Source organism: Electrophorus electricus, chromosome 14 (genome assembly GCF_013358815.1).
Source record: "Electrophorus electricus isolate fEleEle1 chromosome 14, fEleEle1.pri, whole genome shotgun sequence".
Taxonomy (NCBI): Eukaryota; Metazoa; Chordata; class Actinopteri; order Gymnotiformes; family Gymnotidae; genus Electrophorus; species Electrophorus electricus.
Window position 1 is genome coordinate 9,561,640 of NC_049548.1, and position 72,089 is coordinate 9,633,728.

The 72,089-nt window shown below is 41.5% G+C and overlaps 3 protein-coding genes across 3 annotated transcripts in view; 2 read left to right on the forward strand and 1 right to left on the reverse strand.

The window, feature by feature from the left end:
• six2b (SIX homeobox 2b) overlaps positions 1–1,583 on the reverse strand; it is a 2,454-nt gene extending 871 nt beyond the window's left edge. Inside the window, exon 1 of the mRNA XM_027002619.2 lies at positions 649–1,583. Coding sequence (XP_026858420.2) covers positions 649–1,208 — 560 coding nt within the window. The 5' untranslated portion in view covers positions 1,209–1,583. The remainder of the gene's footprint in view (positions 1–648) is intronic.
• A 10,953-nt stretch (positions 1,584–12,536) lies between these two features.
• Positions 12,537–57,236, forward strand: prkcea (protein kinase C, epsilon a). The gene is made up of 15 exons (XM_027002636.2): positions 12,537–13,778; positions 23,080–23,143; positions 34,835–35,000; positions 35,549–35,583; positions 35,833–35,921; positions 36,030–36,159; positions 36,367–36,509; positions 36,738–36,837; positions 36,995–37,200; positions 38,131–38,304; positions 45,139–45,293; positions 52,053–52,191; positions 52,614–52,802; positions 53,596–53,742; positions 54,694–57,236. Exons 1-15 carry the CDS (start codon positions 13,431–13,433, stop codon positions 54,838–54,840), a joined length of 2,232 nt encoding a protein of 743 aa, XP_026858437.2. The 5' UTR covers positions 12,537–13,430; the 3' UTR covers positions 54,841–57,236.
• Positions 57,237–57,777: 541 nt separating this feature from the next.
• The window catches only part of epas1a (endothelial PAS domain protein 1a), a 17,378-nt gene continuing 3,066 nt past the window's right edge, over positions 57,778–72,089 (forward strand). The window contains exons 1-9 of the mRNA XM_027002651.2: positions 57,778–58,189; positions 64,580–64,770; positions 66,932–67,077; positions 67,203–67,287; positions 68,043–68,161; positions 68,272–68,474; positions 69,957–70,063; positions 71,797–71,944; positions 72,047–72,089. The exon at positions 72,047–72,089 is cut by the window's right edge and continues 154 nt beyond it. Of these exons, the coding sequence (XP_026858452.2) occupies positions 58,164–58,189; positions 64,580–64,770; positions 66,932–67,077; positions 67,203–67,287; positions 68,043–68,161; positions 68,272–68,474; positions 69,957–70,063; positions 71,797–71,944; positions 72,047–72,089 (1,068 nt within the window). The 5' untranslated portion in view covers positions 57,778–58,163. The remainder of the gene's footprint in view (positions 58,190–64,579; positions 64,771–66,931; positions 67,078–67,202; positions 67,288–68,042; positions 68,162–68,271; positions 68,475–69,956; positions 70,064–71,796; positions 71,945–72,046) is intronic.

Consider the following 72,089-nt stretch of genomic DNA (forward strand, 5'->3'; position numbering starts at 1 on the left):
TTTACCCCTTTTAGAACTTAAAAACGAAAATGATAATCGATAATAACAATAACAATGATAATAATAATTATAACTTTTCGAGGAAAATCCTTTCTATTCATTATCGTGTTCAACTGTTGATAATTTAATTAGTAATATTTAGCCAATTTCATCGATGAAGAATATCCTAAAAGTGGATAAGGAATGTGACTATATAATTTGTGGGGATTTTGCACCTGAGAATCTCTGGCCCAGAATGCGGGTTAAAAGGTGATTTAGCAGATTGCGCACTATAAACAAGGTGGTTCGAGGAGATCACTGAACCTCTTGAAGGCCTACAGCAAATTAAATGACAGGTCTACATTTCTGCAGTAGCCTTTACAGGTGGATATCTCTTAAATGCTAGAGTGCCATTTGTGAAATAACTAGTAATATAATATTTGTTCAAATCTAAGGTTTTCACCTTTGGTGTCTCATTTGTCACTTTATTCCCTGATTCAGAGCCCATAATGTTGCTTTATACACTGTAGCACTGGTCGTGTACCAAGAAAACAATAATCGTATTGTGTAATTTACATACTACTTTAGCGAAGTTTCAGTGAAACAAAAAGAACAACCCGAGCAAGATAAACATTATATATCTCGAATAAAACGTTTGAACAGCTTTACCTTTCCTTTGCCTCTGCAGCGCGGTCTCTCTGTCTTCGGTTCTTGAACCAGTTGCTAACCTGCGTGGTTGTAAGACCTGTAGCCTCGGCCAATTCTCTTTTTTCCCTTGGGGAAGGGTACGGGTTGTGAGAGTACCACTCTTTGAGTACGCAGCGGCTCTTCTCTTTAAAGCAGTAACTTGTCTCCTCTCCATCCCATATGGTACGAGGCAGAGGAAACTTTCTGCGGACGCGATACTTTCCAACCGCGCCGAGAGGGCGACCGCGGAGCTTTTCTGCCTCGATGTAGTGCGCTTTCAGCCAGAGCTGTTGCAGCTTGGGATGGTTGTGCGGAGAAAACTGGTGACTTTCTAGTACTTTATAAAGCTCCCTGAAGTTGCCTCGATGAAAAGCGACCACTGCTTTTGCTTTGAGCACACTCTCGTTCTTGTGAAGGTGTTCGCAAGCAGGCAAGGACCACAGAAAACGTCCCAGGCGTTCAATACTCCCTCCTTGTTGCAGGACTTCACAGACACAGGCAACTTGCTCTTGCGTGAAACCAAAGGTTGGTGGCATAGACATTACTGCAAGAAAAACTATTCCAGCGTTCCCGGTGTTTTCTTAACTCCACTTGCTTCCTATTGCTTTCCCCAAATTCACACAGGTGACTCAAGGGGTTTGAGGTGTTCCCACGGACGAAACTCAATTCTTGCTAAGCATATCAAAAATGCATGATATAAAAACAACCCAACAGCAACAGTGAAACGTTATTCTTTACATATATAGATATGAATCGTAGTTAATTTTCTTCATCTGATAATTAGATTACCTAGCCTATTAAGAAACGGAAATGATCTTATTCTTGACTCTCGCGTTCAAGTTATGCGCAATACATTATTTCCTCGATTGTCTTCAGCTATTAGCCCGCCCTCCGGTAAGCGTATCTCTTTACAGGTTTGCCTCTGTGCCTGGCGCGAGCGCATCCTCTTGGGGAGCCATTCAGGGAAGTGTGCAGAAAAGTTGTGTAGCCGAAACTGACCCCACTACATGGCGATAGAATGGCACTGTCATGCAGCACAGGGGAAGAAGAGCAACCCTCTCCGGTGCGGCGCAAACAGCGGAGACAGACATGAAAACTCACAACATGCAATTCTGTAGCACATACAGTAAATAACGACGAATTCCATGAAATTAGAGATAAATAATACAACTCATACTCGTATTTGGCCTAATCTTTACTGCAGTCAAGACTTGTCTAGTTGACATATCGATGTCTGCGTATTCTAGAACCACTAAATTTTACTTATGCCTGCTTACAATATTAAACGATTTCACTCCATAATCGGTCTAGCTACTTTACTATCCAATATTCGAAATAAAGGAATGTCACATGAATGTTACGAGTGATTAGGTAATCATCGGTACGTTTGGTAATATCGAAAGGAGAAAAATAGTAACATAGGAGCCACTGGGTTCGTCGCTTTGGACAAGACAGCCACCAGAAGTGTGTTAGATTGATAGTTGTGACGAGAAGTCGCTGGTATCATGTATCTGTTGAGTTATTTTGGAATGTAACATGAGGCCATCTTACTTTTTCATATGGACATTGTAACTGCAGCATTTGGTTCCAAGTGGACACTGAGATGTTTACTAATTTGGCCTTATTGATTTTTAAGGCTGTGTTTATTAGATTATTAACTATATGTTGTAGATACATCATAACATATGGATATATTGAAATATTTTGCTTGTTATTAAGGTGGAGCTTTATTTTTGATCCATTGTTTTAAAGAGTACACTCAAATTAAAAGCAACTCAAAAGAAATTGGTAGTTTTATATTTCTCTTGATTAATCTATGTTCTAACCTTATTTGAATGAGAGTGAGTTTGTAGTTGCACCTAACAAATAGAGGATAAATAACACAGGGAAGTTTCTTTCATATCTGTCATATCCGTCATACACAGAGTGGTAGTCATGGATTAGTTAAAAAAAAATTTATAGCAATGCATATGGTGCTAAAAGTTCCCAGAGTTCATCATTCATTCAAATATTCACAAGAGTTCGACATTCCATCCAGTAAAGTATTCAATCCCAATAGCGTCCAATGCACATGCACTATCCAGCACAGGGCTGAGTTTGCAGTAAAAGGGCCTGATTGATTGTACATGGCCAGTATCAGTTTCCCTGCAGAAGGGGAGGAGGTGTGTAGGCAGTGGCTGGCCTGTCTGCAAGCACTTCCAGCCGGCAGCAGTCGTGGTCCAGCTCCAGGGGCATGATGGCAGAGCAGGGGTGGTGCAGGAGCTGCTGGAAGTTTATAGAGTGCACAAGAAGTCGGAGAGAGCTGGTATACTCTAAGCACTGAGGGCTGGGCTGGCACTAAGTATGCTGTGTCATTCTAAAGCCAGCTGGAGAATCAGAGAGCCAGGCCTGGCTACTGTGTGGTGCTCCTGCATCTGAGCTTGCTGATGGAGCAGAGAAGTCTGAGAAATGCTGACATAAATCTTCTTAATCTTCCTAATCAAGTATAAAACCTACGTTGTGTAGTGAGATGCAAAAGCCTAAGCCCTCTACTAAAATCTATTACAAAATTTTACTCAATTGTTACTTTATTGAAACCAAGACCTTGAATAAATATATTGCAATATCCACACCAATTGCTTCATTTTAATTTAAATTATAAATCTTTAAATCAATCGGTAAAACGCACAGTATATACTCCTAACACAGTGTTAAAAATGTTGTCTCTTAAGGTTTAAACCTTGATTTTGATTCCGTTAGTATTGCTCTTATCCTTGCTTTTGATAGTTAACCAAGACATTTGACATGTATTGAATGCTATCTACATTCTTCATCCCTTTTTCCTCTGAAAAGTTCCCTGCCTTTTAGTTCTTAATATGCAAATCTGTGTATTCTACAGCAAACTTCATCTACTGTTTAACTGTCCACACCAGACTTCTTCCTAATCAAGCAGCAAGACACTATTTTTTGTCTCTCTAATGTAGGCTTTGGCAGAGTGAGCTGTGAGGTTGGGAGGTTGGGAGGTTGGGAGGTTGGGAGGTTGGGAGGTTGCGAGGTTGTGTGTATGACTGGGCAGTCCATCCTGGGCTCTGCCACCATCTGCACCTGTCTCCTGTTTCACCGAGTCGGGTGTGAGGGGGAGCGGTGCTCACCCAGACGGCTGGGCTGTGCTCTGCCTCACTACAGGCCCTGGTGCTGACCATGCCATGGCCTAACCCTTCCACTTTTTTTTCTTCTATTCAAATCAAGGCAGTTGTGTGGGGGCCATGGACAGAGACACCCTACACTGAGCAGTCACACTGACCTCCACTCACAGCGCACACTCTAAATGATTCATGAAGCGGGCTCACCTTCCCTCTCGGGAGGGACGCGATACCCGATAGCACTGGGAGAGGCTGCCGCTAAACTGTGTGTGTGTCTGTGTGTGTGTGTGTTGAATGGTGGGGGATGATGGTGGCCCACAGGTTCCTAAGTTCCTCCTACCTAGTTATATCTAAAAGTCAGAAACAATTTGTTCACTAAAAATATAATAATAGCAATCACAGATGCTTAATTGTTATAAGACCATTCAGTTTTCCCAACTACTTTTACTATTTCTGTGTTGCATGCAATGGTGATAACAGCAAAAATATCACTGTGCCATTAGCTAACTTATGAATCTTGTTAGTGCTTGTTGTCTCTCTCTCTATGGCTCTCTCTCTCTCTTTCTCTGGCTCTGTCTTATTCTCCTTCTCTTGTCCTCCTGTCTGCTGGCCCCCTGGGGGATCAGGTTTCCCCTCTCCATCCTCCTGGCAGGCAGAGGGATTAAATGTGCATGCACAGGGAAGTGACACCACCAGCGTCTGGGCAGGAACATGCTTCTCAGACTGTAATCAAAGCAGTATCTTTCATCCCCCCCCCCCCATCTCTCTCTCTCTCTCTCTCTCTCTCTCTCTCTCTCTCTCTCTCTCTCTCACACACACACACACACACACACACACACACACACACACACACACATATATATACGCACACTGGCTTTGCTGCTCAATCTCTGAAAGTCCCATACTCCATCTCTTAATCACTCCAATTTCTATATCATTTTACAATAATTTTTTTTTTTCCTGTGGAAACAAAGTTTTTTCCCCTTCAAAGAAAATTTAACATAATATTGCAGTCCTTTTTTGTCACTTCATATGTTGTGATAAATGGCACCTGTTGTGTATTAATCAAACATTTCCACAGTTGTTAAGAGCAGCTGATCTTCTGCATTCCTCTGAGTTTTTACTGAGAAGGGAAAGCTGTTTTCCAGCAGATGGGCACCCTGGTCTCCCTTGTCTGTACATTATGCATGTAAAGAATGTACTCATCTGTTCTCAGTACTGGGCAGATATTACTACTGATATTGAATCTTACAGGAGACCTAATAAACTTACGTCTCATTTAAAATGTAAAAATTATCAGGTTAAAAGTTTAGAAGCATTAGAATGTTAAATGTTTTTAAAAAAAATAATTTAATGAAGTAAATAACCTTTAATGGCATTAATTAATTTGTTTGTCTATTCATTCTCCATTTGAAGTAAAATGAAACCCCCTGCCCTGTGCCTAATGTGGGTCAACATGTTTAACATTATGTGAGCAGTTTGAGGAACAAGGATAACGTGGTTTTGGGGGGACTCAGAGAAGCCTGCACATGACACACTAAGCTGCCTGACCTTTCCACTGCCACACATTTACTGCCAATTCAGATTCCAGTTGTGTTCACAAACCCAATCAACATCTACTCTAACCAATTTGCCAATTCCACCAGACGTCATCACACAGGTTTAGAAATTAATAGAAGGCAGGCACGTTTGATGACCCTCTGTGAGTTTGGCTTATCTATAAGGAAGAGGAGGCCCGTGTGTATGGAAGTGTCCCCATGCTTAATGGAGGTTGTCAGACTAGTGCTGACAGAAGTAAAAGCATGCTAATGAGGAGCTGTTAATGGAGGCTTGGGTTACCATGACACTCATACCTTGTGCAGGTCATAGAGGACCAAGAACAGACTTTGACACTCTATTTAAGCTCATGTGTGAGCATACACATGCTTGTTTGTGGTTGGGTGTCCCAGGATGTCACCATACCCATTCCATAGTCATGCTTTCATAACTGTGGGAGATAACACTGTTTTCTACTCAGACAAGTGCTCACATAACTTTGATCATTTAAAATATCAACACACACTTCCCTTATGAAAATTGAGTTATGGAATGTAGTATTATAAGTAATAAGAGCATCATTCACCCTGGTACAACTGAGTGCTTTTTCCCCTAGTCAGGGCTGCACATCCTGGGCCTTTCCTGATTTGATCCTTATGTTCCGGTTTCTAATTTGACAAATCATGATAATGATACAGTATATTATCTTTCAAAAGAAATAGAGTACTGTACACAGACTAAAGTACTCAGTTACTAAAGAGGTATTCATGTACTTTAGGAGTAAACATATTTCTAAGAAACTACTAGAAAAAAGATAAATTTACAAACTATGGAGTTAAAATTACTATCATTGTTGTTGTTTTGATGGATGGTTTTTCATCACTACAGGATACTGACAAAATCCAGAGTTAATTTTGAAGCAGGCTTTGGTGTGTTTAATATGAGCTGAGCTGGCTGCACATAATTCACACTATGCTCTGTGAATGTCCAGTAAAACATAACTGTAACAGGACACAATTTAAAGAAATGTGGTACAGTAAAATATATAAAATGCTAATATTTAATTGAAATAATGATTAGATAAAATGCTACCAATAAAATCTAAACTAAAAAGTATAGATTGTCAAGTTTGTTTGTTTGTTTGTTTGTTTTTTGTATTACACTTTTTTACAATGAATACAAAGCAGCTTTACACAAACCTGGGTCCAGGTCCTTGATTAGTTAGGTCAGACAGATTCCTCAAGAGGGCAAATAATTTCTGAGGGGATCCAAGGTTCCAAACGACAGCCCACCCATCTCAGAGTGGCACCAAACAGAGGGACAATAATTGCAGATGATTTTGGATCATACAAAAAGAAAGATTTGTGAAAAACCATCAGAGATCATTATGACAAACTTATCAAAAATTTGGGATCACTACTGACTGTACTGGATATAGGATATTAAAGATAGAGTTGCAGTCAAAATTATTCAAAATCCATTGCAAATTAGCTTTATTAGCAACATTTACAAATTTTTAGCTGTTTGCAATAAACCAGTCAAACGAGAACAATTTGAATAGCACAACACAAAACAAGTGGTTTCTCCAAATTCAACACAAAATACGTTTAATGACTACTGCAGTGTCAGATTTATTCAGCCCCCTGAATAGAATCCCGCATAAGAGCACACACTTGCAGATCAGGTGTTTTGTCAAGCACACCTAATGCAACGAATGAAGCCCTTGATTAACTGCATTAGGTGTGCTTGAGATAAAACACATCAAATATCTTGATTGATTAGGGTTTTGATGAATGTGACATTTGGTTACATGTTAGAAATATCAAGAGAGTCAAGAGAGTTGTCCAAAAATTTAAGAGAAGAGATCATTGCCTTGCACAAATAAGGAATAGTATACAAAAAGATAGCAAAGGCACTGAATGTTCCTAGAGGAATAGTTGGAAGCATAGTTTGCAAGTTCAAAGTTAAAGGAACACTGACTTCAATATCTGGATGTGGCAGGAAGAGGAAGCTATCATGAGCTGCCACTAGATTCCTGAGGAGGCAGGTTGTCAAAAAACCCCGAGTGCAGCAAGCATTGAGGTTACAGTTTGCACAGTAATGTGCATACTAAATGCTGGAGGTCTCCATGCCCAAATTCCAAGATGTACACCACTACTGACCCAAAAGCACAAGAAAAGACAGCTCCAATATGCTCAAAACCATATAAATAAGGTACAGACATTTTGGGATTCTGTTATGTGGAGCAATGAAACAAATTTGGAACTTTATGGGCCTATAGATCAGCAGCATGTCTGGTGAAGCATGTGTGGTTCAGTGATGCTCTGGGGATGCTTTGGTTTTAGAAGACGTCCTGGAAGATCCTGGATTGGCCATCACTGTCACCTGATTTGAACCCCAAAGAAAATCTTTGGTGGGATTTGAAGAAGGTTGATACAGCATGCAAATCCAAAAATATTAGTGAACTGGAGGCCATTGCGCATGAGCAATGCCAGAATGCTTAAAAACTGCCAGACGTTGGTGTCTGGCTATGCATCACCTTTGCAGCAGGTCATAGCAGCAAAAAGGCACTCTACAAAGTACTAAAGACACTTGTTATGGAGGGGTTGAATAATTCTGAGACTGCAGTACTCGTAGTGTTTTTGTGTTGAATTTGTTATATTAGTTGTGTTGAGCTATTTAAATTGTTCTTGTTTGATTGGTTTATTGCAAACAGCTAAAAGTTTGTAAATTTTGCTAATGACCCTGGTTCACAATGGGGGTTGGATAGTTTTGACTGAAGTTCTATGGGAAAATATCTCTAACATCAGCATGAACACACATGGCAGGGTTATAACTTTACAATATAGTGATTAGTCACTTTGTACATTGTTCATAGATCATTTGTACCTGCTGCTGTATGTTCTGTTTATTCCCTGGTCTCTGACACATACTGCCCCGTTGTGGTTATACCGTTTCCACCAGTATTGAAACCCAATGCCCCAGACCCAGGCAAACTTTGTGGAGGCTACATATGAATCATAAAAACACAGGTAGGGTTCTGGAGATGTGTCTGTGTGTCATACAAAAACATAAAGAGTTAAAACACACAGAACCAATAACAGACATACAAAAGGTTGATTCTAAAGTTTGCATATGTGTAATAAAAGTAGGCTTCATGCTGGCAGGAGGGTATTTATCAGTTCTGTCTTCATTTTGCCCTCTTTCAGGGTTAGCAGTATTCACAGTGATGCGTGCACATGCACACACAGACAGAGGGGTATTTTTGGGCCCAGTCAGTTGGGTTGAAATCAGTCTGCTATGATTCATTCTTTGGGAGTTTTAGGTGGATATGTTTACAGTTTATGCCGCAGGCACATCCTCTCGCTAATGTTACAATGCAATGTTATACCTCCATTGTTCGCATCCAGAAGATGACACTTCCCCTAAGGACATGCACATCAACTTACATCCCCACCACTCCCTCCTTGACCAACTTAGAGTAAGCTGAAAAATACATCATTCAGAAACCAATTCACATTCAAAGAAAACCAGAGATGAGTAGCAACATGTTAAATATACAGTCACAAATACACGCTGGTATAATTTCCTAAGAAGACTTTTTTATTGTTACGAATTTCTTAATAAATATATTTACTAAATTATTGTCATATTTTATTACTATTTCTTTTTCATGCTGAATTTCATCTGGTTTTGTTGCTGAGAGTACCACCATGCTTGGTTATGGGTCATAATGTTCATCACTTTCAAGCATAGTAACTTTTTCTGTGAACAAACTGGGGTGCAGAATGAAGTCCTTCTTCTGAACGCTTCTCCTCAAATCACTGTTTTAGTAAAGTAACAACAATCTTGTTTGATATGTTTTACTACACCCGTGTTTAGATAAAATACCTCTTCTACTTCAACATGCCAGAGTAAAACCTCTTGCTAGATCAGTTATTCCAATATAGACTTATACGTTAAACCAATTATCCAAATAGGACCTGTCACCCATCAACTCTTTCCTGTTTTAGTATTCTCACTCCAACTGCCATAGACTTTAAACCCCGATCATTCTCTCTTTTTACAACATATTTAACTAATTTCAGCACTGGTATTCCTGTTTCACTGCAAATGGTCCTTCTTTTATTTTGAATGAGATCATCGTTTCTATCTATTCATTATAGAGTAACTTGCCCTTAGTAACTTGCCTAGTGCACACCTGTGTGAGCTCACCTAGGGAATGGCAGGTGAGTGCACTCTGCCCTGATGGCTGAAAAAAACCCAAAAAAACACACATTTTGCAAAGCTACACCTAAGAGCTCAACCTCATCCTGCTATGACTGGTGTCCACTTGAAGAAATCAAGTCAATAAACCTTTGTGCTTCTCAAGCAGAGAGGAACTAATTCGAGCCAGGACTGAGAACCTAGACTTTATTTGAAAACTTCACAGAGCAGTCTCTCTCACCTTTTAATAAACCACTCTACATTCTGACTACATGAAAACCAGAAGCTTGATTTCTGGTAGTCTTTTAGTTCCAGTGCTGTGCTAATCAGAACACACATTCTGTTACATTACTGAACAACTTTTCATTTGTTTGTTTCTTCTTCTTCTTCTTCTTCTTCTTCTTCTTCTTCTTCTTCTTCTTCTTCTTCTTCTTCTTCTTTTTTCTTCTCTCTCTCTCTCTCTCTCTCTCTCTCTTTCTCTGTCTCTCTCTTGTGTGTGCATGTTTGTTTAAGTGAGCACACCGTAAGGCTGTGCAATATAGGAAAAATACTGAAGTATAGTCGTTTTGCTGCATTATATAGTTGAGATATGCTTTGTAATATATTATATTAAGCACGGGTGATGAATCTTTTATGTGTCATGGTTAAAGACTGGCCTGCATTATTTTGACCAAGATTATTTACATTTGTTATGTCAAGTGATTACTGTGATTTGCATATTGCAGCATTTCACAATATCAAGACTACAAACGCCAATATTACTATAACAGTTACAAACTGTACACTGGGTATCCCATATGTGTGAGTGTGAGATGTGTGATGTTTGTGTGGGTAGGCAAAAATGAAAGACATCTGTTTTGTTGTTTCAATCAGAGCTCAATTCACAAAAAATATTTGTTTTTCATTTGGCCAGATACTGCATAAAGAGTGTATGTGACCCCTTTTAAGGGCAAGAAGAAGAGTAACAGAGAAAGCACATAACACACACACACACACACACACACACACACACACACACACACACATCCCTACTGGTCATCTTCTTGGTAAGCATGATTAGAATTACGATGGATGTATGATTCCATAGGCCTTGGTCCTCTCTGTCCCTCTTTGTATTTCAGGACAGTGTTGCTCCAGCTGCACAATGTTCCTCCCACATCTCAGTCCAGAAGACAAAGTCTTGTTGGGATATTTCCAGAAATGCATCTTCATATATTTTCTTATATATGTATCCATGATCACACAATTGTTTCATATTTAAATAAATGGACAAATAATGAATAAATAAATAATCAATCAATTAGTATAGAATAACTTACTTATAACAGTTCATGCTTTACCTGGCTTTGACCTTTTGGATTTCCTAGTTAAATACAACAGTATGAAGAAGCTTGGGCACGAGCTCTGTTTTAGGCAAAGTGCAGATCAGTTTCCCAGCAAGTCTGGATTTGTGTGGAGGGCAACAGACAAGCAAGCACTGTTGTATACGTGGGATTGATTTCATTGTGGAAGAACTGAAATACATATATGAACACACACACACAGTTGTTTTCTCTTTATAGGCAAATCAAATGGTAAATTCAGTTTCATAACCACTAAAATGCAGCTGTCTTTAATTCCTTTCCACAGTCTATTTATATTTTGCTGAGTGACAGAAGAGAGTACTCATCAAAACTGATTTCACCTCCATGTTGCCCCTCAAATTATACCCAACACTTCCCCCTTCAGGACAAGAATGGTACTGTTGAAACAAAAAGACCTTGTACATTTCTGCACATTCTTCCTCATGTTTCATGGTGGACATCTGTTAAGTCTAACTAGACCAGTCAATCATCTCATTGGGTATGTGGACCTGTTATTAATGCAGTGTCAATAATAAGAAAGAAAGACATTTCGACGCAGAAGTTTACTGTGGTAAGCATAGAAGCTCTCTTCTTTCACCCACTGTTAACCACTGAGCTCCGTGTATTACATCTTTCCATTTAAATAGTACGGTTGTCAGTGCCACCCACTGGAATAATGCAACCACTACATTAATAATATTAACTACTTGCTTTATTGAAATTATTTTTATACTATTATATGATTTTATAATATTTTCGGCTAGTATAACAAAACCTGAATGCTCTCTTATTAATTCCCAATCGCTCCACCCCAACCGCATCCCTTCTTCTGTCCCACACCTCAGCATACCCCACCTTACTCATTCCCCTGTCCCACCAACTCCGTCAATTTTCTTTTTTATCCTAGCGGTATAAAGATCGTTTTAGCCACTAGAGACCAGTAATGTACCAAAGAAAAACATAATAGCTGTCATAATAGCTGTATGTGAGCGTTTCTGGATTCATAACGCTAATGCTACCTGCTATTGCATCACTTCACTCCTACTCATTCTCTACCGCTGAGTGCGGCTGCTGTACAGCCAAACCCGTGAGCCATATCGCACAGCAGCGGGGAAGTGAAGAATTCCCCTCCCAAAGAGAGCAGCCCTTTTGGCGTCCTCTGGGACCTCCTGCCTCCAACGATGCTTGGCTCCGCCGAAAACTGAGCCAGTATCCCAGCTCTTAACTGTTAAGATGAGCTTTTAGCGGGCGCCAAGTTGGGCTCCACTCGTTCCATAGACTCCTGCAGTGCAAATTTCAAGACTATTCTATTTGAATCATTTCAAATCACAATCACATACGTTAACTGATGCTTTAATAAAAAATGGATTCACAGCAATTGTAAATATTACGTACAATATGGAACCAATGAAAATGTGTTCATTGTCACGTCAGAAATCTTTCTAGTGCTCAAACGGGCGTCGAATGAGCATAATGGGGGAATACTTATCTTGGTCTTTCAGTCTGTGCGTTGTTAACATGAATATCATCACTGAAACAGCAGTACTGACACCGAACGTAATGCTTGTCAAAGGGCCTAAAACATGTGACACTTTGGAAATGCCTGTGCGTTCTGACACACGCATGCGCATCTCTGCTCCGTGCCCTCGGGTGCATTTCTGTATCCCCCATCCTCTGAACTGCTCTTCGCCTGTCTGTGTACACACGCTCCCCCATCCGGCACAGAGTGGACGCGGCGCGGCTTAAGTCAACTGACGTGTTTTGCGCATTTCCTGCACTGGCGATCAGGCGCAGAGAGGGAGAGGGAAAAGGGAGGAAGACTGCAGGAAACGAGTTGAGCTCTAGCCACTTAACGGACGAGCAGCTCAAATGCTGCGGAGGATTCCTCAAGTCAGTAAAAGACAATCTAGACAAGTGGATGGCAGTTGTCCTCTAGCAGCGAGGGATAGAGGAAGATTCCCAAATGCCCAGACGCCGTGGCTCGGTTCGCTCTCTCTCTCACCGCCCATTGGAAGACAAATAGTTGGAAGACAACGCTACTCAGGACCTTCACGTTTTGGGGTATTTCCTCAGCACTGAAAGCTTGGCGAACGGGGAGAGATCGCCTTTACGTTGGCATCGTTTCCCTTCTTAACTGCCAAACTGTTTTCCAGTTACTGTCCATTGTCGAATAAATCTCCACCTGAATGTTATTCCAGACAGAGGGGATTTGTTTGTTTACGTGTGTTCACAGTCGTAGAACGGACCATCAACAAAACCAGGAGAATCGAACTCCTTGCTTTTGCTGAGTGTTGTTTTGCACTCTGAGAGCGCATATTCATTTTCATTAAAGTAGATTGAGGTGTTATTTTTCGTTTCATGAAGAGACCTGTAGCCTAGGTTATTGGACGTCGTAAAAGCAAACTGGAATTTTATCAGAGCAGCATCCACCTAAATGCGTTGATGCATATTGATGACGTGATGGTAACTGCATGCAAAACGCATCCCCTGGAATAAATCCCGTAACTGCAACCTATTTGATACTGTAAGGTAAGCAGTTCCATACACTAGCACAATCATGGTCGTCTTCAACGGGCTACTGAAGATAAAGGTTTGCGAGGCTTTGGACCTGAAGCCCACCCCATGGTCGCTACGACACGCCGTCGGACCAAAGACTCAAACCTTTTTGTTGGACACATACATCGCACTCAATGTTGATGACTCGCGCGTGGGGCAGACCTCTACAAAACAGAAGACTAATAGCCCGGCATGGAATGATGAGTTCGTTACAGAGGTTTATGATGGGAAGAAAATTGAACTGTCAGTCTTTCACGACGCACCCATTGGCTATGATGATTTTGTGGCCAACTGCACCATTCAGTTTGAAGACCTGCTGCAGAATGGCAGTAGACACTTCGAAGACTGGGTATGTTTCTAAGCCATAAACCCAACACTGAACGCCATGGAATTGGCGTAGGCCTTTGATGGAGAGATTAGTCCGACTATCCTATCGCAACCAAGCCTGCATTTCTCAGCCCGCGCTTTAGGGGTTTTCCCCACTTGTCAACAGGCGCGTTATAGTCATTGCATCCAACAACATAATTCACAATTTTAGCTGTTTTCAAACTCAAGTAATGAAAGGTGGCATGCTTTTCAGTGTTTATATAAATAATTTACTTTTTTTGCAGGATTTTACATGGTCAAAACTAGTTTTAGTTTTCATTCGTAGAATTGTAATCTTTTAGATTGCGTATCCAGTGAATATTTAGATCCAAGCAGTCGGAGGCTAGAGCAGATTATTATATGAATGATGGGGTGAGAGATTACGCATACATTTGATAGAAAATAAATCGGAACATTTAATCTCTCACATCTTGCATCAGCATTTCACCGAATCATCGACGCATTGTTGATACAACTGCAAAAATCGCATCTCGCCAGTTAGTCACTCAACAGTGAGCGTTCATGCAGAAATACGGGTTAGGACTTGAGCATACAATGAACACGGGAAAAGAGATTCGATCATACAATTTACAAGACGATATAAAGCTTTATATTATGAACCCAATTTGAGGCCTACAACTAGTTTTAAACCAAGTTTCCAAGTTTCAGTTACCTGTCTCTTAGGAATAAAGGTTGATAGTTTAAAGGTAAAACGTCGCATTTACTTGTTATAGCATGGTATGTTTTTACAACACCCTGTGTGGTTATGAAGAAACTTTTTGCACAGTGACAAGACTGCACTAAATTGTGATCTGTTATTGAGTCTCATAGAAAAGTGCAGTTGGCGTGCTTGTTAAAGTGCCTCGGGTTACGAGGCATTTGTAGGCATGTTGACCACATTTGCATTATCCTCATGCTGTGTTGTGAATGATGAGATGTTCTAGAATCCTAGTCCAGCAGAGGGGTGGCAGTGATGAGAGCTGGCCTGTTTTCACATTAGGCATCCACAGAAAAGGTCAACTTGTATCAGTCATGCTCCGGTATTAGTAAGGCTTCCCCCTTCTCATTGGTAGTTTGCTTTGCCTATGTGTCAAGTGAGAGTGCGAGGGGAGGGAATCAGTTTTATCTCTGCACTCTCCAACCGTGTGTCTGCTGATCTGTTGCTCTGCGATGCACCTTTGAGATGCAGCTAACCCAGAGTCTGTCCCGCTCCCTGCTGGTTTTGCTATATGTGCTTGAGGCGGGTTCTCTAAAAGTCCGCTGGAGTTGAGTGGTTTCATATGTCTGCATGCATACACCAGCAGCTGTCTATTCAAAGACACTTGGCACACCTGGAATCATGCGAGTATGAATTCTCCAGTGCAGAGTAGAGAACGATCCCTTGCTTCCAGAAAAATTAATTAGTTGGATAACTTTGCAGTATGCTTGTGTAGACATACTGAAGAGAGTGACAGTGAAGCCCACTAAGGTAAGGAGACAAGCTTTATCAGCATTAGTCAACTAACATAGCTCAGGGCATGTTTCTCTAGAGCCAGAATAAACAGTGTAGGTGCTTTTGGGCCTGGACACCCATACATTTGGCCATCCGAATGCATGCCAAGATGTCTAGAGGTAGAACCCACAGTGTCCAACAAATGGAGAGCCAGCCGGTGAGTTTCTCTTAGGAGTGTGTGTAGATACATACATGCATGCACACATAGGAAAAGCTTAGTTCTTTTTGAACCATAGAAGTGTGATTTGTTTTTCCTATATATGCCCACCTCTGCCTCACGAATGCATCAGCATGCTGACCATGCTGTATGCAGGGGCCTATCAATGAAGATGTTATCTGCGATAAAGTTACATGCTCAAAAACAAACGCAGTAAAGGTAGATGCATGGATAATTTGTATCATGCTGAGGTTTCAGAGGGGAGGCTACTAAGAAATGAGAAGTAGTCTGTTATGTCATATCTGTTGCATTCCTAACTTCTCTGTTGTTTTCTAAATCCATCAGTTAAGCATGGCTGCACTTGACAGCGAACGATGCCAAACCGCAGTGTTTCCATCACACATTTCCTTCCATCACTCGTACACTAGTGCATGATGGATTCCTTTTAGGATGTGCATTCCTCCCTGGACGCATGTGAGAAGGTACTATGCTTTATGTCACTCAGGTCTAATGCCCAGTGTATTATGAGTAGCAAGTGTGTGTCTGTGTGTGTGTCTGTGTGTGTGTGTGTGTGTGTGTGTGTGGGACCAGGAGGCCGGGTGTGCAGGTGGCGTAGAGTGTGGTGTGGTAATTGGAGCCGGGTGCCATGTCTTTGTGGATGTGTCTTGGCTGCCAATGACACTTGGCCTCCTGTCTTTGTCGTGTGAGGCAGGAAGGACTTAAATAATTCACAGGCCTTCTATCAGGCTCTGTGTGGAGCACGGACTCTCAGTCCACAGGGATATCGCTTAGCTTCTGCTGGGCTCCCATCCTCTTGTTTTATCAGCCCAGAGATGTCTCATCCTATTCACTCTCTCTTTACTGGGGGGTTTAAAGAGGGGGGAATGCTCGCACCAGAAGAGGGTGAGTGCTAGCCAGGGATCACCTGTCTTTCAGCACTGCCACCCACTCCCTTCATTTCTTTGAGTGGTTCACTAGGCTCCTGCCTACTATTGTCCTCAATTTGTTGTCAAATCCCTCTCTCCTGAGCTTCCATCCCATGGCTTTCCATTTTTTTCGAATAACTACTATTACCTTTTTTTAATTCTCAAGATTGTCATCCTTATATTGCCCTTTGTAATCAGCCCCAGGAATTTTCAACAGTCATGCACATCTGAGCAGCCAGTATACTGAGCTCTAAGTCTCCACTGGAATCCTTACGGAGCATTTCACACTAGATGTTGCTTTAGTTACAGGTAATAGCCTTCGATATAATGACCTGCTGTTTGTCTAATGTCTTTCCATTACCTAACAAGGCTTACATTACACTGATCGATTGCACTTGGCACTGTAACATGTTTCTGTCAAGTGGTGGTGTCTGTGCCTCCTGGTTACTTCACCATGACCTCATGTGCAATCGGGGCACTCTGAGCCTCAGTCTTCACTGCCCCGCCCCCCTTCCCTTGGCACACGGTTGCCATGGAAACTCATGTCACCCTCTTGCCAAGCCAGATCTTGTCAGAGCTGGGTGTTAATAAGAGTCTTCACCTGCTAGTGAAGGGGAGGAATCTGTCACATCAGTGTACACACACGTCCCACCTCCAGCTTCGCCTTTTTAGCCTGCATAAGTCTGTTTGAAAGTGCATGGTGTTCCCAGCACAGAGTGGGGAACGCTTGTCCAGGCACCACGCCGACGATTGCAGCTTCGGCCCAGCTCACCCGGAGCGGGTGGGGTGGAGAATGCAGTTGTTTCCTGTCACCCTGGGCTCCCAGGCATGCTGTCTGGCAGCAGCAGTCGGCCACATCACCTCAGCTGTTGGGTCGCTTCAGTGCGCTAGTTCCTCTGCTTATTTCCATGCTGTGTTTTTAAAAAAATATCCCTTCTCTGGCAATATCCCCATCTGTATGGCTCTACTGTGGCTGAGAATATTCACAGATACTGAAGGCCATCAGACTCCATTATATTGGCCTCATCAGTGGTGCGCTGCTGGATGGGGCTGCAGCTGTAATGGGGGCCTCACAGGTATGCTTGCAGTGAAAGGGAACAATAGCAAATGAGTGCTTGCACGAGCTGTTAAAAACACTTGAATCATGCAGCTGTTTACATCACCCTGCTACATTCACGTATACAACTGCAAACATACACAGTCAGAGCTGAGACAAATGTAATATTTGCAATTCAAGCCAGCTCTCTAACATGGACCTATACATTCAACCTCCTGATTGAACATACACTACAAATAAGATGAACATTTTTCCCTCTATGTGCAATGGGAACACTGGTACACGTTGTAGGGCTGAGGGGGCCCCCGGTACACGAAAGCACTCGTGTGGAGTTGCATTCTGACCAGGCAAATGAGCCAGGCCCTCCCACCATCTTTATCACTGCCATCATCATCTCTGTAGGAGTCTTAAACGTGCCCAATGCCTCTCAGCACCCCATTCTCACACACACTCTCATACACACACACACAGACAGAGCACATTCACACGTCCTCCATGCCACAACCACCAGAGTGTGTGTGTGGTTGTATGAAGAGACTAAATGGCAGTTATTGACACACCTCCATGATATTTTACAGGCCTGTTTCTTCTTGTCTTGGTAGATTTGCACCCCAGCATTGTGTCTATCTCTCAACCACTGTTTTTATGTTATTTTGTTAATTATTTATTTATTAAAAGTATTTATTCAAACACAATTCCAATCAGAACTTCAAAGGATCCCATTATTGCACTGTGTCATGAATTATGTAAAATTATCCCTGTTGTGTTTGAAGATTAAGAATTCATAGAGCTCAGTCTCACTCAGTGTGTTTGAGCCCTGTGTACATGTGAGTGTACAGAAGTGTTCTGAATGCCTATCTCTCTTTCATGTGTGCACACACACAAATATGTGTATTTGTGTGCATGTGTATGAGAGAGAGAGAGAGAGAGAGAGAGCGAGGGAGGGAGAGTGTGTGTGTGTGAATGGGTTCCAGGCATGCTGCCTGTCTTCTTACTGAGAGTGTGCTGTTGACAGATGGACGTGGGAGGGCTGTTACTGAGCTCACACTGTCCTAGAGACGGAGAGAAAGCGAGATGGAGAGAGAGTTGTAATGAGAGGGAGAGAGAAAGAGAGAGATAGATGGGCAGAGAGAGAGAAGGACTGAGAGAGATGGACAAAGGGATGGAGAAAAGAGTTGCAAAGGAGGGGAGCTATGAGGAGGAGGAGAGAGAGGAAGGATCCGTACATTCGGAAGGAGAGTGTTCCTTAGTCTCCTACACTATGGCATAGTGGAGGAGGCATGTTTTATGAGGAACTGAGCAGTACATGTGTTTAAAGCTGCCTGCTTCGCCGGGAGCTATTTTTGATTTCCCACATGCACAGGGGAAGGGAGTGCGTTTGCAATCACATCACTGTAATTCTCCGGAGCCCTCTCCCACTCATCAATGCACAGTTCTAATTCTGCTAACAGTTTAATGAAGTGAATGTGTTTATTAATATCGTCCTCATTGCTCACGTATTCCACTTGTATGCCATGTAAACCACGGTGTTCTCATATCACTTATATATCCTGTTTATACTCGTGCGATTTATAGGTGTGATTTTATGTAGGGTGGGACAGAGGGTGCGATGCATTGGATGAATTGCTGCTGTGTGTTACCTTTGTATAAGAGCTATATTTTGTGTGTTATTAGCCTGACAGTTTTAGATTAGTCTTATGTGGTCTGAGTAGTGTTTTTAAGTTTGGTGCTCAGAAGATTTTAATTTGTGTCTGAAACTTGGGGACCGGCAGGGGTCGTATATGCTTAGTTGGCTGTCTGTCATGAGCTGCCTCTGCAAGGGACCAGTTACTCCAGAATAATTAAGTCATAATATAAGACTATAACAGTAGTGCAATAAATGTCATTAAACATGCCAGCAATGGGATTCATCTCCTGGATTTACCATGATAAGTTAAAGTATTATAATTGAATTTATAATCAGTGCTTTTAAAGATGACTAAGCAGTTGTTCTCTCTCACAAAACACCCACAAAAGACATTATTAGAATGAATTTTTTAATCAGGTTGTAGTGTCACTAAGGAAATTCACTGAATGCAATTTTGTGTGTGTGTGTCTGTGTGTGTCCTTTTTCCCCTTGGTTTTGTAGATGTGTGTTTGCACAGTAGTGATTACAGCTAATAATCAAGGAGGAGCTCTCTAGTTGAACCCCGTACAAACTTTTACACACACACACGCACACACACACAATCACCACTGTAAGCAGGCACGCAGCGGTTAATTTAAAACGACGGCATCAAGACGTTTGAGAGAGGCAGTGGTGTGTAAGTGTACAGGCGTGCGTGAGTGTGTGTGTTTTTCCTCTATGAGAGAGGGACAGGTTTGGGGCTGGAGCCTGTGCTGGTGAGCAGATTGGGGGTGTTGCATAAGGGGATCTGCTGCGGTCCCTGTCAGTCTCCACTTTTTCTTGCACACCCTCCCCCTCTCTCCCTCTGTCTTTCCCTCACGCTCTCTCACCCTCTGTCTCGCTCTGCTCATCCCATTAGTTCTCTCTCCCTCTCTCATCCACTCTTTCTGTTACTCTCTTGCTCACAGGCAGTCTCTAATTCTGCTCTCTCTGTTTTGTGTATGGACATACTTCTTGCTCTCATTCTCTCACACACATACATGCAAAAACATACACTTTTAATCTCTCTCTCACACACACACACACACACACACACACACACACACACATGCACATAAATAAACTCTTAATATGCATATCCACTCACACACGTACACACAGATACACGCTTACACTCAAACATGCACATACATACACTCTCACTCTCTTAGACACACATGCAGATACACTCTCATACATACTCTCTCGCACATGCAGACACTTACACTCTCACACATGCATACATACATACACTTTCTCACTTTCTGACACATGTACATTGTCTCACTTCCTCTAACACACATGCACATACATATAATCTCAGTCTAACAAATACATTACATGCAGGCATGCATACGTACACTTTGTCCTTCTCCCCCCTCCCCTCTCTTATCCCTTATTTGTTCTTTTCTATCGTGTGTGTGTGTCTGTCACTGTGCTCTGTTCCATCACTCCTTTAGCTCACTCCGGCTATGCTTCTTCAGCATCTGTCTGCTCCTAGCCTTGTGCAGGCTGTGTCTCAACCTCAGAGCTGAATGGAGCCACACCACTCTGACTGGCCCTACTACTGAAACAGAGAAACTTTTCTTGGCCTCGGTTCTCAAAAGCTTCTTAGTGCTAAGAGCAAGAGCAAGTACTCACTCTACCATTTTAACGATGGTCTTCGTGTTACAATGCTTTTGGGACACCCAGCCCTGAATGTTAACCTCTCAGAGTATTAAGTCAATCTGATATCAAGGGTATTATTATTTTAATCTCTCTGCTGTCTACTGACTTCATACAAAGTGCTTGTGTAAGGATGCTGATTTGTGTGGATCGGCTTTTAGTTTATGATGTGTAGTTAGTGGCTTTAGCATGCCAGCTGGTGGAACTCATTGTGAGGGGGTGAATGTATTGCATCTGAAGCCATCTGAGAGAGCCTGGTGATCTTCCATAAGCTTTGTTCCTATCAGTAATGGAAGACAGTTTTGCTGGCTCTGCTGATTGTGTGTGTGTGTGTGTGTGTGTGTGCGTGTGTGTGTGCGCTCTTCAGGGTGAGTGGTTGAAGTGTTATTCGGCATGGGTTTGAGCGCACTCTGTATAAATGTCTGTGTGAACTGTAGTGAGGCCATCATTGGGGTATGACACTACTGCCTGTGTGTGTGTGTGTGTTTATAGGTATGTGTTTGAACGACTGAATGTTTATCTTTGTGTCTGTACATTCATGCATATGAGTGAATATATGTGTGAGTGTGTTTGTGTGAGTGCATGAGCTGTACATTTTCTGCAATCTGCCAAAGCTATCTTGAGAGAGTGAGAGAGAAACAATACTTCCCCTAGTGTCTGGATGTTTACTGCAGTGGTCAAAGAGGGCACACTCTTACAATATGCACTGAAAGACAGAAATGCATGCGCGTGCACACCACACACATACAGTCAGAGAATGTCAACTCTCTTTTGCCAACATTGTTTAGCTGCAAAGTGTTTACATCTTTTATACAGACAGTATCATCAGGGAAAATTGCAGCCGGGTTAGCACATATATAATACACACACACACACACACAAACACAAACACTGAGGCTTTTCCTTCCTCAGCTATATTTAGTAGCACCTCCGAGACAACTGTGCTTGAAGAGGCAGCAGTTGAATGGAATCTGATGACATCACAGGAAGGGAATGGGAGGAGGGTCTGTGTGGAAGGATAATAGACATGTCATCATTTGCTCGCATTCTAGATGACATCATCAGCTGCTCATGTGCAGCTTTCATTTCATCTATGATTTTGCTCTAAGGTAAATTTGTCTCAGAAGAGGAGTAAGAAGAGGCTTGTACATTTACACGGTTCTATGACTTCAAAGAGTGGTACAGTTTGCACTTGCCCAATGTCCTCATTTGAAATAATTTCTTGTCTTTTGTCAGCGAACACAAGTGTAAAGTAAGGTGTGTTTGTGTGTGTGTGTGTGTGTGTGTGTGTGTGCGTGTGCGCGCGTGCATGCCTGCTTGAGAGTTTGCCACTAGAGAGGGCAGGCGAGCTTCTTGGTAATGCAGCTGAAATGCTGGGCGCAGGGCTGTGGGTGTGGGTGAGCAGCATGGCCAGAAGCACATCCAGCTAATTTCAGGCCTCGTCTCCTCCTCCCGCACCCTGTGCACAGTGCATGTGCTCCTTTGAATCCAAGCTTTTATATGTCCTAAATCACATGGCTGGCTGATTCCCCCATGCTCTTTCAGCAATGGGACACATTGCCGCATTCACTCTCTCCACCCCCCTCTTTCTCCCTCTCCTTCCCTTTCTCTATCATTCCGTCTATTTCTCTCCCTTGTGCTCTCTCTCTCTTTCTCTCTCTATCTCTCTCTATCTCTTTCTCTTTCTCTCTCTCTCTCTCTCTCTCTCTCTCTCTCTCTCTCTCTCTCTCTCTGACTCCCACTCTCCCTCTTTTCTCTGGATAATGAAATGAAGTGGTGTGTTCCTGACAGTGTGAAGCTTTGCTCCCCCTTGCTGGGTTAGGCTGGTGGGTGTCGAGGTCCAGCCAGGCACAGGCCCCCGTGTGGGTTGCTCACACGCCACTAACTATTTGAGGTGGAAATGGAGACGAGGCGAATTCCAACATCCCAACAGGACAGCTTGTCCACAGAGGCTCAGAAAAAGGGCTGCGTGGAGCATGAAGATCATGATGAGGAAGTGGAGCAGGAGAATGAGGATAGTGGTGGTGGTGGTGATGATGAGGATGATGATTATAATGTGTGCTTATGCGATGGTGTGGGCAGATTGAGGTCTGCAACCTCAAAGCAGCAAGTGAAATTCAAAGTTGGGTTCCAGTTCACACAAAAGTTTGTTATACTTGAAATGATGATGAATTTGTTCAGAATGAATGAGTGAATTTATAGCCTACACAGCCCTGAGGCTGATGAGCTGTAGAGTATTAGAAAGTAGAGAATGATCATGGTGATGGTATAATCTCTGAGGCCATCAGTGGGATTGTGCTGGTCCTCTAATCTCACATCCTGTGCATGTGTTCTCTCCTCAGATTGATCTGGAGCCAGAGGGCAAAGTCTATGTCATCATCGACCTGTCAGGATCCTCCAGTGAAGGTAATACGTTGGGGACACGCATGCCGTGCTTTAATTGTTTCAGTAGGTTCCCACTTCTAGAGGGAGAACAATCATTCTCCTGAATGTGAGTGAGAAGTTCTGATGTTGGTTCTGATTTGTTCTGTGATGGATGTGTCTCATATTTTCCTGCACTTTCTCATGGAAACTGAGTGCATGGGTCTGAAAGCATATGTGTGTGTTTGTGTGTGTGCGCGTGTGCATGCTTGCATGCATGTGAGTTGGTGTGCGTATGTGTGTTTGTTGCGCATGCTTGCACATGTGTTGGAGATGGCGTTAGCTATCCGCAGGGAAATCCCACTCTTTTAAACTGGGAGTGTGTGTGGGAGCCAGCGCAGTGAAGATGACAGCATCGAAGCTCCAGAGTTCCCAGCCGCTGCAGCAATTCTGCCTCTGCTGCTGCTCACCGCAGCCAGGCTGAACACAGTGTACCACGCATCACTTTCAGGATCTCTCTCTCTCTCTCTCAAACACACACACAAACACGCACACATATCTATGCACACATACGTGCTTGGCTTAGCTCAGTACCGTTCACACAAGCACAACATGGCCTTTCCCCAGCTTAGAGAAAGCCATCAGTGGACACAGTTGGATCAAACTTTGAGAAGCAGATTTTGTTTTGTTTAAGCATTTTTCCCCTCGAGAGTCTGTTCTTTAGACAAATAAGTTAAACACACTAGGCCAGTTTTTCCAACCTTACGCGATAATAGTCCCTTGAATTCCAGAGGACACTGACGAATTTAGCAGACACACAGAAAACACAAACACACAGATGGTCAATTAGTGTGTAAATGATAGTGGTGACAGTGTGTGGTTGACACTATAACATGTCCCCCTGCTGGGAGGTGTTGGTAACTAATTTCAGTTTAACCCCAGCATGTCTACGCTTAGTGCAAACAGCCAATCAGGACTAATGTCTGGGCGTGGCCCTGTGTGCTCACTGCTGACTCGCTTTGCATGTAGCCCTAATGAAAGTGCAGCATCTTTCATGCCTCATTTGAATGGGCTTGTTCCCTTAGGGCTGCACTAAGCCCAGGCTGTAAGCCTGCCCCTCTGTTCCAGGAATCCCATTTCAAGGTGGCCATGTCCACTGTGCTCATAAACCCATAGATTCTTGGTTGATTTGCTCCATTGAACCACAGCATTCAGTCTGCTGGACCTGGTGCCGCTGATCTCATGTGACTCCCAGTGTGGCAAGGACCTCTCTGCTGTGGATTCTCTTCCATAAACACACACACACACACACACACACACAAGATTTTCAGAACCTAAGAATACCATAGAAAAACAGCAGTACCCCTCCTTATCAAACCTTTCGCATGATTCTAAAAAAATAGCCTTTAACAAAAGCTATAATTTTTTTTCATTGATAATAAAAATGTCAAAATATTTCTAGCAGCAAGAGTTCTACATGTCTGGCCCAGATACAGCAGCAGTGTCCACAGCTTATATGTCTCGTCTTATATTACCATATGTCCTGTGTACTTCATATAGACCAAGAGAACTGTATTCACTATGGGATCTGCCTTCTCGCAATTGACCTGCTAATTAATCAACGTCTTGGCATACCAGTTAAGACCTGTGATCAGAGGTTTAGGTGAAGTTTGTGAAGTTGAGTATTTTTGGAAGCCACAGTATATAAAAACATACCCAATATATTTTGTTTATTAATGCTAATCACAACTCTGTCATGACAGTTGTCCTCTGCCATAGCAGCAGAAGCAAGCAGAGTTCTCTGTGCTAAGACAGTAGAGGAAAGAGAACCTTTCCTTTTCTTTTTCCACAGACAGACCCAATCAATCAATCACACACACACACACACACACACACACACACACACACACACACACACACACACACACACACAGGAGAAACACTGTGTGGAGGAGTTGAGCTATTGAGCTATTTTCAGTGATGCCTCCAGCTATGCAGTCCTGAATAGCATAGAAACTGCAGCTCCCCACAATGCCTGCACAATTACCCACAATCCCACTGGTCTAGCCCTCTCCTGCTGTACAGAAGTGAGGGTTAAGAGTCGTAAATTGAATCTCGATTCATGTCTGCTGACTCCTCTGTTTCCTGCCACTTCCACAGACAGACTCTGTATCATGCTTTGCTGTGGAGTGACACCCAGAGTGAGCTCCATTTAGCAAAAGCAGATCTTCCACTCTACTGTAAAACAAACAAACAAAACCTTTAACTGAAAAATGATGGGCAACATTCAAGAAGGGCTAAACTCAAGGGTGTTGGCACATGCATGTCAGCATCACCTCCCACGAGTATGAACTTGAGTTAATGACATGCTTCGATTCACCACATTCCCACGCCTTTCTTAATCATTCTACCCCTGAGCGCTGTGTGCTGATGACAGCACAGGGGTATTTATGGTTTCTTTCCTCCTGTAACGTCCAGCACTGAGAAACTGCCAGAACATATTTCTAAACCAATCTAAAGTGTGTGTGTGTGTGTGTGTGTGTGTGTGTGTGTGTGTGTGTGTGTGTGGTAGTCACGACATGAGAAGTGCACACACACATGCTGGAGGACAAGACCCAGTAGTCCTGTGTGAGTGTGACCTTTGTCCTGTTTTTGGCATACACCACTGATCAGAGGAGTCAAACTCATAGCTCCTTCTTTATTCTCCTCTATTTGAAGACCTCCACATTTCACCCAAATGACTCACCTGCTTCTGAAAAGCTCACCGAGCTGGATTACAGTCATTAACTAACACTGACTGAGCTGAGTGTGTGGAATGGTTGAGTACCAAGAGAGGGCTCGGAGTGTGCGTTGGTGTTTCTGTCTGCCTGTGTGTCTGTCTGAGTGTCCGTGTGTGTCTGGAAATGTTTCTACTGGGTCCAACATATTGGCAGGCTGAGGCCTAGTGTCTGAAAATAGCCAGTAAGACTGAGCCATGTGCATGCACACACACACACACACACACACACACACACACACACACACACACACACACACACACCTACCTATATGGAGTTACAGACCACTTTTACTAGAAACAGAGGTGAGACATGTTATGCACAGGTGTGAGTGAGTCTGTCTGCATGTGGTGGGGAGCTTCCACAGAATTATTTTTTCCCATGGATTTTTAAATACACATATTTATTTCAGGTAGTATAAAGTGCATCGGTGTCCAATTGCATTTCAGAATTTCCTGCAGTGTCAGATCTGAAACACACTGGGTTTTCTTCCACACTGGTGTCATCAGCATCTACTCTCGACTAAACAAGTGTATAGCTTAAACATTTCATTGACAGCTGTGCTAAAGAATTTTAAATGTCCCAAACTCCAGACAACACCTCATCAACACCATCAAGCTTTCTGTCGAGGAAAATAAACCAAACACCCCTTTCGTGGTTGATGGCAGTTCAGAAACAATTGAAGTGAGTCATGATATTCTTTTGGCTATTCATGGAATACTAAACTTGAGTTACAAGACACTTTAAAAAGTGATACTGAAGAGCTGAAAATAAGTGTCAAATTTAACCATAAACTGATTTGAGGAGGTTTGGAAAGAGAATGAAAAGATGAAAACAAGGCCCTCAAATAAACAATGTAAGAGCTGCAATGCCATACTTTATGGGATAATATCATTTTCACTGGAGTCATTGAAGAGAATCCCACAAGACAGTCTTGAAATTGCACTGTATACATTTTTTGTCATCTGAAATTACAACCGCAAGAGGCTAAATTGATTAAACTTCATCGAGCACAAAGAATTGGGAAACACTCAGCAAATCCAAATGTCCAAATAGAAAGGGATGAAAGGCACCCTATTTGCTATGAATGACAAATTCGCCCCCAAAACCCAAATTTCCCAGTAATGAAATGAAATGAAAATAAGTATGTTGCCTGGGTGATATTCAGACTGTATATTGGTGGCCATTTTTTATCAGGACACTGTTTGTACTCAGAGGCTGTTTTGAGTAGATTTAGTATGGACTTTGTGCTCTGTGGTTCTCCTTATAGGATTTGCTTAATGAAAATGATGGGCCTAATGTTTTTTCATTTATAAAATTTGTTGATAAAAAGTTTGATATGGAAGCAAAGTCCTAGACCTGAATGCATTAATGTTTTAATGACTTTGGCAACAGAATTATGAATATGGGCAGAAAAGTAGTAAACCAATTTCTGCAAAGTTGAAAAATAATGAGATAAGAGGTGGTATTTCTGACTCCTTAGGCAATGTTATGCGTGTACCACAAAATTCTAAACAATGTTTTTAAGTGTTGTTATAAAGAGTTCTAATCTCCTGGTAAGCAAATCTTTCTCTGTTTCTCTATAAATCTATTTTCTTTACTAAGGGAACACTTCCCAATTTGGATAACTGACAGTCTGCTGCTTTAACTTTAGAGGAGTTTATGATATTGGTAAGATGAAACCTGCATTTGTAGTACATTAGGAATGCATTTATAATGTATTATATGGCATATGCTTTATAATGCTTGCCATAAACTACTATAACTTACAAGTCGTTATGGCTACCTTTTAATAAGCAAGAGTATATGACTTCATAAAGTCAGGTTTAAATAACATTACAACATTTGTTCATAAGAACATTATACATACTAAGTATGTTTCTGGATGGCTTTTAAATGTGAAGGCCACTCCATATCAGTATATAATTGTTATGGAGTTATGCTAAGTGCTCTTTACAAGCTTTAAGTGATGTGATGTAATCACAGCTAACTTAATTCACAGATAGGACTTACAACTTAGTGTTTTATGTATTCAATAATGAAAGCTTAATAGCAAGCTTTATAATGAGGCTGTAGGTATTTATGGTTATCTTTTTTAAGAGCATTTGGCCCTTTTGAGGTTAATGAAACATCACTCATGTATTTCTACCTCATTTTAGTTTTGCTCTTACATCACTCTTTTTGAAGCTGCATAAAGAGTCCTCTGATCTTGCTCTAGTTATAGACGTAATTAATTATGATCTTAAAATAATTAGTAAAACACTGGCTACCATGTTAGAATCAGTAATCAGTTGTTTGATCCATCCACACATTTGGTGTACGCTCTTATTCATAGAAATTGACAATTTCAGACAAGGTTTATTTAAAAAAGGCAGGGTGCTAATAATACTAGGTGACTTGATAAAGTAGGTCCTTTTTCTTTTCAGCCTTAGCTTAGGACATTTTGGACATGGTGATGGTTTTATTTAATGGATACATTTTTTTTCTTGTTTTTTTCCCCCAAAGAACATCAGTAAATACAAATGTTTTATATCTCATTCCTATCCATTGGGCAGAGGCACTAGACAGGGGTATCTCATGTCACTGTTATTGTTTTCTATCTTTATTGAATCCTTGCAGCATGAATTCACCATAAAATTAATTTATATGCAGACATCCTTTTTTTTTTTCTTCTAAAAATCCTAGTAAGTGTTTTGGAAGTATTTATAATTTTGTTATAAATTTAAATTTAAAATTTGTAATTTAAGTAATTTTACAATATATCTTATTATGCAGTAAACTTGGAAAAAACTTCCCCTCAAGAATTTGAATAAAGAGTGCTGATCTGTTACTATATCTACTAAGTAACTACAATTAGATATTTAGGAATATGTATCTGCCAATTTTAAGGATCTTTTTTGGCTAAATTGCATACTTAAAAAAATATTGACATTTCTACCTCTGTCAATAATGATCTGGAATACAACTGTTAAAATGAGCATTATGAAAAAACTTTATTCATAAAGGCCTTAGCATTTCATCATCAGAATGGTTTACTTTATTACAAAGTTATACAGGAAAAGTAATACCCCAAGAATAACATTATCAACCCTTTATTCACCAAATCGGTGGTTTTAATGCCCCAAACTTAATTTTTTGGCAGTGGAGATGCAATATACTGTTCAATGGCTTAATTTATGACCCAATTAATGTTCTTGGATAGATACTGAAAATAATAATTGCAAAGACCTTTCAGCGTGTGACTTCCCATATATGACAGAAGCCTTAATGAAGCATGAACATTATTGGAATTATTTAACCTCACTTAATTTAAGGGTGTGGTGGAGGAAGAACAAGCTTTCTAATTATATACATGTGCTTATAGGTACTCACCTATATGGTCAAATAATAAGACAGTCTCCTTTAGTTCATTAGGGTCCAAGGGTATAACACACAACATAGCTCATCATGCTTATTTTAGAGTTCCATTAAGTAAGGCAGGGCTGAAGAATTCTTTCCCCACTGGGGCCAAATTAATATTAACATATCTGGCTACAGGTCAAAGACTGCAGCAAAGTTACATATAGTCAACTAATATGGGCATAATAAAGACATGGTGATAGTATAGCAATGTGGTCCAACATGTTCTGACAAGAAAAGCTAATGTTCTAGAATTTCAGATTTTCTGGAGCTAGCATGTGCACAACAGCAAGCATACAGTACACTCCTTCACAAACTTGTCTTCAAAATACGTTCTGTGATCAATTCACTCACCACATAACTCGCCTCTGTCACACTGTCTAGCTCCTTATTGGGGTGCTAGAAAGAAGCTTGCTGTGCAATCAGATTATTCTTGAGTGCCACAAATGATTCTCTTCTTATGGAATGATTTGTGTGTTTGGTAGTGTGATGTCTTTGAAAGGATATGGAGCAGATGTTTTTAGTCATTTATTGTACAATACATGTCTACGTTGAACGTACTGATGAGGAAATGGCTTCTCCACAAATTAAAGAATTTTGGCTTTCCTTTCAGTTCAAGAAAAAAAATCTGTTTTCTGTTTTTCTAGAAAGGCACAACACTCTTCATTAACTTTCCTTTGCTTAGCCATTTTTACAAACTGGACCTAGGGGAGCTCTGTTAAGTAAAAGCTACATTACTAACTTTAGGCTGTACTAAGTGTCTAACTTAATAACTAGTACCACACTAATTGAATATAACCACTGATATCAGAAACACAGTTATGGAATGAAATTTCTCTTTGGATAATTGGATAATTTGAATAGAGCTTATTTTATTTGCATAACAACTAATGCCTATTGTATAAAGTGGAGAAATATTGCCATAACATATTCTAAACTGTATTTAAAACTGTAAATTGCAAAATTAAACTTATTCAGCATAAAGTGGTTCACAGAGCTTATATAACTCAGCATAAACGTTATAGATTTGGGTCAATCAGTCATTCTTCAGATGCAGTAACTTGATGCCATTTGAGATTGAAAGTGATTGTAAATAAATTGAGCTCATGCTTACATTGTTCTCGCCCAGTTTGTTCATTATGGTGCATTAAGTGCTACCAAAGGCATTCATTAAAACCTTTTCCACGTCTCTCTTCTTATCTATGTAGCTTCTGTTCTTTTGTGTGGGTCTAAGGTCTTGTGCTAAATAAAAATGTTTCTATATATAACACCTCATATACCTTGAAATACCCTTTAGGTATAGTCCATCAGCCCTTCTGCTGCATTGCATGACCAGGTTCTGACCACAGGGCCACTGCTGGCTAGAGATCTTTGGGTGGTGCATCGCCCTCAGCCCGACAGTAACACTGATGTTAAACCTCCGGCAGCACTCCTGTGTTTGTGCGACATCAACAGCCACAACCATCCTAATATGTGTTTTTATTTGACTAAACCTTGCTTTAGCCAGGGCAGGCACATGGAGATTAAATCACTTTTACAAGTGAGTGCTGGCTTAGTAGGCAGTACACTATAGCACAATAATTAAAATAATATTACAACAAAGGATGTAAAGGATAACCTCTTAATTAATAATAAAAGTAACCATAGTTATACAAAACTAACATTTATATTCAAATCAGCGAAAAACAAATTCTCTAGTTTCAAATTTGAAATTCATTCCAAGTTGATGGAGCTGTGTAAGTAAAAGTGTGTTACCAACATTAGGCTGTACTAAGTGACTAACTTACAAATTAGTACCACACTAATTGAATATAACCATTACACCGAATATTATTAGAACTATTTAAACACAAATTGAGTCTTATTTGCTAATGAAAATGAAATATAAATGGCATATACCATGCCCATGTCACTGCTGTATTGAGAATGATGTGCCCTCTAATAAACAGTAGTCATCATTGGTCCTGTGGTCAGAAGCTGAGCTAGAGGGTAACTGATGAATTGCACACTTACAAAATGCCTCTTCACAAAAACCTTATATATTCTGTGCCCACACACATGCCCTTTCAGCCTCACCTGAACTTTCTGCCAGGGTTCATGTGTTCTCACTGTGCTGAGCCCCTCGCCACTTACTATGCAAATGTATGCGTGGTCAGTGCCTATGTGCTAGGGGGAAAGGGGGTGGCGTTGGAGGGAGAGGACTATTTTTAGTCATTCTCTCTCCTTCTCTGAAGGTTGGAAGCTGTAATCTGCTTCAAACTTGATAGTTTCCTCTTCTATCTTCTCTGTCTCTCCTCTCACTTGTTCGTTTCTCTTTTTTCCATACTCTTTCTCTCTCTCATCTTCCTCCCCTTTCTTCCCCCTTGGTTTTTGCCAAAAACCGATTGATTGGTTCAAGAGTGGGTTGAGACAGATTGATTGGTTCAGGAGAGGGTTGAGATAGATTGGTTTAGGAGTGGGTTGAGGCAGATTGATTGGTTCACTAGTGGGCTGAGCCAGATGTATTGGTTCAGGAGTGGCTTCAGGTAGATCAGTGAGTTTAGGAGTGAGCTCATGCTGATTAATTGGTCCAGGAGTAGGTTCAAGCAAATCAATCGGTCCAGAAGTGGGTTCAGGCAGATTGAGTGGTTCAGGTTTGATTTCAGGCAGATCAGTTGGTTCAAGAGTGGATTCAGGCATATCTATAAATTCAGGAATGAGCTCAAGCAGTTTGATTGGTCCAGGAGTTGGTTTTAGCAGATTGATTGGTCCAGCAGCAGGGATCTTCTAGTCTATACCTGTGTTTGTTCAGTGGGGGCAACCTAAGTGTCCTGATCGTTTAGATTGCGAGAGCGTCGTCATGGAAACGAGCTTGCAAGCTCGCAGGTTTTCGAGGGGCAGAGAAAGAGCAAGGCCTGGAGACGGGAAGGGAGAGCGAGCAAAAAAAAAGAATGATATAGAGAGGAACAGTAGATCAGGGAGGACAAAGCAGAGATCAGAATGAACTGTTTAGTGTCTGTCTGTTTAGCACTGGTGTCTTTTCTGCACCTGTGTTCCCAGTTCAGGTGTACCGCACTTTAGTTTATAGCTGCCTACATCGTATGGCTGCACACTCCCTGACATCACTGCAGTTTGAAAGCAGTATTTTAGTGTATGTGTTTAATGGAGTAGTTTTCTGCTGTAATCTAGAGAAGACATGGAATGTGTGTTAGGTGATAAGGAAAATGTGTGTGAGGGTGTGTGTTTGTATGTGTGTGTGTGTGTGTGTGTGTGTGTGTGTGTGTGAGTGTGAAAGTCATTTGCCAGATGGCTAGTTAGATAACATCTTTGCTCGACACACCATAGCTCCTACATCATAGTGTATTTTTTCTTTCCATCCACAGCCTGTGTAGTGGGTGCATGTATGTATGTGTGTGTGTGTGTGTGAGAGAGAGAGAGAGAGAGAGAGAGAGAGAGAGAGAGAGAGAGAGACAGTTAGAGATAAAAATCAGTGAACAGCTTCCTTGAAAACTCTCGTGACCCAGTTAATAGGTTGAAGACATCCACAAAGGATGCCTTTATTTCTTTATGTCTTTATTTCTGCTTCTCTATCTCAATTTCTCTTAGTTTCTTTTTCATTCTATGTAAGAGTGGTAGAATTAAGTGGTTCCCCTTACCTCTAGCTGAACATTTTTAGATGTAAGATATGACGTCTATCACTGTGTTGATAGATGAGTGAGCAAGTGGGACCAGAGCTTGCAAGTTCAAACCAGTCAAGCCACTGGATTACATACTTGCTACTTATCCGTTATTTTTAATAATGTGAGAGCATCTCTGGTCCTCATAAAAGCATGAAATTGACCACGTGTATGTTCATTGTGTTTCCAGCAGATGTGTAATCCCCGCACCCCTCTTTCCCAGGTTAATGCTGTTTTAATTAGCATGTGTTGTGCTGTGGCACGGTTGGAGAGTGCTTGTGGTACTCGTGCACACCCTGTCTGGGGCTGAAGTGGCGTTGGCGTGGGCGGCCAGAGCCCTGCGCTCCCCTGGCTGGCTGACCGTGGGCGAAAACTGACCTCTGCGCTCCAGCCGGCATGGCCCTTCATCAGCTCAGCCTTCTGCAGGCACACACCACAGCCTCCACTCCGACGCTGACAGAGAGAGGGAGCGAGAGAGAGAGGAGATGATGTTAAGGGGAACTAGAGAGCAAAGAAAGATGGCAACATGCTAGCAAAGGAGAGAAGTCATATGGAAATGATGGACGGGTGAGAGAGGTTGAGATATGAAGAGAGAGAGAGAATACTGGTTTTATTACAGTGTGAGAAGCATATTCCTGAGCAGATGCTGGCATTGTCACATCTCTGGGGGGTGGGGCGCAAAGAAAACCAGTAGAGCAGGGAGGATAGTCAGACTGAAGATAGTCCTCATATGCCATGACTGCCATTGATGCATTCACTGTAGAGCCAGGACGTACGTTCCCACCTGCTGTAATGTTTAATATTTCTGTGTGTGCCTTTGAGTGTGTATGTTTGTGCATTTGTGCTTTGATCACCTGGGGTGACAGAGATGCAGCCTTTAGATTTAAACTACAGACACAGCAGTAGAAAGAAGCGTAGAAGTTCAGAATCTTATGAAAATCATTCATACACATACATGTATTGATGTTTACACTGGGAACAGCTGTGGCATCATGGGCTTGGTGTGTGCGTGCGCGCCACTTAGCTTGGAGGAGCCACTGTGTTATGTGTTGCTTGGGCAGTGTTGTTGGCTTGTAGGCTTATGCTCCTGGACCTAAGCTTGCTTTCTAAGCAGCTGGGGAAAGCATTATGTAAGCACACAGACCCCACTAATGGCCCTCAACAGCTGTCCTTACTGCAAAACATCAGACAACAGACATGCATCCAAGCTTGGTTAAAGTATTGTTGACATGACATAGAGACAGCACACACACACGAAACAGACAGCGCATGGTATGGTTCCTGTGAGCTCTGTGGTAGTTATCATTAGTAAGGACTGTGTATATGTGTGCCACAAGGCATTAACCTTCCACTAGTGCCCCTGCACACACACACACACACACACACACACACACACACACACACACACACACACACACACACACACAGAGTACTGTGCTCAGAAAAGAGAAGTGGCAGGCCATGTAGAGTGGGGTAATCAGGGAGAAGGAGCTGTTTTGTGCTGTCTCTGTAAGCAGTACTGGGTTTCAGGCCAGGCTGCTTATTTGCAGCCACCTGCACAGTGAGCACAGGTCAGTGCTACGCTGCGGGATGTTCCTTACAGGATGTTAATGCACATGGCTGAGCAGGACACATGGTGGGTCAGGCGGTCCCAATCCTTCTCATGACACACACACACACACACACACACACACTCTCGACTCGGCTCAGCTCGGCTTGTCTCAGAGAAGAGAGGAGAGGAGAATGAACGATGTGTTTGTTTGTACTGTGTGCTGGCCGAGGTGACCTGAGGACAGGGGGCTTAAAGAAGCCTCACTTGTTGCAGTGTATGTGGTTGTTTTTGCTTGGTCCATCCCTATTTCATACATCACTTAACTTCCTCTGTCTGTCTCTATGATTGACAGTGGCAGCATCCAAGGAAAATGAAGAGCGAGTGTTCCGTGAGCGCATGCGACCACGAAAGCGTCAGGGGGCAGTTCGGAGGCGTGTCCATCAGGTTAATGGGCACAAGTTCATGGCCACTTACCTGAGACAACCAACCTACTGTTCTCACTGTCGAGACTTCATCTGGTAAGGCTATTCTTTCTTTCTCCTTCGTTCTTTCTTTCTCCTTCTTTCTTTCTTTCTTTCTTTCTTTCTTTCTTTCTTTCTTTCTTTCTCTCTCTCTGCTTGTCTGTTTGTTGCTCTTTCAACATATTTGTTTTCTGATTCTAATTTTTAGTAACACATTGTTTAGCTGGTATTTTCGACTCATCATACATTTAAGCAAGTCCCCACATTAAGACATGCTAATAGACCAGACAGACAGCTACGGATGTTTTTCTTCTCTAACAGCCTGGTGTTCACCTTTTTTTACTTTCAAAGCTGTGCAGTAAGTCAGTTTGCATAACGGATAAACAGTGTGTCTGGTTTGACACCAGACAATGTTCTCATTTTGCCCTCAGATAGGCCATCACAAGAGACTTTTTTTAAATCAAAGGCCCCCTCTACTGGTCATAAATGGCTTTACAGAATCATGGCTGTGGTCCTATGCCATGGAAAATTCAGAAATGTGTATGGCTTGACATGAGTGTGAGATCTTCTTCTTTGTCTAACACATTTTGTCTGCAATTTTGCAGGGGCGTGTTAGGAAAGCAGGGATACCAGTGTCAAGGTAGGCAGCTTTTACTCCTCCATGTGTAAAAATAATTCTTTACCTAAACTATCACATTAATGCATTAGAGGTCAATATTTCCTAGAATGTTTCTTTTAAAATGTCCTAGTGCAATGCAAATAATGGAGATTGTGCCCTACTAAATTTTCAGAAGGGTGTTGACATTTCCTAAATATTAATGTTGGATATTTCTTTGTTGCATTATATTGCTACAGCAATATGTGTATTGATTTGTGAGCTTTTTTTCAGTGTGTACCTGTGTGGTCCATAAACGATGCCACGAGCTCATCATCACAAAGTGTCCCGGGCTAAAGAAACAGGACGACACTCCAGAGGAGGTTGGTTAAAACTTTGCAAGATACCCAGCCTACAGTTTCTGCAGCATAAGAGAAGATTTTGAACAAATTAGCAGTGGACATCATGGGTAATGTAGTTTATGTGCACAGGTTGGCTCTCAACGCTTCAGTGTAAACATGCCTCACAAGTTCAGTATTCACAACTACAAAGTACCAACCTTCTGTGACCACTGTGGCTCTTTGCTGTGGGGGCTGATGCGGCAGGGGCTGCAGTGCAAAGGTAAGGCATAATGGGAACTGTAGATTTATGAAGGTGTTCAAAATGTATTCAAAAAAGCATTCATGAAAAATTAAGCAACATACCTTTTTATACCATCTTAACTATTGAAGATACTGAGGAGCTGGGGATGTAAGAGTTGATATATGAGTTTCTTTATAATGATTCGCCTCACCTGTCTTTTCCTGGGTCTGTCTGCCTGTGTTTCAGTGTGTAAAATGAATGTTCACCGGCGATGTGAGTCTAATGTAGCTCCAAACTGTGGAGTGGATGCTAGAGGGATCGCTAAAGTTTTGTCTGATCTTGGAGTGACACCAGACAAGATCTCCAACAGCACCCAACGCAGGAAAAAGGCAAGTATATATCCAGGATCTGGGATGAGCTGAGTTGTAAAACCTTGAGAATTAACTGACATTGCTCTGTGCATTAATACATATCATTCTCATTTAGAAATGGGTGACTATTAGAGATGAGATGATGATGATGATAATGATGATGATGATGGTGATAGATTAGAGACTGACTAATCGCAGTAAAGTGCAGTGAGTTTATAGAAAGGGTTTTATCTGTGTTGTGTGTAGTTGACTCCAGGCCAGGATGCCCCTCCGGCTGCATCGGAGCCCACCGCAGCTGAGGACTCAGACCGATGCAAGTCAGCTCCAACATCACCTTGTGACCAGGGTAGAAAAAGGCTTATTTTCCTCTGTCTCTTTCTCTCTCTTTCCCTCCTCTCTCTCTACTCCCCCAACCCCACCCACTGGCACAAACAGAAATGTGATTCTGTGCAGTCATTCAGGTTATGGAGCCCTCACCTGTTCTGGTTTCCCTTTGTTCTCAGAGCTGGCAGAGCCCGAGAGCATCCGTAAGGCTTTGTCCTTTGGCCAGGAGCACAAGTCTTCCTCTTGTTCCTCTCAAGGCACTGGGCTTCAGAACCCTGAGAACGAGGGCCATGAGAATGGAGACACAAAGAACATCCAGTCAAAGAGGATGAGCCTTTCTGACTTTTCCTTCATCAAAGTGCTGGGCAAGGGCAGCTTCGGCAAGGTAACCCTCCCCCCTTTATAAATATGAGATTTTAAGGGCTTTGTGTTCATCAGGCAACAAACTGGCAATCACTGATATGTGTCAGTATAGCCAAAAGGTCATCGCCGTTTTGTTTCATTCATAAGTGCACTATGCAGTTAGCCCAAGTGGACCAGGAATAGGAGGGTGTGGTGCATTAATTTATATCTTCTCAGCCAGGCACATTAGTCTTATGCTTAAAACCTCTGCACCGAGCATCATGGCACATTGTAAAAATAGCATGTTATCTCACACAGATCTGAAAATGCTAAGGAGCACGAGGTTTGAAGAATGTAAGGTTTACACTTAACCCCCTTCTTTTATATATTTCGTAAAGGCAGAACTAGTCATGACTAATTGCACCAAGGCCACATTTGAATCTTTTAAAGCAATATAGGGGATGGCAGTTCTATATATGTTTAGTTAGTAGTCACATCCATGCCATACAGTATCATTGTTATCAATGATTTTTTCATCTCCTCCTGTAATTGCTGTCCATTATGAGAACTAATTTTGTGTGTACCAGTTGGTAGAATCACTAAATCATTGATTTTGCTGCGTTTAGACACTGCTAAGTTTAGTCTTGCACCTCGTCTTTCTTACTGCAATGATTTTCACAGCAGTACCAACACATTGCTTTCCACTACCTCATTTACATAGAGCTCCCGTTTCATTGTGCCAGCCCACCCACTCTTGCGCAGGAATTAGCAAAACACACGTTCCAAGGTCATGAGGATACCAACATGTTTTATGATTGCATATGATGCAATCTTTGCACACCCACCCAGAGCCCAGTCAGTCCATTTTTAACTGACTGCATTTTAAAGACAATTCACAATTCTCTACAGAACAAACAAAAGAGTCAAAGAATCACACGTGTAGAATTTAAAGAACATCCCTCTCCTCTCCTAGGTAATGCTGGCTGAACTGAAAGGCACAGATGAGGTGTATGCGGTGAAGGTGCTGAAGAAAGACGTGATCCTGCAGGACGATGATGTGGACTGCACTTTGACTGAAAAGCGCATCCTAGCCCTGGCCAGGAAGCACCCCTATCTTACCCAACTCTTCTGCTGCTTCCAGACCAAGGTGCAGCACCTGCCAAACAACAACCCAACCACATCCAATCTCCAACCCAATAACAGGCAAACTACACCAAACCTTGACCAACCTTCACCCTAATTACAGCCAAACCCCACCAAACCATGACCAACCTTCACCCAAATTACAGCCAAGCCTCATCAAACCATAACCAGCTTTCATCCCAATTACAAACAAACCATGCCAAACCATGACCAACCTTCAACCAAATTACAGCCAGAAAAACCAAACCAAGACCAACCTTCAACCAAATTACAGGCAAACTGCACCAAACCATAACCAACCTTCAACCGCATTACATACAAACCAAGACCAACTTTCAACCGAATTAAAGACAAACCACACCAAACCACAACCAACCTTCAACCAAATTACAACCAAATCACATTAAACCATGACCAGCTTTCATCCCAATTACAAACAAACCATGCCAAACCATGACCAACCTTCAACCAAATTACAGCCAGAAAAACCAAACCAAGACCAACCTTCAACCAAATTACAGGCAAACTGCACCAAACCATAACCAACCTTCAACCGCATTACATACAAACCAAGACCAACCTTCAACCAAATTACAGACAAACCACACCAAACCACAACCAACCTTCAACCAAATTACAACCAAATCACATTAAACCATGACCAACCTTCGACCAGAGACAACCAAGCTGCATTCAAAATACAACTAAACTGCAATCATTCCATGCCATAAATAAATTATGTCTAAGTCACAAAGTCTAACTACTTTGACCCTGTGTTACCATACTACTTTTTCTGTTACTGATCTGTCAGTATTTGTAAAGTCTAAACTGATAAATAACTGAACAACAAGGAGTTTCATTGAGTATAATGAAGGAAGCATATATTACTCCATCTAGCGCTTTTCCAGCAGGTGTCCTGCTGTACACTTATATTCTTACGTTTGACCAGCAGGAGGTGATATAGACTTACTGGCCAAACCCTCAGCATGCAAAAGGCTGATTGTTCCTAACATTCAGCTGTCAGCCATGTTTGCATAAAGTGTTTTGACGTGATGCTTGTTTCCAGTTAAGGCGAAAACATCGAGTTAATTTAGCAGATAAGAATGTTGTTTTTAGAGAATGATTACAAAATGTATGTATAAGAGCAATATGTCGTTTGTGTTGTAGTAGTGTTAGTCCTGCTCCAGACTGGGCAGCGCTGTAGGTCTGGTTTTCTTCTTTTCCTCAGTCACATGGCAGATTTTTCTGGAGCTCTGTGTCTTTCCCTTCACTTTTATTCCCCTGCTATGGAACAGATTCTCAGTTCACCTCCATTTCAGGGAATGGCGAGTCATTCTGGAAAGAAACCAGTGGAATATGCACATAGTAGTAGAAGAGTCACAGTATTTGAAGTAAGCACAGGAGAAAAGAGAGAGATGAACTGATTGGGTGTGGGGTGTGCGGAGGGATGGGTGCACTGTATCTGAACCCTGGGCTCTGTTCTTAATCAGCACTGGGATCGCTGCCATGCTCTTATCGGGCCGCAATTACAGCACAGAAATGTAAATAACATTACACAACGGGCTCTGATGGGGCCTGCCAGGACCACGGTCAGACATGTTGGTAAAGAGAGAGGGAATGAGAGGGGAAGAGAGGAGAGAAGGTGCATAGGGATGGAATGAAGGAGCATGAAGGCCATTATGGAGTATGCTTGAGAAGAAGAGAGAGGAAGAGAGGGGAGAGGAGGGTCAAGGTTAGGAGTTTGGTATGATCATTATTCTAAAGGGGGCTGTTTTTTCAATATTCTAACCTGTTTTATTAAAGCATACTTTGCCTTATATAACATGCTATTTGGTAAGAAAAAAATGAAAATGAAAATCTTTATTTATGCTCCAAAGAGTTGTCTTTATCTGCATTCAGAGGTTTTTATAAGAAGCAGAAAGAGGCTTGTGAAAACTTCTCAGTGGACACTAATTGTGATTCTGAAGGTTTGGGTGGCTATGTGGTAGCTTCAGGTGTGAGAGGATGTTACTATTATTGTGAGGTGGAGTGCTCACATTCCAGGAACTACGTTAGACGCACATCCAAATGACCTGCTAAACAATCTCACAGAACAAAAGAATGAATGTGTGTATGTGTCTGCGTGTCTGCGTGTGTATGTGTTTCCCTGTGTCCCTTTGTTTTACTTGAGGCTGCACTGAGACAGAACATGATATTTTGGTAGCACCACTTTGAATGGGTGTGTATTGTGTTTGTCCCGTGCTTGAGTGTTTGTGTGAGATCAGATACGACAAACCCAAAGCGAAGACAGGGAGCAGGAGAGGAAAAAATGGTCCTGCTCCTCTCGGCGCAACACGTGCTCAGCTGAACGCTGGCCTGGTGTTATCTCAGCACGCCTTGCAGGCAGGTTCCAGCCTGCATCCAGCCTCTGTCCTGCCACTTAATGCCTTCAGTGACCTCCAAGAACATACAGTTTGACCAACTGCAATATACTATAATTTACTGTTATTAATTTGAAGTCTGTGGGGCCCCTTGATATACGGTTTTATAAAGCAATCATGGGCATGTAATAGGTAAAAAGAACACAGGTATATTGACACTGGAGCAAAGGATTATGTTAAAAATACGTGCTCTTTATAGCTTTGTTTTCTGCCAAAATGTAAAATGACATAAATGTATTTAATTGTTAGGTCAGTGGTGAGCACCATTTTGATATCAACGTATTGTGCTTTGTAAAACCATCTCTTTCTCACATACGGAAAGGTTGTTTTCAGTATATTGCCTAGCCCAAGTCTTCAGTATGGCACTGATTGTGAAATTATACATAAGTAGAGCTCTTGTGGTGCAGGTGGCTTCATGATTGCTGTGTGCAGGCCCAAAGCCAGACAGCCTCCCTCGCTGCCATGCTTTCCATTTTTCTTTTTGTTCCTTTGCAACACCTGTTTTGTCTTGTTTCGGTCTTGCTGTGATTGGGACGTTGCCGAGGGCATGCTTCGTCTGCCTGCTGGGTTTTAGCATTTGGGTCAGCTGGCAGGTCTTTGTACTTGTGGTGGGTCTTCTGTGGGTTTGGTTGTGTTTGTGTACTCTCACTCTGTAAATGATCACACGTTGGTTTGGCATACTCTGCTTCTAACTAGGCTGGCATACCTCCAGCAGATATAAACTGATATAGAAGTCATAGTCTTCCATTTCTTTCTTTCTCTCTTTTTGCTCTCTCTCTGTATCTCTTTCCCCTCGCGCTCGCGCTTGCTCTCTTTGTCTACACCATGGACTCAGAAATGACATGATGATTCTGAACAATCATCTATATTGCAGCGCAAACATAGCTCTCCCATTGTGGCAATGTCTCTGTCTTCTTTCTGTTTTACTGTGCTCTCCACAGGATGCTATCCTTCCAGAATTGCTACGCTAATGTTACCCAGTGCTTCATCCTGGTTACTCACTTTGTTTCTCGCTGTTGAAAACCAGTGGAGTGGAAAAGCAAAACCTTTTGGGACACCACCAGCACCTACAAGAAATAGGTCACAGATTGTTTACAGCAGGAGCAAAACGATCAGCCATTGTGTCATCGTTTTCACCCAGAGGAAGCCAAGTTTACTTTTATATGTGTGTATTCCCTACGATGCCCAATAAAAAATAAGAAAAACCTTGACAATTGTTAGCATTAGCTTAGGCTGGTGACACATAACAGCGAGGAACTAATCAGGCAACGTTCATGTTCTGCTAATGGGTCAGGCAGACCATCAAATCCCCAACTGCAAGTTCTTCGTCAGCAGAGCTCAGGAGGTGAAACTGTGAACAGATAAGACTTTGGTGTGCTACAGTGTCATATCACTGTTTACTTGCGTACCATCTAATGAGACAGTTGAAACTGAGCAATGACTAAAACGAGATAACACTGCAGAACACTGCTCAGACCATAGAGCACATAGGTTCTTTACTTGTCATACGTCTGAACACAACCTACATAAATAAATGTATCATTTCTACATGTAGAACTATGACTCAGGTTCACCATCGAGGCTAATCTATAAATTAAGTGATTGGATAGAAGATCCCTGAACACAACATAATCATTGGTTGAGAGTTATGTTATTGTGCCTGGGTCAAGATCAGTAGTTTAGGAGGTGCAAGATAAGCAACTCAATTCAGTAGTCAACTACATCAGGTTTATAAATGAAGAGGTGCAATACAACCAACTGGGCATATCAAATTCTCTGGTATACATGACTGAGGCTGGTAATTTGAATATTGAAGTCTACAGGAAACCCACACATATACCATTGTTGGTTGCTCAATTCCCCCCCCAAAAAAACCTGGCATACAAGCTACGCAAGATTAGAACTTCAAACCGCCAAGCTGAGAATCTGCCAACCACCCTTATAAGTCCAATAATAACAAGGAGTGCAGAGGTGCCAAACTACCTAGACTGGGCCTTTACCAAAACAGTAGCAGGAGCACGAGACTACAAGGCAGAGGGGAGGAGCAGAGCAGCTACAACAGCAGCGTCATCCTCTGTGTGGGTGGTGAGGCAAAGAAATTCCAGGATTTTCCACAAATATCAACAAATAAGACATACAGTGATAATGGCATACAGTGACTGTGCAGTTCAAGTCAAGCAGCACACTGATACACCCCAAATAATTCTAAACGCCAGGGACGATACACCCAGAAAGCCATGCACCATGCCACGGTCTAATTTGGATTTAGATAGACCATCTAAATCCAAAAGACAAGGGGAATTCCTTCATGGGGTTGCAGTGTAAATAATGACAGTTGACTTGAAAGAGGCACAATGGAGGAACAGCTATTCCTGAAAGGAGGGTGGTCTGTGAAACCACATGTCGGCTGCTTACAGTGGTGTCATGTTTATCCTGGCAGACTCACCACATCAATGCACACCTCAAAAAATAATGAGCATGTGACCTGAGTTTTATTACATTGTAGAAGTAAATTGCCTTCAGAGGTGTCATGGTGTTTCCTGCCACATACAAGCCCACCAGAAAAGGTAAATATCAACATCATATAACAGACTCAGTGTTCTGGGCTTAATACTAATAGCTTTCTTCTAGCACACTGTTTACCACCATGGGGAAAAAGGTAAAGGACTAAAATCACAGTTTGGCAAAGGAGCCTAAGTGCTTAATGATTTGATGGGCAGGAAAGATTCCAGCTACATGCTTGTGAATTGGCCTCACTCTACAAAGGGGTTCACACATTGAATTTAACTTCCCTTGCAGCCTTATGCTTTATATCATAAATGTGTGTGTGTGTGTGTGTGTGTGTGTGTGTGTGTATCACCAGTCCTTTGCACCTGCCATTGAAAATGCCTTTCATAACATGTTACATAAGCACAGCAGAGACTAAACAGACGTTTCCTTACACCACCCATCTGGTCCAGCCTTGTCAGAAACACAGGACTGTCTAAACGCTATGCACTCTCACACACAGAGGCACAAAGTTTTTGCATATGAAAGACCTTATACCACTGCACATTAGATTTATGCTCCCACTCTTTACTTGGTTTTTGATCGATCTGTCTGTAACATGAAAAATGTAGAATGTTTGTGGTATGTGTTATGAATGTGAGTGGTTCATGTACTGTAGGCTGTTCCATTGTCATTATTGCAATCAGGCTTTCTCCTACAGACTGCATCCATGTTGCCTTCGGTCAGACCATGCATGGGCAGCTATCTGCCTATCAGCACTGCTCTGCTGTGTCTCAGCCCAACCGGAAGGCATTATTTGTTCATGTCTAATTAGGGGCAGGCACTGTTTGCTCATGTTTAATTGGGTGGGCCTCTTTCTGAGTTCTTGGCATGTTTAAAGAATGTTTTGAAGCATCCTGTTTAAATCTTCCTTCTGACTAAAGAGCTAGACTAACTGATTATGGCAATAACGGTAGCCGATACTCATTTAAAACAGCTTAATCTGAAAGAGACTGCTTAATCTAATAGCTAACATCTTAATCTAACAGTACTAAAATGTGTATCAGTTAGTTGTGATCAATTCATTCCCAGGCCTTTATTTTATCTTGCCATTTAGAGTACAGTTGTCATTTTGGGACATAAATATAAGGTAGCCAAGATAAAGTGACATACTGCTACCATTCAAGAGATGAACCTGATGAAAAGATTTACGGGTTATCATTTAGAGTGCCCATGATGATGTGTGCTAGTATAGTCTCCAGCTTTTACAGTAATGTCTCCTAGTCAGACATTCGTAGAACATTATCCTGCAGTCTTGCCTTAACCTTTTATATAGACCATGCCAGTGGAGGCATTAATGCCTTTCCCCGCACATGGAGAAACTTCCACTTCCTGACAGTGATGGTTTTGGTGTTGTCCTTGACCTGTGGCCTTAACTTCCTCCTGATAGTGTGTGTGTGTGTGTGTGTACATATTTGACAATGAGGAAGCTATTTCAGGAGGGCTCTCAGCAGGTCCTCATAGCTGTACTAGAATCGTCTCTCCTCTCACCAGTGGCATGGCATTGTTTTACTGTAAGGGCATCATAAAATATGTGTCTCAGCTTCCTTATCATAAGCGCTGTGAAGTGAGGGAACAATGGTGCATGAGGAGGACCAGTGCAGTGGATGTCTGTACATGCTCCCTCCCATTTCCCACATCATAGAACAGGAACGCCGGAAGGCTGGCCTTTCCTCTCCCTATTCCCCTGGTGGTGGAGGCTTCGTCAGGCTGGGTTAAAGAGAACTGATGTCCCGCTGGGCTGTTCAGTGTGGATTGTTATTGTACTAGTGTATTCGCACTATTAGGAAAACTGAACTTCTGCGTCACCCAGTACTACTACATTAAGAAATCTTTCTCTCTCTCTTTCTCTCATCTCTCTCTTGCTGCAGGATCGGTTATTCTTTGTCATGGAATATGTGAATGGAGGAGATCTGATGTTCCAGATCCAGCGTTCGCGGAAATTTGATGAGGCTCGTTCACGTTTCTATGCTGCTGAAGTCACATCGGCTCTCATGTTCCTGCACCAGCATGGAGTCATCTATAGGTAAACACACACACACACACACACACACACACACACACACACACGTGTCTTGACCTAAAATACTGGGCAGATCAACAGTTATACACATAAGGTATCCATACAGTCATCTTTCAAAACCCTAGAGAGCTTGCAGTGAGCATGACTCTGAACCGTCTCACTGCGCCAGGCCACCAAGTTCCTTGCCAACCTGTTCCTTTGCTCCCCTGCAGCTCTAGGCTGCTGGCTTTGCCTAGGACAGAGAGCACCAGTGGAAGGCACCATTCTGGCTGTGGAATGAGCTGGGAGGCTTGAGAGCAGGGTTAGCCATCCCCAGAGACAGGGGAAAGTGCACTAAGAGGCTTCCAACAGAGGTGGATTCATTTTATAGTTCATCACACGGGGCTAGCATGACCAAACAACGGCCTTTTTCCCAAGGGCCGCATCCGCACCCTCATTCCAAAGGTACTATGGCAGTGGAGTGAGCAGAGCCAGAACGACTGCCTGCACAAAATGTGGACAACCTCATTCTTCACTGTCACTTTCTCCTTCTCTTACCTTTCACGCCCTTCTCTCCCTCTGTCTTTCTCTAACTGCGCACAGGGCAGAGGTTGGACTATTGATGAAATGAGCAAACAGAGAGTTACAGCACTTATCCCATTATTGTGCAGATACTTATTACTGATTTTAAATGTCTGTTACTGTACAGTCCTGGGAGATAATCAGGGACTACAGATATACCTCCTTTTCTGACTTTGAGAAATACTTTAAACAAATACCCATATCTTTGCTCTCTAGGAAGTCTGTCATATCTGTGTTTTAAAATGCTGACAGAAAAGTTTGTCAGAGTAGTATGTTCTGTGCAGGTTTATCTAGCTCTATACTCATTAACCAGTCTAATTTTGATATTGGTTCTAACTTCTGAAGTTATCAATATTACCTTAATATTTATGTTTATTATATGCAAACAGTTTATTGTAGATAATCAACTGACATGATTGTTAAAAGCTTGTGAATTTGGGCTAATTTGCTCCTATTGCTGGCAGCTGCATTAAGGAGAAAGGCTTGATGTGTGGCTAAGTGAATGAGGGAGTTGGTGTGCCTTTTAATTTCTCTTTCCCCCACTCACACCTTCTTACATTTTTGCTCACTTCACTTCTATCACTTCTGTGTGCAAGAGAACACAGAAATTGTCATCTTATAACTGAAGTCATCTGTATGGCATATGGCTTTGACAGTGTCTAAATCTACCCAAAAGCATGTTTTTTGTTTTTTTTTAAAGATGTCAGGGAGCAGAAAGATAAATGTCATCATAACATTTGAAGCTGTTATTTAACAGATGCTGTCATGTCATGTAATAGATGCTGTCATGTCACGTAACAGATTCTGTCATGTTATGTAATAGAAGCTGCTATTTGGATGTTCATGAGCTCTCTTTTCTTCATCTTCAAATTATTTTCAAATGTGAGGAGGTTCATTAAACCTGGTACTTCAACACTTATCAGAAATCAGTTTATACCTTTCTGTTATGATGGATTTTATGTTCAGCAGTTTTTATATTCATTTACAGAGATGTTACATTTTTTGTGATTTTTCCAGTGTTCCTAGGTGATTTTGCTGTTTTTACACTTTGTGTTTTAGAAGGTATTACAGAGAATAAATTAAAAGGGCTGGTTGAAGCTTGTTTAATCTTATAACTAAAATGGAAATTCTGTTACTTATAATCTAGTTAACAAGTCATCTTATTTTATCGATGGTTCACCTGCTAACTAGCTAAAAACTGCACTTATCAGGTGGACTATCGAGAGAAGAAGCAGTCACCTTGTTCAGATGCTGGTTGGTCCCCTGTAGACTGGGCATGCCTGTTTTACAACCCTCTGAAATAGCACAGTGCACTCATAAACTACTGAAAGCTCAGAGCACTTTGAAGACGTTTTGATGAAAAATGGAGTAAAATCACAAAAACACACAAAATTAAGGCTAAAAAGCACAAAAACAAGACAAAACAAGAAACATAATCTAGAACCGATGCAAACGCAAAAGGTCTACTTTATGGCATGGAATTTATGTTGCCTCGTGGCCTGCATTTACTGCCAGTTCCGCTCCGAGCTGGCAGGGATGATGAACAGGAGCCTCTGCTGTGTGGCATGTGCTGAGTCTTGCAGCGCTATTGATTTCCAGCGGGATTAAGGAGTGCAGCCCTACTGCACTAGTGTTCCCCGTCTGTCCCCTGCAGTGCTCCTTGCTGTTTATGAAAAGCCTGTAAGAAGGGTTCTGCAAAGGCCTGAGGAATTGGGGGCTTGTGCAAACGACCAATAGAAAAATCACTCCACACTAACCAGGAACACAGGAAGGGCTTTCAATAGGGTCTGATTGTGTATGTGAGTACATGTGTGTGTATATGTGTTTTTGTGTATGAGATGGAAGGGAATCCTGGGACTGGGTGGGGGAGATGTGGGAATAACATCATCAGGGCTTTGTAAACTACAGCTCTAATGTGAGGGCCCACTGGGGCACAGGGGGTAGCCTGTCACGTCTCCAATCACCAGGTGTTGCATGTTTCTGCATGTGTTTTTTGCATGTTTGAATGTGTGCATGTGTTTGTCTGCCTGTTGGTTTTAAGATAATCTTGCAGTTGCTAAACTGAAGAGTAATTATGGGGAAATGGTAATACACTGAGTTCCTGAGCATTTGGCTGACATTTTCTGCAGTAGCTGTCCTTGGGTCAAGCTTTCTAGCTTTCCTCTCCTTATTTCACTTTCCTCTCAATGGCTTCGCTCTCGTGAAGTACATGGCAGCTTCTAAGTTCTCTAAAGGGCATAGAGTGCTTATAGCAGAGCTCACTAGGAATCGGACTTTGTTGTCATGTCAAGGGTACGTCACACTGAGAAGCTTCCTCTCCCCACTGCCACTCTCTAGCACAGAACAGTGACATAAAAGAGTCTGCTCTCGAAACCTTCCTCTGGTCGGAACAGTGCCTCACAAAAACACCTTTGCTTCACTGACGCTTGTGAAGAACTGTTGACATTTTTTACCAATCAACCATCAAAGCCCATGTTGCTTGGTTTCCTCATGCTATCTTTGCCCTGCCAGACTTTATCTTGGCATCTACACAGAGAGAGACACACACAGACACATACACAGACACATACACCCACTGAATTTTGGTAATAAAGAGTAGAGGGTAAGTGAAAGCAGGAGACAGATGGAGGCGAGTCAGTCAACTGATGCGTCCATCCTTTCCGTCATCCTCGTGCGAGCGGGAATTTCCCCACAATTTCTGTTCCATTTGCTTTGTTAATAAGACACCGGCATCGCTGATAATAAGAACTGATATATATATATATATATGCTATACTGTGACTGTATGAAAAAAATCCATTTGTGTCATTTTTAGGGAGAATCATTTTTCTTTAAATGAATTAAAGCAATTCAATGTGTAAAACTGCCACTTGACAAAAAAGCATGTGCACCTTTCCTGTATGTGAGTTTCATGGTAGCAGTTGATGCAAGGATGAATTTGTATGACTGTTCTGTTGAAAGTTTTTAATGGCGTATCGGAGATATACTTACTTATTTGGTTTATGACACCTTGTGTTTTGATCTACTATCATACATTGGTCAGGCTAAAGCTTAAGCCCTAGTTCTAGTTCTATATCTGCAGGCCACTGTGCTAGCAGATCAAGTCAGAACAAGTACGGCAATTAACCACACACTACACCCTGCAACGCACACACTTACACACACACACACACACACACACACACACACACACACACACACAGTCATATGGAGATCAACTTTAGTAGAGTGATTTGCAGGTTAATGCTTGGCCTAGTGAACTAGGCAATGTGCTAATTGACTCTCAAGCACATACATGCGTGCAGGTGCACACGCACACACAAACAGAGAACACATGGTAAGGTCAGAAAGGCAGTTTAGTGTCACTTTCAGGACACACCCTCCCACAGCTAGCTTTCCCTCCTGTTTTAGTGAAGCTCTCTGTTTAACAGTGTGCAGCAGAGCCTGCTCTGAGGTCGCTTTCATTGGTCACTGCCTGTGAGACACAATCAGGTGTTTAAATAAAACGTAGCTACAACATGGGTTAATGATAACTAAGCTCAAATGAGCACACTTAGAAAGGAGTGATGCATATTTAAACTATGCTGAATGCACTATAACACTATATGCACTAAACACTATATTCTTCACTCATCCAACATTGTACAACGAAGCTATTTATTATTATTAAACTCACCAGTGCATTTGTGTTTCTTAACTAGTTTGCCCCCTGCCCTCTTATGTCTGCACACGATGTGGCATTGATAAAAAGAGTAAATACATAAAACACCAAAACATATAGTAACACTTTGATGTGTGTGTGGAGTGTTCAGGTGTTTGTCCACCTCTGTCGGCCCTGTCTCTCTGTGAGTTGAGATACTCTGAGGCCACGCTCTCTGGGCTGACAAGTAGTCCGCTCGGCATACTCTCCTTTCAGCTTCTTTTCCTCTGTTAAACCAAAAGAACAGACAGAACTTATCAGACAGGACAATCAGATTAGCCATGTTCTTCATTCCTGCCTACATTCAGGTCATAGCCAGTTTGATCAGGTCTATATCTCTAACAGTCACTCCCAACACTGCACATGCATTTGGACTAAAATATATAGGTTCTCTGCATTTACATACAGATTCCCACAATGACTGTATGTATGCACCACAGTGGTTGGTATAGATCAGCTTTAGGACCCTGCCTTTGCCTTAGTGAACCAAATTGCTCTTGCATTCTTTAGAGAGAAGAACCATTTGTAAAGCGAAGATTCTTCACATATGAGAGGACTGTTAATATGGCTGGCATGTCACAGGTGATCCATTATAATGCCCTTTGAGCTGTCCAGGTATAGTTTCTCTTTATACACACTGGGGTTGGTGTCCTTGGTTAGATTCCACTGACTGTTATATGAGGACTTATCCTCTTGTATAATGGGTGGTGTTATAATCCTCCCAGCATCCTCTGTGTTCATTTTCCAGTGCCACCCAGACCCAGATGAGCCACCCAAAGAAGGGTGGAGGGCTTAGTTTAAACAGGACAATCTTTAGCCTTAATTAGATTTTCTCTCTCTTTAAAGAAAAAGTCCTGCAGAATCTCAGAAGGAGACTGCATGAGCAGTGTGTGTGTGTGTGTGTGTGTGTGTGTGTGTGTGTGTGTGTGTGTGTGTGTGTGTGTGCGTGGGTGGTGGGTGTGGTCAGGAGTGGGCATGACCATGCCCCTGGCCTTCCTAAAGGAAAGATCTGGAAGAAGAAAAGCAGCAGTGGGGGTGAAACGGTGGAATGGTGAAAGGCGACTGAGATGGGAGCCTTAGATGATAAGACTGGTGTGTTGGGTGGTCTCTTAGGGAAAGAGGTGCACTGCATTCACACAGACGCAAGCTCCTCTCTGATCCTTGGGAAAATGTCTAAAGGACATTTTGATGATGTTGAAAGTTCTAAAGACACTTTTAGCAAGACTTAAAAAATGGGTAGAATGGTCCTCGATTGATTCAAGGCCCCCAGAGTGACACGTGAGGGCAGGGTCAATCAATTCATTCATTTATAGATTTATTGTGTAACTGCATAGAATGTATTCACATTTAGGTGTGCCAAAATTTTCTTTACTTAAAAAAGTAAAATGGAGATAATTCTATTTAGCATCAAAGAAGAAACAGTTAAGGTTACTGCAGTCATGCACACTAAGTTTCTGAATAACAAAAACCAAGTAAGGAATCTTAGCTTTACTGACTACATTAAACCATATCAAAACAAAAATCATAATTCTACATTCTCAAAAATACATTCAAATCTAGCTAGATGTATTTAACTTCCAGACAAGACTAAGATAAACCTATCCAAGCTTTAATTTTCAGCAGGCTGGACTACCACAATGGTCTCTTTACCAGACTTCATCAAAAGACCATTAAACAGGTATTCCGCATTCAGAATGTGTAGAATGCTCCTAACCAAAAGAAATGAGCACATTTCTTAGTTGTTGGATGCTTACGGTGACTTCCGATTAGTAAAAGGATTGACTTCTGTGTGCTATTACATCTACATCTCTGACATGCTAGCAGGCCCCTTAGGTCAATAGGGACTGGACAGCTTGCAGGACCCAGAACTAGAACACAAACATTGTGAGGCACCTTTTAGCTACTTTACAAGACATAGCTCTTACCAACTCCCAGAAGGTCTCAGAAATTATCAAGCCATGGCTATTTTTATGTCCAGACTGAAAAACATTCTGTCCTCCTCTGCCTTTTAATTTCCTAGCCTGTATGCATTTCTTTGCCTTCTATTTATTTTAACTACTGCCAATTTCTTTTCAAATTATTTACTTATTACTTTGTAATGTATTTATGCTTTTGTTCTCTGTATGCTTTTATTCTTGTTGATGTAAAACACTTTGAATTAGCTTTGTGGACGAATTGTGCTGTAAAAATGAACTTGCCTTACCTTGCCTTCACATCAAAGGTTCCAAATCACACCCTTACAGAACTATTACAGACATAAGTAATCAGTTCAGCTCTTAAGGTGACTCTGCCCCTGGCCTTGGGGGAAAAAGCCAGCCACAACATCACTAACCCTAAAATAATGAAGGTAGCTTGGGAAGAGCTTCACCTTGTTGTTGTCCTGAGGTTATTGGTATAATGCACCAGAATGCTTTACCCACACGTTCTATGTGCAGTGCAGCTTTGCACATTGTAGGTGAGCTTGTTTTTCTGTCTCCTTTTCTCTCTCCCCATTATGTTAGGGACCTAAAGCTTGATAACATTCTGCTGGATGCCGAGGGCCACTGTAAGCTGGCAGACTTTGGCATGTGTAAAGAGGGAATTCTGAATGGCGCCACCACTACCACCTTCTGTGGCACTCCTGACTACATTGCTCCTGAGGTACGGTTCTGCTCATTAGGAACCCATGTCTCTTTTGCAGTCCTAGTCTGTTTGCCGTATCCATGACACGAGAGTACCTGTTCTACAAGTGAAAATACATGTTTCATACCTTTTTTTAATTGTTTCAAAAATGTTTCACATGATTTCCCCACCCTCTCCTTGTTTCTATTTACTAAGGAAACATTAAGCAAGATTTTTAACCAATGATCAGTGATCAGTGATTTTTAACCAATGATCAGGTATGGTTGTCTAATAGTCTTTTGATGAAGTTTGGTAAGGAGACCATTGTGGTATAGGTCAATAAATTTGAATGTCTAATTTCATGATCGCTTTGATGCCAGCACTAATCTGTCAAGTTCACTATATTAATGAGGCCCAAGTGAAATCTAATAGATGTCTGTTTTTCTCTCTCTCTCGCTTAGATCCTGCAGGAACTGGAGTATGGTCCATCAGTGGACTGGTGGGCTCTGGGTGTGCTGATGTATGAGATGATGGCGGGCCAGCCACCATTTGAGGCAGATAATGAGGATGACCTGTTTGAATCTATCCTCCACGATGACGTGCTCTACCCAGTCTGGCTCAGCAAAGAGGCCGTTAGCATCCTCAAAGCGGTACGCTCCCTAACCTCATCTATTTCTCATTCGAAATTGGGCTAGCGTTTGCACAAAGTGGTGAACTTCTTAACCTCCTCTAGTGCTCTGTCATGATTAGGCTTGCATTCGCTCAAAGTGTTGAGCTCCTGACACTCCTGCAGGGCTCATTGGCAACTGGGCTAGCGTTAGGAGCATTTGGAGACGACATCAACGTTTTTTTGCTCTCTCTGACTCGGCTTCTCCATGTCATTGTCTGCTGCACAAATGATGTATTGTGTCTCCCCTCTGACTTCTTCACTCCTCCCTGTTCCTCTCATACCCTTTCACCTATTTCCCTTGTTCCTGCTCTGCCCTTTCCCTTGCCACAGGGCCTTTCCCTCCTTCCCACCTCAGTGGGTTCCTGCATTTGTGTCCATATACATTCACTCCTGGCCTGTGCTGTGTCTAAATCTGTTAATGTCATTAAGTGAAGCATCGGTACGTGTCAGTAGTTCCGAATACATTACTGTTGTACAGATGTTTGGTGTTGAATAAAATTGGTATTGATCCCTGACTGGGTAAGACTTGCGGGCTTGATCAATAAACCCTTTGTGGTTTTCCACCCACTAGCAGGCAGCAAGTCACAACACGTTAAATAAAGCATTAATGCACCATGCATATTGTGCAGAATGCTTTAGGTAATGTGTGTGTGTGTGTGTGTGTGTGTGTGTGTGTGTGTGTGTGTGTGTGTGTGTGTGTGTGCGCAAATGATAGCAGGGTCATTTTGTATGTGAATGAATGTCTCTGCACCTCTTCTCTGCTCTCTCCTCAGTTCATGACCAAGAGTCCGAACAAGCGCCTGGGCTGCGTGGCCTCTCAGGGACTGGAGGATGCCATAAAAGTTCACCCCTTCTTTCGAGAAATAGACTGGCTTCTGCTAGAGCAGCGGAAGATCAAACCGCCGTTCAAACCGCGCATAGTGAGTGCCCTCAAACCCCACATGCTCACAAAAAATAAAGAGACATGGCATTTACATTTCATTGTATAAATTCATTTTATCATTCTCAAATACTGTACAGAACAGTGCAAAACAAACAAACAAACAAACAAACAGAACACACATCCACCCCACATATTTGAAGACTGCCTTCTTTAACTGTTGTGTACCTCTGTGCGTTTGTGGTCTAGACTGAAATTCAGATGCCCCAGCAACGTTGCTCTGCTTCTGCTTTCCCATGGTGGGGGGTGGGTGTGTGTGTGTGTGTGTGTGTGTGTGTGTGTGTGTGTGTGTGTGTGTGTGTAATAAGTATGTGCAGTAAATAGTAAGGTCACCTAAAGGTGAGAAGAAAGTACTGCTACTTTCCTTTATGTCGTTTTGAGTAACCTTCCTCTGACCTTCTCAAACATCATAGTGGCTTACTAAGTTTCTAGACAAATAAAACTCAGAAAGCAATGACACCCAGAGAAACTATAAAGTGAAAGTAGTAAATGTGTTCTTGAAAAATGAAATTAAGCATTACTTTTTGCATTGATCAAAGCAAGAAAAGGAAATAGGCCTTTTTATGTCAGACAAAATCTTAAAAGGGGAAAAGAGGTATTAGTTTTATGATGAGGTCATAATCTCTATAACTGGTTGGAATTATTATGAGACAATCACTGACTGACAGACATCTCTCGTTGTTCTTTTTGTAAAGGTTTTGCCTTTCAAGCAGCTTTTCAAAGGTCCATTTCCTTTGTGTGTCAGTTTCACACAGCATTCTAATCTGATTTTAGTGTCATTTGTAGCCCTTATTTCTGCTCTAATCCTACCAGGTTGCTGACACACATAAAACAATTTAAATTTCTACAATTTTTAGTTAATAATGCAATGTAATAGTCTCTCTGTCTATCTCTTTCTGTCTCTTACTTCTCTTTTCTTTCCTTACTGCAGAAAACCAAGAGGGATGTGAATAACTTTGACCAGGATTTCACACGTGAGGACCCTGTCCTCACTCCTGTGGATGATGCCATTATTAAACAAATCAACCAGGAGGAGTTTAAAGGCTTTTCCTACTTTGGAGAAGAGACACTGCCCTAAACTTTGGCTTTGTCGCAACTATCCACGTGCACTCGTGCGCACACACACACACACACACACACACACACACACACACACACACACACAAACACACACAAACACGAAATCACACACAGTCTGGTGTAAGCGTGGATGCAAGTGCTGTTTACAGGGTAGGCTGAGGGCCATGGTGTGCTTCTCAAACTACTACAGATTTCCTTCTCCTGCTATGTGTGCTCCTCCAAACACTTCCTCCTGCCTCCTTTTCCTTCAGCTCTTTTCTCCCTAGGCCTCTCTAGCCACTCTGATACTCCAGTACTGAAAGCTCCTTTGCAAACTGAGTGTCCTCAGCAACTGGACAGTAGAAGTGGAAATGCACTATCTTGTACCAAATTTGATGATACCAATGATTGTACTGCCATTCAGAATCAGGTCTAGACTTCTTTGGAAGGAAATGAGGAGAAAACGCTGATTATGGTAATAATTATGATGATGATGATGATTGATGATGATGTCCTGGAGGAACAGAATGCCCTGCATAAGTGACAATGAAATGTGCTGTGTTGTGTTGTGCAGTCAAATGCCTTTTTGTGTATTCAGGTGAAATTTTGGGATCAATTTTATTAAATGAAAATATGAAGAAAAAAATGTATAGCATACAGTATATTCCAACACAGTGTTATGAAGGTCTGTTAGGAATGACGACCTGCTGTATATGGGTTGTGTTGATCTGAAGTGTTGACTGGTCAGCCTGTATCCATGTGCATGTGTTTGCATGCATGAGTGCACATGCCATTTTCAAGCTCTTAATTTTGGCTGTAGCTTTCCTGTTGTTCTGCATTGGTCCTGCCTCTCTGCTTGGCTGTGCGAATCCTGCTGTGTGTGCATTGCTCAGCCACTATGCAACTGGAGAGACAGAAACAGAGAGGTCAGTGACCACAGCTGTCTTACCCTTTGTACAGAGCACAAAGTGTACATAATATCTGTTCCAAAGCCTGTGAATGCTTCAAGTAGAGTAGTCAGCTGTTAGATGGTGGGCCAAATTATGTTATTATTTAAGTACTACCAGTCTATGGAGAAGGGAAAAAAAGAATTCTGATATCCATGTGCAATACCATGATTTTGTTTCTCTTTTAGCAACTTTTTTTTTCTATTGCTGTTCTTATTTTTGCTGTTGTTTGTTTGTTTTTGTGTGGTCTTTTACTGTTGACCACTCCTGCTGATCTCAGATGGTGATGACTGTCCTGTGGGTTAGAAACCCAGCGGAACAACCGGATGTTTTTGTTGACCTAATGAGGAGGGTCTCTCTCTCTTTCTCTATCCTACTTGCTCTCTCTGTATATGTCTGTATGCCACCCTCTTGTACATAGAGCATTAATTGTGGAATGTAGTGTAATATTGTGTGTTAATAATTTATTTTACAGTATGCATATACATATAGTTGCCCTTCTCATTGTGTCAATAAGCAGTTTATTTCCTACTGTGCTGTTTGTCTGCATATTTTAAACAAGGAAGCCTTGTTACGAAACTCGCAAAACTTTTTGGAATAGTTTGTTCCCCAGCCATGTAATTGCATCTTGTACATTTACAATAATGGTTTATGTGGGTTAATGAGGTATGTATGAAATGTGATCAAAGATGGAGACGGTTTAGCAGATGTAGTAAAGGGTCAGTTTCAGGCAATCTAATTAAACCTTACTGGAATGTGATGACTTTGCTTGAACAAGTCAGTGGCAATTTGAGGAATCTTCAGTTTTATATTCAAAGCAGTTCTTTTATTGATGCCCCTCCCTTTTCTTCTAATGTTAAGAATGTATTCTTTAGGAAAGTGTTTTGAATTTTTATGTTGTACTGTTTGTTGAATTTTAAAAAATTATCTGTGGGTCATAAGTGTTACTTGTCTTTGTGGAATTTTTTCCACAGTGTAATCTTCTCTCTGCTGCTCTCGATGGACTCGCTCATGCCCAATGCTTTGGCCCAACTCTGGCCTGTTTTCTTACCATTCTTTCTTTTCTTTTCTTTTTTTAAACTGTAAATTATGGAAATAATTATATAAGAATCCACAATGATATGTCTTCAAATTTAAACAAAGTAAATAAAACAAGCAGTTAAAATATTACCTCTTAAATTAAGTGCAAATGTTTGTCTGGCTGAATATTAAATATTTGCGCATACAGTATTATAATACATCAGTTTCATAATGTATGATAGTGCTGTATGTATTATATACATCTTGTATTAGACTTTAGTTCCTGTTTGGTGAAGCTTTATGTGCACAGAGGTATCTTTCTGGATACTCCAGCGTTCTCTCATTGTAAGAATTTTATCATGTGCCAAACGTACTGTAATCTAAAGGATGTGAATGTGTTTGGTTTTTCTTTTTGAACCTATTAAAGATTAAGATGTCAAAAAATAAAGAGATCTGGAGTGATGCGTTGATTAAGGTTTAGGCAGCTTTCCACACACATTAGCTGCTAGTCAGCTGCGAGTCTTTCCATTTCCAGTTGTCATTTAGAGAGACTTTTACAACTTTTAGTTGTATTAAATGTTTGGTAATTGTGTATGTACAAAGTGTTCTTGCCTGCTTTCAAAATCTAGTATATCTAGGGTGCTGTAAGAGCTGTTGGGCTGGTTTGGTAGGATGCTAATTGGCTAGCCCTGTTGCACATTAGTGCTTCACATTCCACTCACGTTCTGGAAAATGCTTAAATTATGTTATTATCACTTTGTTACAAATATTAAAAGCACGTCTTTTAACCGTCGGCTTTCGGCAACATTATCCCAAAAGCCGTAAGGATTAGGCTCTTAAATGCCCCCTTGTCACGAACCTCTTTAAGTTTGCTGTCGGGTGCATGCACAACCTTTTCCAAGGGACAGAAGCGTACAAACCTCGAGCTCGTCCACGTGCACGTGAGGCAGAGAGGAAGGCGCTTTACGAAATGGTCGCCAATCAGTGCGCGCAGACTTAGCAAGCGTCTGACAGCGGGCCGGCGGCGCGCAGGAAGACTGCTTGGGAGACGTGGACCGGCACTCACCTAGACACGCGGTGGAGGACAACTTCGGAAAGCCTATAGCTATTGCCCTTTAAAGTGCCCTACGCCTAACCAGTCTATTTCACATCGGAGAGGGAGCGCGACCCTCGGCAGTGTGCTTAGACTGTACTTACCACTCCAACCATTCATGGAAAATTACACTGAGCTCCAACAATGGACATCAAAGAGAAGAGATAATTGATCACGCGCCACCTGTGGATACTGCCGAGTTTTACCGTTAAAAGTTTTTGTTGCTGTGCCAAACAGTTGAGTGAACTGCGTCCGATTTGGAACCTTTCACATTTGTCAACCATGACTACTGAAAAAGAGAAGAAAAGGTAAGACGCATGAGGATTTTGTCCTTTCAGCTCTTCATCCAGTATAGGTTTATAGTAAGCCTTTGTATTGTGCATGTGTAGTTGTTTGTGCTTCTCTTTATCTCAAATGAGATTTTATTTACCGCAAAATTATTTGAATGTGGTGGAGTGACTTATATTGACAATCGACTGGGCAGACTGATAACCCACGGATTCCATATCCTGTTCGAACTAACTTTAGCAGAACAGATTGACAGGGACGCTTCATGTGTTTAATGCATTAATTTAACGGATTTCATCTAACTGTACTAATAATAGCGGGTGTGTTTTCGATTAAATTAAATGACATGTTTGGGATCTAATTGCGAGGTCGTTTAGTCAAAACGATCATTTGCGTACATAACATGGATGTTGGCGCGGGGCAAAGACGTACAGTTTGCTTCAGTTATGATTATGAAAATGAATTTACGAGCTCTTTAAATTCCGTGGATAAATTGGACAGAGAAAAGGTATCGTCGCGTAGCCAATGTTAGCTGTCAAAATCCCGATTATCACTCCCGTTTACACTGATATATAATTTTGGTGAAGGGACTGTAGGCCAGTGCCTATATAGCCAACTAAGATCATGTTTGTATACTTACTATAAGTACTTTTTCCTATGTAAAGCTGAAAATTAATAAATTGGTTTCCAATTTAAATGGAACATGGAGAAAGTAGACATACATTGTTATTAACAGTCCCCAGGAACTAGCCAACAAAGTCATGTAAATCTGAGCAACGGATTAAGATTGTTTTAAAGTTCAAACTGAGTGTAACTGAGTTTATTTGAACGTTAAATAAAATAGGACATGAGTCAGGTACCTGGTTTTATAGTCTTTTGGTGATTGTAAATCAAGAGTCAGCGCTACCTAAGTAAATCAAATAATTAACACAGACACATTTTCCCGTACAATTGTCTTACACTCTGTGTAGTACTTTGTATTTTTAACGAAACGATCACTTTAAGCCTGTGCCTCCCCAACATATATCCTTTGAAATAGAGCAGGTCTACATAACGGCACCGCTCCTGATTGAATGCAGGTTAAGACATTAAACAAAAAACAAAGCTTACTTATGTGAAAAATACACGTTTGCAATGATTTCTTCACATGCCTTCATCCCTAAATATTGAATTCTTTTTGAAATGTAAAAAGCTTAGCAAATCATGGGATTCTCATGATGAAATCAACTGAAAATGAGGAAAATTAGTAATTGATTCAGACCCTTAAGTAAACATTACTCTTTTATACCCCTCTCTCTCTCTCTCTCTCTCTCTCTCTCTCTCTCTCTCTCTCTCTCTCGCTGTTTGTATGTGTGTGTGTGTGTGTGTGTGTGTGTGTGTGTGAGAGAGAGCGAGAGAGGATGTGTACTGAGTAAAAGTTTTGTTCTGTATTTTTTAAAAAGACAACCCTGAGTACCTTTTAACCACCATCACAGTGAAGGACACATTGAATGAAAACAATGATCACATATTCACAATTCATCACTGTCAGTATCATTCACTACTCATGCTTTGTTTTATGCACATTATATAATCTCTTCCTTGTTAATTACTACAATTGTAGGTTGATTGTATGGTGGTTGTATTTATAATATATAATCTATAATCCATCACCTTTTAGTTTATGATATCAAATGTTAAAGAACAGATAATTAGACACCAAGAGAACATTAATAATGGTGGTAAGCTGCTGTTACCTTTGGATGCCTAAGGGACATTTAAAGAAGGACTGATTTGTTCTCAGTGGTTGTACTTAGGCCATCCGTTGCTTGCTAGAAGGGACATAATGTTCCAGTGCAGATGGAGATTAGCAGGTAATTGTTCACCTCCCTTTCAGAGTGTGGAAAAGCACAGAGAGGCAGGTAGCAAGAACAGTGCAGCCGAAAACACGTGAAGGCAGCCTCTGCCTGGTCTTCTGTGCTCTGCCGCTTTATCAGACTGTTGGCCTTTTTGTGGATTCAGATTCAGTTTGGCTCATGTTGCTGCAATTCCATTGTCAACTCTATAATTTAGTGTGATGTCTTCAGAGTGTGAACTTTGAGCTAAATTGTCCCCTTGGAAGATGAGATGGCACAGGTGTGTGTGTGTGTGTGTCAGTGTGTGTGAGAGAGAGAGAGAGGGAGAGGGAGTCAAAGAAGCAGAAAGAAACAAACAAACAAAGAAAAAAGAAAGAAAGAAAGAAAAATAGAAAGAGAGAAACAGGTCTGAGTTAAAATGAGGCAATCACTTTCTCTCCCTTTATTCAGTTCTGACATTGTCTTCATCTGCATGCAGCGCTCACCTTCCATTTTCATTCTGCAGTGCATATGGTTCAGTGTAGTAGCGCCGTGAGCCCCATTAACCATATAGCTGATAAATGGTTAATTTCTTGATAGATTGCTGTGCTAATCACTGGTCATATATGCAGCTGGGGCAATACAATAATGTCAGAAACCAGCGTGTGTGAGGCTTGGCTTTGAATTCTGGTATAATCGTGTTAATAGAGGAGAAAGTGAGTGTGAAAGGGGCCAAGGGTCAGCTCAGCAGTCATGTGACTGCCTGTTTTTTTTTTTAAAAGCCTTATAGGGTATGGAGGATAGGAACAGTTTGCCATCTGTCAGTGTACGTAACATGAAATAGTGACAATTTCTGCCCCTGCCCTTCTTTCGCTTTCCCTTCTTTCATCCCTGTCCCACAAACAGTGCAAACAGCTACTTGAAAGTTTATGATGACGTTTCACCTTAATTGTCCAGTGAGTGCTTGACTGACACATTTAATCAAAGGCAATCAATAAGGGTAGGTCAAGAGAGGAGTGGCTAGTAAATAGCTGTCACTTAAGTAATTTTGTAATTAATTCTAAGGGTAATAACTGTGTGAATGAGGTAGTATGTGACTAGGGCAAGTAACACAGACATGTCAAATGTGAAGTTCCACATGGCCCACCATTTCTTTTTATCGAATATTACAGCAGCACACAAATTCCTCCAGTGCACATATCCAGAAGCTCTTTGGCCTGTGAAATCTGGAGTTGTTTCGAGTAGGGGCCTAAGGTGGGAATCTGCAGCAAGGGAGTGTGGAAGCTGGCCAGGAGCCTGAGGACGGCGCACTGTGTAGCTCCGTTCTGATGAGCAGAGCCAGGAGGAATGAGGCAGAGGAGAGAGCACAGAGATAAAATGCAGTCCAAACCAAACATGCCACTCAATTAATTATTGTTTCTTCCTACCCAATAAGTATTTGGTTACTTGAACAGGTATGTGAATGTGTAGTTGCATGACCAAGTAATGTACTGTGTTTACACTACAGCTTTTTTATGATACAGAATCTGTACCAATGAAATTGCATAACATGAAATAAGCAGTTGGTGTCCATGATCTTTATAGCTCTATTGTGCATGTGTGTTTGAAACACGCGTACGCGCACACACACACACACACACACACACACACACACACACACACATAGGTGATTGTCTTTGTGGGGGCATTAATACAGTTTTTATGAGGACAAAATGTTCTCATGATTATACAAAAACGTGTTGGCAGATAAAATGCTAAAAGTGCCATTTTTCCATTTGGATAATGGAGTTAAGATTAGGACCAGGCTGTGTGTAGAATGAACCCCATGTTTGGTGTGCTAGCTCAGTATTCTGCTGATCCATTTTAGTTTAACATAGATCATTCTCATATGAATTTGTTCAATTGAATTTTTGTTTGAGGATTATAGCAAAAAAGTATAAAACTTCAGTTATTTCTCAAATTATTTGTCCCACCTGAGCTATAGTTGTCCTCAGTTCTGAGTATAGCTCACATTCTTGAGTGTGAGTTGACCACCGAACCTACATTCCTCATCTAACTAGGTTTGTGTGTTTTTTGGAAGAGTTAATCTATTAAATCAATTTATAGCAAAATCAGCCTGTGACTTTTGAGCTTTCAAAAGCAAATGCATGCAACTGGAGAGGACCTCAGATACGTGGTTTCATCTAACGCAATCAGAGGCTTTAGCCATGTCTGGAGAGGGCAGTGTTTGTTCAACAACTGTACAGAAGACTTCCGCCAAGCACATTCTTATGGATTGCAGGTTGTGAGGTGTTACACTGATTCAGCCCATATTTCAGATGTTAAGAATGAGGGTATGTCCATTTCTTGGTTCTTTCAACCAAGCTCCCAAGGCCCTTGTGTATACAGTATCATTTGTTTCTTTCACTTCCATCTCCATGTGCCTTGTTTCTTGCCTTGGGTGCCTTGGCTACTTGCCTGAGTAAAACGAGATTGTATATTACCCCTCTTTGACATATAACTGACATTTAGTACAGATTTAACGTTTCCACAAAATTATATTTAAAAAAAATACGTAATTATACTGAGCAAATTGGTCTGTTTCTCTGTAGCATGCAGGCACATGCTGTGTGTTTAGGTGTGTGTTAATGGTGTTTGAGGTTCAGAGAGCTCACCTGAGTCATGTGTTGTTGAGCAAACAGTTGGCTGGCATTTTCAAACAGCTGAGTTAAGACCCTTCGCCAGAAAAGGACAACCTGAATAAAAAGGTTTAATCCTATACAATTATTTTAGCATAGGATAAATGTTTTAAAGCTGTAAAATAAAGGGTTAGTTGTCTTCCAATACTCTTCCCATACATATTCCCCTAGTGCCTCATTCCTTTTACATTTGGATGGCAGTTTCTAATTTGTTTCATTGTAATGATTTGTTTTCTGATACCATAAATAACATCATAATACAGCCAGAAATCAAAAAGTCAAAAAGAAGATTCATTTTTTAAATGTATGGAAACATTCTCCTCTTCTGAAACTATTAGCACAATTGTAAAATATTGAGCAAAAATATTTAGATTGATTTTTCCTTGTAAATCTAGTAGATTGTAGTGGAGTGCAAAATGAATCCACAGGCCCATTTCCTAACTTTCAGAATCTGTAGAGCATCATAATAGTGCATAAGGCATTGCTTATTGATTCCCTAAATGTGAAAACATTTTCCAAGATGTTTTTTGTCTGGCATATGCAGACAAATGTCTTTTGTCTTGCGTATTTCTTAACTTGCATTTACTTGCTATGTTCACTTTGAGTAATAGCTTTAAGAAGTTGCAGAACAGTCACCACAGATAACTTTTATCTTAGAAGAAAAAGAGAAACTGAGGGTTCATAGAGGGGCTATGTTTCTGCTGCTAGATATGTAGCTGTATTATAGTGTGAAGGTTAGTGCAATTCTGCAACACTACACTCTGGTTCTCTGTTTTATGAACACTTTGAGCTGGATCAGAGTTCTGCAGCCCCACGCTTTGCTGCTCTGCATTATGAATACTGTGTGCAGATTCTGAGCTAGGCAGGGACTTTTACACTCGGCCGCCGCTCCTGCCGTTCCACCACCAAACTCCGCTGTGAAATATTCTACCAAAACCAGATCTCCCACACTCCTGACCTCCCAGCCCGCAGCCCTACAAAGTCATGGTTGCGTCCATCTTGCAGTGGTTTTGGTTTGTTTTTTTTTTGTTTGTTTTTTTTTGCGTATTGTTCCTCTGTGTGTCTGTGTGTGCATTACACTGGAGGTGGTGTTTTTGGTGGTCTTCGATTTTATAAAGAAATGAATGCTGAATGAGCAGGAGTCTGAGCCAGTGTGGTGCTAAGATTGTAGCAGCATGTGTGGCACTGACCACAGTGGTGTACCACACTCAGGGCATGTGGAGTTCACCTTTCTCTGCCACACTTTCTAAAGCCGAGGTGAGAAGCCACAGACCGCAATGCTGTTGGCCTGGCATGTTATATCATATCCTTTTACAATACAGGATCTCTTAACTATTATGATAAAGCAACAATTCTGTCTCACAGCTGTACCATATTATATATTCCCCACACTGACATTTGCTACAATTCACTCATATGAAACCATGAAAAGTAGTGCCAATATTATGTATGATTATATTATCATATTCTATAAAATGTAGTCCTTATATTATGACCAGCCATGATATTTAACTTTCAGGACATTTCAAAATATGTTTTGTTGAACAGCAATCCAGCATAACCATCTGAACTAAACCATCATAATGATATCTCACCCACACATTTACTGGCCAGTTTCATATCGCACATATCATTCATATTGTTGTCTGGCTCCACACATTGTGATGGTGATGAGGTAGCATGTCCACCCATCATTTCCTTAAGATAAACAGGAAGCAGTACTGGCCTCCACAGGTACAGGCCGGAAAAGCCCATCAGACATTCTGGCTCTGGTCTGCAATACAATCAAGGGCTGATGCCTGGAATAGCCATCATGTTTTATAGATAGCACTGTTGTTTTTTCAGGGAATTTTGTGGTAGACGTGCACTCTGATGTCGTCACATGACTGAATTGTTGACCTTTGACCCTTGCCACCAGGCACCCGTCAGAGCGGCGGAAGGAGAAGTCTCGTGACGCGGCACGCTGCAGGCGCAGTAAGGAGACAGAAGTGTTTTACGAGCTAGCCCACGAGCTGCCCCTGCCCCGCACCATCTGCACTCACCTGGACAAAGCCTCCATCATGAGGCTGACCCTCAGCTTCCTCCGCACGCGCAAGCTTCTAGGATCAGGTCTGGGTCACACACACATACACACACACAGAATATCTGTCATGATACCTATCATTTGGGATACAAAACCTTCGCTACTCATCTGTGAGGCACGTGTTTGTGTGCGCTCGTGTGCTGTTTATCAGCCTTTCATAATTACGTATGTGCTCATTTTAGTTTTAGTGTATATCATGGCTGCTGTCTTACTGTAACCTTGGGTGTGATTTGTTTACTTTGGGTTGAGGAAGAGCAGATGCAATATTGCCCTCCTGAAGAGGAAATGAGAGGTGAATAATATTGTATTGTGGATTTAATTGTAATAATATGATGCCAGTAGGAGAGACCATAAGAAACACACTCAGTGTCTGTGTAATGAAATCTCACCTGATTTTGTATGAGAGGTCTCTAGACATATTCGTCCAATTTATGAGTAACGCCTCAAGCTGGTGTCATATGCTGTTCAGCAATATATTATGTTGGGCCTAAATGTGTCTAGTCAGACATAACTACATAAAATATCATCCTGGGGCTATGTGGAGTGTAATTGCATTTGTGTGTGTGTGTGTGTGTGTGTGTGTATGGGTGTGTGGGTGGGTCTGTTTTTGTGGTGCACACACATTTACATGCATTTGATTTATAGACATTGTCCTTTTGCAGACAAAGATGAAAAAGGTAAATTTGTTTTTCTTTTTGGCTAAGGTTGAAGAATATTTAGGCTTAATATTAAAGGTTTAGTTTAGTACATTGTCACTTCAGTCAAAAGTTCAATCTCACATGTAAAATTATATAGCACAATGTGTTGCATAAATTATTGTATTGTGACGGTTTTTGATGTTTGGCTTTGTAATATAGCATATTGGATCTGAAATGAATGACTATGAGGTTTAAGTTCAGAATGACTTCTTTATTTGGACACTACATCTACCATCATTACATATTTATTTATTCATCAAACCACATCCATTTCCCTGTATCTCCTTGGCTCGGACAGAGCAGTTACAAAAAGCATTTCACTGCCAGTTATACCATGTATGACTATGTATAAACTTTGAACTTTGATCTATACTGGATATGTGCCTTTTATAGGTAAATATCCAAATTAGCATAATCTAAAATAAAATAATCATATCTAGGACTTGGTTGTAAATTGCTTGCAGTTGATGTGACTTCCATACCTCACCAGACTGTAGGGACCTTCCAGGTTCAGTTTTTTCACATGACCAACAACTTGTTATACTTCAGAGCATTATCATTTTTATTTGATGTTTGTTGTTTTTGCAATTTGCACTTAAATGAGTTTGCTTACATGAGAGAGAGAGAGAGAGAGAGAGAGAGAGAGAGAGAGAGAGTGAGCAGGGACATAACTTAGCTTTGGCATAAGAATGCAGAGACAAGTGCGTAAAGCGGGACAGTTTTTCCCACTCTGACATAGGCTGACAGAGAGTTATGAAAGAATGTCCAGAGTGTTTGAGCCTGGAGCAGGGGCAGGTTAGCTGGGCCTGCACAGGAGCCATACATGGTGGGGCAAAGCCCTTTCAAATGCCTTGGGGCTGAAGATGCAAGCAGATGCTTGGCCCTCTGCCTACAGCAGACTCCATGGACAATGTCGATGGCCAGTGGGGTCAAAGAGCCAGTCAGGGAAGGAAACTCTTATCAGAGGGGAAGCAGGTCCACCTACCAGCATGGGGCCTGGCTTTAGTTATTGCCTCAGGTTCTTGAGATTGTTCAGTGGTATTGTGTGCATCGCTTCTCTGCTGATGTTAAATGTGAGGTTTGTCTCATTTCACATGGTAAATTACTTAGATAAAGAATTTTGCTTTTTTTTTGTAGCATTTCAGTGACTATAAATTTAGATTTGTTTTTAAAGATTTGAATAAGCATAAAACTCAAACAACCTTTGAATAAACGTGTGTATTTGTGTGTGTTTCTGTTTCTGTGTTTGCCTACACATTTGTTTTTGTGTCTTTCAAGATTGCAGGGAAGTGTTGACTTGAAGAATTGTAGTTCCCAAGTTTTTTAGCAAGAGCAAGAAAAAAAATTGACAACACACACAATCACACATACATGCACGCACACACACACTTACGCGCGCACGCGCACACACACACACACACACCATACACACACACACACACACACACACAAACTTATTTTTTGTTTCTTATCTATCTGTAAATCCTAGGCTGCGTGAAGAGACAGCCAAAAGAGGACACACAGATGGACACTCTGTACCTAAAGTCTCTGCAAGGTTTTGTTCTTGTGGTGACATCAGAAGGGGACATGATCTTCCTCTCAGAAAACGTCAGTAAATTCATTGGACTGACACAGGTGATGCCCTTTACTTTTGCTGTCTCTCAAATACATACAGATCTCAGTGGGAGAGGAAGGCTGGATGTTTCTTTCTAAACCATGTCTCTGATATAAACTTTGTGTTCGCTTTAAACCATCTTCAGGTGGAGTTAACAGGTCACAGCATCTTTGATTTTACACACCCTTGCGATCATGAGGAGATCCGAGAGAACCTCAGTGTCAAAACAGGTGTGTATGTGTGTAGTACATGAGGAAAGTTCCTTTTTACATTGGAACTTTGTTGTTACATTTGCATTTTGTGATGTCTAGACTGGCATGTTAATCTTTATACCCAAATGGCCCAAAGCAGAAAGCTTGTTTCTTCTGTATCTCTGCATAGAAGCCATGAAGATGCCCATATGCATGACGTGTTGTCGTGGTTTTGATGATGCATTTTGTACATTCTTTAAGTAGTTCTTTCTGAGAGATTTGCCACTCTGGTCCAGAAGCCTTATAGTCATGCTCTAATGTTTTTCCGATTTCATAGATTTCAAGTAGGGTCACTGAAACACTAATACTGGATTCATCAGCAGGGTTAAACTGATCTTATGTAGGCTTACAGTTAGGTCCCTGGACACAGTGCTCTCCCATTCTTCTGTCTCTAATCTTCTCTAATCTCTTCTCTTCTCTGCTTTGTTCCCAATTCTTCACCCATTTTTTCTATAAACTCCCTCCCTGGCTTTTGATTGGCTGCTGGTATATAATCTCCCTGAGATATCAGAACTGACTGGTTATACTGTAGCAGGGGTTTCAGCAGGTCTGCTCAGTCTGGCTGCACTTTGGCCCCTTTAAAATGACCCAGTCAGTAAACAAAGACCAAAGGTCTCTGCCTCTAATGAGTACAACCCATTTACCACCAAAGCCAGGTAGACCTTTTTTTTTTGAGATTCAAAAAGATTGTACAAGTAAATGTTTTAATATTCTAATGACATTGTGGCGATCAGGAGCAGTGTATGTGAGGAGATGTAAGGAGTTGAATATGGAGAGAGACTTTTTCATGAGGATGAAGTGCACTGTGACCAGCAGAGGACGTACTGTCAACCTCAAATCAGCTGGCTGGAAGGTGAGGGCACGTAAACACTCGTCTAAACCCTTTGCTAATGGTGCTAAGATGAGAACAGTAGGGGTGGCCTTTTTCAATAGGTCTGACGTGGTGTCCACCTCCTCCCTCAGGTGCTGCACTGCATGGGCCACCTGAAGGTGTACACCAGCTGCCCTCCTAACATCCTGTGCAGTTTCACCGAGCCACCGGTAACCTGTGTGGTAATGTTGTGTGAGCCCATCCCCCATCCCTCCAGCATGGACATGCCCCTCGACAGCAAGACATTCATGAGCCGACACAGCATGGACATGAAGTTCACCTGTTGTGATGACAGGCATGTACAATACACTGATTGCCTTCTGTATTTCTAATGACTGTGTGTGTGTGTGTGTGTGTGTGTGTGTGTGTGTGTGTGTCAACAAAAATGAATTTTGCATTTATATAAATGGATGTCAGCAATATTTAGTGGTTTATATGTCTTTATTAAACCATGTTATATGCTTTTGTCATGTGTTGCACCAAGAATAGGGCTGGCATTCTTATCTATAATCACCTCTGTGACACAATAGTTATGGCACTACCTGTGTTATTATCGCACTGTGTAATAAGGGACCGTGATTAAGAGGGCTGTCTATTAGAGTAGGCTGACCTCTGGAAGTCTTCTGGGAGCTGCTCTCTTACATAACAAGCACGGGGAGCTGAGTTGTGGATAAGAGGGCCGGGACATGGTCCAGGTCTGCCACACAGTGTGCAGTCCATCTATGTCACAGCTCTAAGCAGCTACCCCATGTAGTCAGCAGTGCATGTGCTCATGCATAAATGCGGGAGTCGGGGATAAAATCCACAACTAGCTAATATGCAGCTAAATCTAGCTTCCTAGAAAACAGACTAGTTCCCATGGGAACAGTGGTGCTTTAATTAAGCTTGCTTTCTATATAACAGGTGACTTATGTTTATAATCATTAGGCTCCCTGCTGCAACTGGATGGAGATGTGTGCTAGGGATATGGACCGGTGGAAAGAGTGTGTTAGGGATATGGACTGGAGGAAAACATGTGTTAGGGATATGTAAAGGAGGGAAGAGTGTTAGGGATTTGGAATGGAGAGAAGATTGTATTAGGGAAATTTCAGACCCAAAATGACCCATGCTCTGAAATTAGTAGCAATCACAGTGGAGTAATGGCACAATGAGGCTATTGATCATGGAGATAAATAAATGGAGACTTGATTAAGGATGGAGGCACTCATTTAAAAGGTCCCTTTAATCTTGCTGATGTGTTGTGGAAGGGTCTTGTGAGTTTAATGACTGTAACTGCTTAATGCATCATAATAAAATCAGTCACACAAAAAGGAAACATTGTCAAAATTGCATTGCATTGACATACAGGAGTGTACGGCATGATCTGTTATTGGAACAAGCTGGAAAACATATCCAAGGTATGAGACACAGTAAAAAAAAAAAAAGCAATAAAGATTCATTGTCCCAGAAAACAAACACTCTGATTGTCAGCAGTTTGAACTAAAGTGAAGTTTGCCTTGGCTTCCAGCAGCACAGGTTTGCCTCATTTAGTGGACTGATTGGTCTGTTTTTTCACTTGTTATGTGGAGGAGGATTTGTGGAGGTCTTGTTTTATCTTTTGTTTTAGCATCTTCACTCAACTCAGTCTTAAAACACATCTCTACAGTATAGGAAACAGTGTTGTTGAACATGTGTCACTGGAAAAAGATTCTTAAAACATGTCTGTAAGGCATTCTAAGAGAAAGAATAAGGAATGAGTATAACTATTACTTAATTCAGTGCAATCTGTCTTATACAGGGTGAAAGTTCTGGTGGGCTACAGACCAGAGGACCTGGTGGGACGCTCAGCATATGACTTCTATCATGCACTGGATTCAGGGAATATGACCAAGAGCCATCAGAATTGTAAGTAAAAACCTTCTCACTTCAAGCAGTGGATTAAGCAATTGTATGTCTATAAATTAAAAGCACAACAACAAATAAACCTTTTTTAACTTTAAAAAAAACAACCAACCCCCATTATACTTTCATATCCCCTCTGGGTTGCTCACTCCCACACATATCACATGCACAGTCCTGAAACACACTGGAGGTCATCAGTAGTTCCTTTCATGACAATGCACTATGATCTTAACTTGAGCTAACTGACTGACTGATCATGTCTTTCTGTCATAACCAAGCCCCAGAAAGACGCACTGACATCTATGCTTCTTATCCACTTTCCTGGATATGAGACACTTACAATGGGCTCACTGAGTGAGAGAAGCAGATGTCCAGCTTGGGTCCAGGAATTGTTGAGTTATTTATAAACTCAATGTTTATTGCATCACACTGTTTATTTGCTTAGCAGATGCCACAGTGCAAACGTTACATTCTTGCTTAATATCATTTAATGTTTATAGACTGAGGTCTATAAACTGACCTTTCTATTCTGGATGCTTACCAGTGGTTTGTATGTTGTGGTGGACCTTCCGAGGTTATGCTTGGCTAATGTTTTATTTATGGTAGCCTTTGACACATTTATGCGTACTTCCTGAGCAGTGTACAGAGGCTGAAATGAGCATTCATACATAAATATGTTTGAATTAAAGCTGTTAGTCTGCGCTTTCACTTTTTGGTCATTGATTTCCAATCAGTTGGGCCAGATAACATAATCAAATCAACATGCCTGCAACCAAACTATCCTGTGCTTGTGGGTGATTAAATGCATTCCCTAGGGCACAGATTGCATATTTGTTATTCCTGATCACACTGGGTCTGGCTCATGGAAATGGCTGGAATCTTGACACTTTGGCCCTGTGACTTCCCTCAGTAAGTGATCTGCCAGTGCTCAAAGGTTTGGCAGGCCAGTTCAGCCAATCTATGGAGCATGAGGACAAACTGCTAACAAGACTTGTGCGCTATGATGTGCTCTCTCAGCTCTTGAGTATGGCTGACATACTCAGTCACAGACTTTTAACTATTTCGATTTTCTCACCATCTCATTATATTATAAACTGAGTGGCTACTTTATCAGACACCTGCCCTTTCATGACTGGAGCTTCCCTGAATGGAAATTAGACATGTGACCCCAGAGTACAGCATAAATTATATATAAATATAATTCTATATAAATAATTCTATAAAATTATATTTTGGATTTTATTGTATTTTACTGTGTCGCATTGTAAAGTATGATGAGATTTGTTGTTATTGATGAAGTGCAGAAAAAAAAGAATGCAGCATTTAATGAAAATGAATGAAAATGAAACCGAACATAAAAATGCAACGAAAGCAGCCAAGTTCTGGAAAAGTGACGTATTGTTTAGAAGATTTACTTACCTACTTATTACAATTAAATAAAACATTTAATTCCAATTAAACAAATGTGAGTTAATAAATGCTAAAGTTTGTCTGATGGATTACACATTTTTTTTTATTAAATTATGTGATATGAATAGTTATGTCTAACTCACAGTATAAGGGACTGAACTATGCAGTTCTTTTCCTGCTTAATAGATTGTTAGTAACTACTATGTTCACCATAAGCATCAAGCTTAAGCATCTATAAGCACCATAAGCATCTGTCTGTGTTTAACTGAGTGTATGTCCTTTGTTTGGTATCTCTTTTCACATTTTTCCTGCACTCCTGTGTTTAGTGTGTGCTAAGGGCCAGGTGGTGAGCGGTCACTATCGGATGCTGGCTAAGCATGGTGGCTATGTGTGGATGGAGACGCAGGCCACGGTGATCTACAACAACCGCAATTCTCAGCCTCAGGGCATCGTGTGCATCAACTACGTCCTAAGGTGAGCCTCAAACAGTCTGGTACAGGTTTCACCGTCACTAAGAGCCACGACCGCCTCACGCTAGTGCTGATGTGACCATCACTGCCTTTGTGCTTGTTATAGTGGCATTGACGAGAAGTCCACCATCTTCTCTATGGACCAGACA

Excerpts from the sequence above, each read along its gene's own strand:
- prkcea (XM_027002636.2), top strand. The coding sequence starts at position 13,431 with ATGGTCGTCTTCAACGGGCTACTGAAGATAAAGGTTTGCGAGGCTTTG. Across the intron at positions 38,305-45,138 it reads TCTGCTGCTTCCAGACCAAG|GATCGGTTATTCTTTGTCAT; the intron begins GTGCAGCACCTG and ends CTCTTGCTGCAG. Across the intron at positions 53,743-54,693 it reads CGCCGTTCAAACCGCGCATA|AAAACCAAGAGGGATGTGAA; the intron begins GTGAGTGCCCTC and ends TCCTTACTGCAG.